At 37.8% G+C, this 72089-nt stretch overlaps 1 protein-coding gene across 1 annotated transcript; it reads right to left on the reverse strand.

Moving 5' to 3' along the window:
* Nucleotides 1-24889: 24889 nt before the first annotated feature.
* Nucleotides 24890-28912, reverse strand: LOC308505044 (spermatogenesis-associated protein 31D1-like; the record flags this gene model as incomplete). The annotated part of the gene is made up of 1 exon (XM_081066701.1): nucleotides 24890-28912. One exon carries the CDS (start codon nucleotides 28910-28912, stop codon nucleotides 24890-24892), a length of 4023 nt encoding a protein of 1340 aa, XP_080922827.1.
* Nucleotides 28913-72089: the final 43177 nt, after the last annotated feature.

The raw sequence follows: 72089 nt of genomic DNA on the forward strand, positions 1-72089 counted from the left end.
AAGATAAACAAGGAATGGTCTTATCCCTAAAGGAGCATAGAAACATGAAAGGGAACAAATTAAATATACAATACTAAAGCAGAATACATATGTATTATGAACATATGTAAGATACAATGCCTAATAATCCCACTGAAGTCCCATGTCCCATTTCTCTCATTCTATGTGCTTTCTGTTGTTTATAGTACTTAATAAGTTAAATCCGTATCTTAACTGAGCCTGCAGATATTTTGGAGAGAAAAGCATTTTATTTGCATTGTACATAAATACATATATTTGAACTCTGAAAGGCGTGATATTTAGTTTCTTTTTTTTTTCTTCAATGCATTGTAATTCTCTTCTGTTAATGCCAGCTGTAATGGGTTGAATAGTAGCCTCCAAGAATTCACATACACGCATAACCTCAGAATTTAGAAATAAGGGTCTTTACAGGTGTGGTTAAGGTAAGGACTAAAATAAGATCATACAGTGTTAAGATAGGCCCTAAATCCAATGAAAATGCCTTATAACGAACAGAAAAAGACACAAAGAGATATAAAAGAGGAAAACACAGAGAGGGTCTCTGGAGGCAGAGGCTGGAGTTATGTTTCTATAAGCAAAGGAACAACAGAAGCTGAAAGAGGTAAGGAAGGATTCTCCCCGAGAGCCTTCAGAGGGAGTGTGCCCTGCTAGTGCTCTGGTTTCTGACTTCTGGTCTCCGTAACTAGAGAATAAATTTCTGTTGTTCAAGCCACCAAGTTTGCAGTAATTTACTATGACAACCCTAGAAAACTACTACAATGACTGTTCTGTTTTGCTACCTGTTACAATTTGGCTTTATCTGTGCTTTGGCACATGAGAGGGCTCTAGGTTCACCTTAGACAACGTGCTTTAAAAAAACTTGGCTTCTTACTGCTTAAATAGAAACTACTAGTGAGAAATGATGATCTGTAGTGAGCGTAACAGTTGCCCGAAGCAAGGGGATTGGCTGAGGTGGCCAGCAAACAAAAGGATGGACTAAGGTGTGTAAGCCTTCTCTAGGGTCATCCCTCCCCCATTCTCAACAATGTTTGAAAACAAGAATTCAATAAAATATGTGAATTTCTACTTAAGTTAAATGGGATTCCGACTATACTAGGCTATTTAAAAACTGGCAGTCCCTGAAAGCTAAGAAAGTTAAGAATACACACATTGCACAAGAGCATAGAGAAAAATAACATAAAGTTGAGTTAGAAGTGGAATGCTTTACTCTTTCAAAGAGAATGTATCTCATTGGATACCTTATGTGTTATTGCCAAGGTTCCACACATAATTTAGAAAAATTGACTACATATTAGACTTCTAGTAAAACTGATAAATATTAAGTTGGTGCAAAGGTAATTGCGGTTTTTGCAATTATTTTTAACCTTTTAAACCACAATTACTTTTGCACCAACTTAATAGTAAAGACTGTATAAGCCACACTTCATGATCACAATTTAAAAAGTAACAGTTAAAAAAAAGAAAAAAACAATCTTTTCAAAATAAAAATAAATAAATAATGAGAATTGATAAGAATAAGAAAGAAGAATTTATATTCATAGGAATAATAAAAATTAGAATACTACAAAACAACACATATAGATTCCCCAAAGCCCTGTTTTTCGTGTTAAAAAGAAAGAATAAAACCAAAATAAATATCTTAACTACAAGTTAAAAGAAGAAAAACAAATCAATGTTAAGAAAAGCAGAATGCAGTTCTTTAAAATGCAATAGTGCCCATCAAAATTTTGAATAAAAAAATAAACCATCGATCAAGTGCTCATGTTAGGACAAACTTAAGGCAAACTTCTAGCTTGTCTAATCAAAACGAAAAGCACAAAATAAAATGCAAGTACCTAAATTTAGAAAAAAGAACGGCATAAAACTACAGGTCTCTGATAAAGCATCTGTTCTAGGAGAGGCAGAAGAGTGGGGTTAGATATCAGAATGCTAATGAAGCCAATGAGACAAACCCAACTATCATAGTTCAGGCCTCAGCACATTTTGAGTGTTCCCTCCCCTCTGGTCTCTCTTGCTGTTAATTAGAGCACAGCCTACTTCTTTCTGTCCTTTCTCTCTCAAGGTCATAACATCAGAAGCTGGGATATGGGAAGGGAGATAAAGTAGAAATAAGACTTAGGAGGGAGTTCTCTGTCATTGGCTTCTTTTCTCCTGTGCTTTGTTCAGAAAAATTTTGGCTTAATTAAGATAGACTCAATTGTTTTACTTGCTTAGGAGTACCAAATATAACTAAAATATAGCAGAGAACTCTTGTTGTTGTGTGTTTTTTTAACTGATACTGTGAACCAATGTGTTCATTCACACACATACGTCCCTTATACCCCTGGCTCTTCAGTTAGGCTTTTAGTGTGACAAGTGACTTTTTATTATACACTAGATATTTTATCTGTTACGTTCAGAGACTCTGGGTCCTACTTAAATCTTTTGTTTTAGCATGTAGTTACCCTGTTTAAATTTATCACTCTAGTCCTGGCCAATTTTTGTGGGCTGTGATTCCAAAGACAATAAAATTTCAGAGCCTTTGCAGTATGATGTTAGTTGGCTTGGTTGATCTGGTGCCTCTGGGTCTCCCACTGGTCCCCCTGGTACTCTCTGAGGTAAAAGAGTTTTCTCTGGTGCCCCCAGGTTTGGGGAAGGGAGTCTGAGGCCCACAGAGCACTCTCAAGGCAGCCATTGTTACGGCAGGATCCCTACTGCCAGTGTCCCCTAGCTGCCCCCATATCTCTCAGTGAGGAAGAGGAGTCTCAGTCCTGGGATGAAGAGACGTACTTGTCTTAGCCACTTGTGGCAAAACCCTTTGGCCAGTGCCATCAGGCTACTGGATGTTCTTGGGGAGGATAGGGAGTCTCAGGCCTGGGAGAGAAAAAGAGGGCTTCCCCTGGGCACTTAGTTTCAGCAGGGCTCCCCATGGATCCATGCTTTGCAGAGGCTGCTTTTTCTGTCTACAAGACTCCATCAGTCTGGATGAGAAATGAGCCTAACTGGGCCGGTTCCTGTTATATAGACTGAGGGTTGGACATGCCACGTGTGCATTGTTTCTTCAGTTGGCTGGGAATCCTAAGAGGCCCTGCTGCTGTGTTGCTCCTGCACTCTTGGGCTCCCTAACCAGTTTGCCTCCTTCTTTCTGCCTTGCAGAGTTCTCTTTCAGTTGCCTCTTGCCTCATTTCCAGGCTTCTAATTGTACTTAGTGGGAGGAGCGGGGAGAAATTGTCTGGTCCTTTAGGCTTTTGGATTTGAAACTTCCCCTTGCCTCAGGGGGCAAGAGCCAGAAAAGGTGTCAGATTCCTAGTGTTTAATTTAAAAAACAAAACTTACAAAAAAAAAGTAATAGTTACATTACAAGATAGAAAAGTATGATTGTTGAACTATTATGTCTCACCTAAGAAGAAATTTTAAAAAATGAAAATCTCTCTAGCCTGTAGGTAGAAGATGAGTTGAACAGCAGACAAGAGATAGCACTAGAGGAAGTCTTTAAGACAGAGTTCTACACTCCCCTACCGTTAGCACTAGGAGACAGTGGCAAGAGACACACAAGATGTTTGGTGACCCATAATCAAGAAAAGCTATACAATCCCCCTCAAAATAACAATTATTATATTAAAGCTGGAACCATGGGACGCCATGGCAGGAGTTTCCTATGTTATGGTAAGACAGACACAATAGAGCTGGTTGCTGGGATTTCAGGTGCCTAACATGCCTGAAGCACTAATTTCCCATGGCCCAGGTAATCTCACACCAATGCTAGGTCCCTGGTGGAAAAATGACTTTAGTCAGGGATAGAGAGCCATAGACCATCTAGCCTATGATACAGTGTTCAACGCAACTGCAGACATGGACACCCGCAAATACTAGGTGAAGGGATAATAATGGCCAGTCAGTATTCTACATTTCAGTGAATGTGGGTCTGGGGTCCGTAGTAGCGTCTCCTGATATCCCAATACCACGTGTTCACCTCTCCCTACACTCAACATTCCCCCAGCATTGACATGCAATTACAGGAAGAAGCGAAAGGAAGAAAACATAAATTTGACAGAATAACACTGAAATGACCAAAAACAAACCTGAATTTATTGATTTTACCTAGAATTGCCCAAATTAAGTTTCTCTGCCATCAGGCTAAACAGTAGCTTAAAATAGAGGTTAAATTTAATTATAGACATGACACCTATTCTTCCTCTTTAGATATCCAAAGTCTGTGGGTTCCTAATTGTGTTAAATATACAACAAAATGTATACCAAGTAAAAATAAATGATTAACAGTTATAATAAAACAAACATGTATTTTATTTGTTATAAATAGCATTCCCCAGCTATAAAATTGTGTAGTGTATGAAAATAACTCTGAGTCTACATATATCCTCTAACAACATGTATTCTGTGTGATGTTACCTCTTTCCCAAGGTGTGATAAGAATACACAATATTCTGTAAGCAATTTCTTGCACAGACTAACACCTGTTTTCTTTTCCTCACTTTTCTGAGGTGAGATGATTGCAAACAGAACTTTAAGAAAGCTGTACACAGATTTTCTAAAAAGAAAAAACAGAAACACACTAAACATTTAAATACAAAGGAGTAATCAAGTAAATTGGGATGTGTTGTGAATTACCAACAGCTACTAAACATCAGAATTTCGAGAAATATTTAACAGTAGAAAAGAAAAAAGAAAAACACTCATCCTGGCACTGTTGTGGAATGTTGAACATATAATATGCTCTATAAAGCCATGGGCTGCTAGTTTTCAGTTTGAGGATATGACTTGCCTGGGTCGAGTCTATTTTCTCTTCATCCATACATAAAAGTCACCCCTTCAGTGATTCTACATCAGAATGAATCAAAATCATCCTGTATGCTTCATCTGTACGTGGCATTTAGAGTTCATTACACTTGTGGTACTGTCTTATTTCTCTTGCCGTGTCTTAACTTATCTTTGTATCACCAACCACTAGCACTGAGATTATCCCACATTAGCTCTCAGTTCTTGTTTTTGTTTGTTGAATGCATGAAAAAGAGACAGAGCCCTGATTTTTAGATCAGGTACTCAAAATAAGTTTCTTGGTGAATTGAGGTGCTTACACCTTAAAAGGGAATTCTTGAGATGGATAAATATGAAAAAAAGAAGCAAGACAAAGGAAAAGGAAAAGTGACGTTGATTTCAGAAGTTGCACACATATTTACTGAAAATTCATAAAGTGGAAGCTTTTGAAAATGCCATGGAAGCTCTGAACATTTATCTGAAGGAGGGTATTTTTTTTCTTCTTGGATTTTGTCAGGTCAATTGATCAATTAGAGAGCTGTCACCAGAGCAATTTATCTTAAAACTAGACTGCTCTTATCAGCAAGTTGTTTGATTAGCATTGAAGTCACAAGATTGCATTTCACTTGAATTATTTTCCCTTTGATAATTTTTCAGAGGGAAGGAAATTAGCCAAAATGAAGAAAAAATTGTTTAAAGAGCCAAATGATCAACCAGTCACTTAAACTCCAAGTGCCATTTATTCCTGTTATTTATCAGGAATTTAAATTGGGCTTTCATTAATATTTCACCCCAAAACTCTAATTGTAAATCTATACCTTGACTAATATGATAAACATAATCTGGGACTTAGTTCTGCTTCTCAATATGTACTAATTTTAGCTATTTTAAATTCTGTGTGTGGTAATTGCTAATTTAAGTTTCTGATAATAATGGAAATCCATCATGCTTACAAAGTCTTGATTGGATCTTTCAGTATTTGTCATGAGTCTGACTAAAGAACTCTCTGAAGTTCTTATATTAGGCAAGATCAAGGTACTCTGTATATTGGGTTTATAGAACTGGCAAAGCACTACGGCGTAACAGCCCCTCCCTTCCCTTATCCCCAAATCTCCATCATGCAGATTAATGGTCTGTTCTATTGTAACTAACCAATAATGTGAATTAGCTGTACTCTAAGGCCTTCAGGAGAAATTGCATACAGTAGAAGAACTAATAACCTGGGACATTTAACAGCTAGAATTTATTTCCGCTTCATTTTATGTCCTTCCACTTCTGTCTGCTAAGTAATACTTTAAAATTACCTCTGAAGAAGGAGACTCAGCAACACCTACATTTGGACACACGTCTAGACCTCCAGACAGATGTCCTATTGCAGTCTCAAGAAACGTTTTGAGTTTTGAACTTATCAGATCTGAATTGCATTGAATCTTATATTCCTGATGCCTCCATGAAAGTAATGGAATCATAGACTGAGACTTTGGCTATTATCTAACCCAGTAGTTCTCCGCAGGAGCAGTACCAACTTCCAGGGAGCATTTTAGAAACGCATGGGTGCATTTTTCGGCTATTGCAATTCCTGGGAATCTGCCTGGTATTTAGTGGGAGTCAGAGATGCTAAATGTCCTACAATGTGTAGGACAGCTTCCCCCATGAAGACTTATTTCACTTCCTATCTGACTTGCAAGTATCCATCCGAGATCAGTAGTTCCCAAACTTTAGCCTACATCAGAATCACCTGCAGGGCTTGTTATAACATAAAAGTGCTATTCCCCACCCCCAATTTCTGATTCAGGGGCCTAGGTGGGAGCCAGAGAATTGGCATTTTTAGTAAGTTTTCAGGTGCTGCTGATGCTGCTGGTCCATGGACCACACTTTGAAAACTAGAGCTCTAGATGGCAGGTAGCCATGTAAGTGGAAAATCTGTTTAGAGTTGGCCAGAAAACTAGATCTATTTCAAGTGTAAAAAGCTATTTTTGTATGGTTTTAGTATACACTGAATATTCTGGTACCCTATAACTTAAGTTATGGTACCCTATAACTTAAGAGAAGAGACTTTAGCTTTGTTGTGTTCAGATTTTAATAAGAGTTGTGTGACATCTCAGAAAGTACTATCAGCAAAAATGAGTCATTGCAATGCCAGAGCCACCACCAATACCACACATCTCTATCTGCCTGCATTTACAGCTCTCACGTAACTATGTAACAGAGGAGGTTTAAAGCAGGTGTAACAAACTTAGAACCAAGTAGAATTAAATTAATAATGAGATATAAAAATCAGAGATCTCTATGTTTCATTAATGTAAGTTATTTCAAAATATTTACAGCATTGTCATCCTATTGTAGCACAGATGTAAAAGTTACACATTGAAATTATTCGGTTTAAGTATGCCATTTTGTTTTCAATCTTATTCTGATATTGTTCTCAGTTTTTCTGCTTCCTCTTAATCACTGCTTACTTTTCTAATCCATCCTCTATTCCCCACCACACGTCAAAGAAAACAGTTTCTAAGAACCGTTCAAGTATTAGAGACCCATAAAAGGATTTCAGATACGGTGTATTTTCTTTTCTATCACTACCCTTTTCCATGTTATAAAATAAAGAATTGTTTTGATACTACACTTAGATATACAGTCCATTTCATTCACAGTTATAATATACTCCCACATTGTAGCAACTTTACCATCTCTAATTTGTCTTGTTTCAAGTTAAATTTATTTCTTTACTATTACAAATAAGTGTGGCATAGTGTATTGACATTAACACTATTTTTCTTATTTTAATGTGCACCCTTACCTCTCTTATTTTTTGCATGTTTTTATTTCCTGTACTACTTCCTATATAACAGCTTCAGATTATCTGGTATCTGATCGATCCAAGCATTCATGTAATAAAGTACAGTTTTCCGACCTCTTCAATATGTCCTTATGTGGAGTCATACCTGAATGTTTGCCTATTAAAATATATGTAGATATATTAATATAGAGATATATTAAAAACTACTTTATTTTCAATTCATCTTATACACAGTTAGATATTATACCTGTTTTGCTGGTAATTATATCTGTAGTAGGTTATACTATACATGAATTTCACTTCAGGACAGTAAAGAGAGTATTAAAAATATTTCTCATAAAAGGGGATATTTACCCTCATAAACCTGAGAACCACTGATCTAGTCCAATGTCTTCAGTTATTTTTTTGTGGAAATTGAGACTCACCATGAAAAACTTAAATATATTTATCTGAGAACCGCAGCTATTTAAAGAGACCAACTCTTCTAACATCTGAGTTTACCGATTTTCTATGGAAAATTTCATTTATAAGTTTTCTCCATCTAAAATCTATAAATCCACAGATTCTTGTTTGAGCCAAAGAAATTGTGTTGTAGATGATGCCTTTTTCATTACGGTATAACTTTGCTCTGCCTTCAGATGCTACTAAATTGGTTCAGGCAGCATTTTAGAAGGGATACATTTCCAGGGAAAAGGCACAGAAAGGGAGGCAATCATCTTCAACTGACAGAAAAGAGTGGTGAACTCAGAAAGGCAGAGAACTTCATCAATACTGAATCAGACTAAGCACAATGAAGCACCAGATTATTAGCCAGTAACCTTCCCAAGCTCAGTGCTTACACACCAGGAGGAGTATGGGCTCTTGGAAAGCTTGGCTCAGCGTTTGTTAAGCACTCCCATTGCACACATCATGGATTGCTGAGTGTTGGTCCAAAGTTTACTGCCACGGGATGCAATCATTGAATATGTCTTTGTATGTGACCTAAAGACATTAATCATTTTCAGAAGCTTATATATTTTAAACGTATTACCTTAGCCTCCTACAGAATCATTGCCACTGTATTGGAAATATTGCTGTTATTGTTGTTATTATTGTTTTATGGTTATAGTTTCTGGTTTGTTTTCTGTTGCTCTTTGAGAAATAGCATTATTTTAAGAAACAGCAATCTGAAATTAGTGGAGGGATAAAACTTTAGTTATTCTAAGGAACCACAGAATTCTGTGTTCTTCTTTCTGATCATAAGAAATGTGCTACACAGCTAGTCTCTGCTTTCATCTTTTACAGCAGGAAACTCAGAGCACAATTTGGAAAACAACTATAGTTGGATGTTGGGACATGTCAGATACCTCTACCCCAAATAGTTGCTATACAAAAAGCATAGGTGAATATTGAAAACCCTACCCATATCTATTTTCTTTGGATTTGTTTTATATTACTGTGACTCCTTCCCCTTGCTGCATCTTCTGACTCCAAGGTTTTTGTTCATTTTGTCCAAAGGCAATGGTGGTAATAATGGGAAAATTATAATTATGGGTTCTTGGTAATTTCCCTGTTCAAATGAGTAGGAAATAGAGTGTAAAACAGTAAAAACACAACATAGTTGTCTTTTCTTTCCCGGTCCTCTAATTTTTTTCTATTTTACTGTAATTTTATTGAATTAGTTATTATTGTAGTCTACCTTTCTTCTTTCATTGAATAATGTAGAGAGAGAACAAATAGATATGAACGAATAGGATTATAATGCTTGTCCGACAGGCAACCATTTTCATTTCAATTATGCAAGATTTCCGTTTGCCTTTTAAAGTTTCCAGTTGCCTTCAACCTGAAAAATAGACACGCTTTCTTAGGAAGAATGAATACCAGTGAGCATTTGGTTGGAGCATTCAAAAAGGATAACTAGGGAAGAAACATTAGGTAACAGAACAGATTTTATGTCTGAGGAAAGAACATTCTCAATGTGAAATTGCAATGACTTAACAAAGATATCTTAGTGCTTAGGTTGACACAGGAAAAAGGAATTGTGAGATGAGTTAGTTAAGGGTACAACCCATCTATATCCAAACAGGAAAAAGATGAGGGAAAGGGCTAAGGCTATCTTCAAATTTACAAGCTTACAAGTGAGCTAATAAATGCATTTAGCTCTCATGATCTTGGCTCTGAAACTTTGCAAATCTTATGAGAAAAGTAAAAGGTTACATTAGAGAAAGGAACAGTATAGTTAATGGAAGGATCTATGAAGAAACAACATGTAAACTGAGACTAGAAGGATAAAAGGAGACAGCCAAGTGAAGAGGCAGGCAGGGAACATTCCAGGCAGAGAATAAAGGTCCCAAGGTGAGAGCGCATTTGATGCATTTGAAGACTAGAGAAGGTCGAGATGGTAGAAGTATAATGAGCAAGAGTAAAAGTAGTATAAAATAATGCTGAACACCTAGACATAGGAAGGGTTCAAACAAGGCAGTGGTATCATCTGAACTGAATTTTTTAAAATATTACGTTGGCTTCCATGTATACAATAAACTGGGTTGAGACAGGAGAAGTGGGCAAGAAAAGAAACAGAGGAGAGACTGGTGTAGCACTCCAGGTGAGAGAGGATGATGACTGAAACTGAGGTGGTATTGCAAAGATGGTGAGAGGGTATCAGATTCTGGATGTATTTTGAAGATAGAATTGATATATGGGAACAGAATAAATATGAGAGTGAAATGTCTAAAAGTGATCCTCAGGTTTTGGGCATGAACATCAGGGTGGATTGTGAAATTTAATTTTATTTAATTTGATACGAAGAGTGGGGAAATAGTGGAAAGAGTATGAAAAGTGGTTATAGGTTTTATTTGGGGCATATAACATTGACTTGCCTATAAAGACATCTAAGAGGAGATACCAAGTAGTACATTAGCTAAACAAGCTTGAGGTTCAGATAGAAGTAAAGATACATATTCTGGAGTCTATAGCATGTACAGTTTTTTAAAGCCATGGTAATGAATATTGTCACCTACGGACACATGTAGAAAAAGAAGAAAATTTAGGACAGAGTCCCATACTTTATGTTTTCTCTTCTTTCTATCACTTACATCCTGGCAGCAAAGCAAGGGGAAAAAAAACAAAGAAAGTTGTGCCTCATCAGGTCCTGGGACTGTGGTTGAGTGGGTGATAATTCCTCATCACCCAGCTGTTGGACATGCAACTTCTGCTGATTGACTCAATAGAGGATTTGCTTGATAACTGGATTGTGATCTAACAACCTTATCTCATGAGGGGTTTTAATTAGTTTTTGTTTTGTTGTGTTTTTACTGTTTTACACTCTATTTCCTACTCATTTGAATAGGGAAATTACCAAGAACCCATAATTATAATTTTCCCATTATTACCACCATTGTCTTCAGACAAAATGAACAAAAACCTTGGAGTCAGAAGATGCAGCAAGGGGAAGGAGTCACAGTAATATAAAACAAATCCAAAGAAAATAGATATGGGTAGGGTTTTCAATATTCACCTATGCTTTTTGTATAGCAACTATTTGGGGTAGAGGTATCTGACATGTCCCAACGTCCAAGGCACCATGTAGGCACTGGAGATAAGAGGAAATAGAGATAAGCCTTCAGTGAGCTTACACTGTATTTCATAGGTTATTGTACTTTATTTAACTTACAGAACAGCATACACTTTTTTTAAATTTCCATTTAACAGATACAGAAATTAAGGCTAATTTGTCCTGCAATACACACACAAATGGAAGAATCAGTGCATATATATATATATATATATATATATATATATATATATATACATATATATATATATATACGTATATATATATATATATATATATATATATAGAGAGAGAGAGAGAGAGAGAGAGAGAGACAGAGAGCTTGGATTCATTTTATAGGATGAAACTCTATTTTTATACAATTAAACGATTTCTCAGTTATATCCAGAGTCATTACAAACTAAAATCCATAACCATTTTAAAATAAGCCCAGAAAAATGAACTGCACGGTGCTTTTAATCTTTTCTAAAGATATCAGAAGAGTTTCACATCTTTAAAAAATGTTAAATGAGACTTTACACCAAATTAATTATTGAGAGAGAAAAAAAAGAAAAGAACAATTTTTAGAAAACTGAGAGACAGCATAAAATCCTGTTCTATAAACAGGTCCCTGTACAATTAAGTTTAGTACATCACTTGACTGTGTTGAAGTAGTGTTTTAATAGAGATGCAAAAGAGGATCTGGATTAGCTTGAGAATATCATCTAAGTATTCAGGAGGGATGGACGTTAAAGTACTCTGGTTTATTACATTCTGTTTATTGCATTTTGAATACCTTAAAATGACAATTTGATGTAGCTGAAATTATAAGGAGTACACTTTCTGCCAGCCACTTTTTAGCAAAAACCTGTGAGATGTGACCAGAGATCAGAGGATATAAATCTTTATTATATTATGGAAACAAGAATGAATTTCTAAAAATGAAAGGGCAACTCCCAGCTGTGAAGAGTTTTATGTTTGTTTTTAACAGACTTTTCACTCCCAACCCATGACTCGCATTTAACAGTTTCCCAGTCCAGAACATACCCTTGAGGCTGAGACTTTTATATCTAAACTTGAGAACATTGATTTGTTGAAACTTCTGAAAGCATAAATATAGACTTTGTGTGACCTTAGCCAAAATGGGAAAACATTGGTCAATCATGAAACACTAACTCCCTGGAAGGTAAAAACTTTCACTAGAATGTCATGGCCAAGAAAAAAATTTCATGCAATGAGGTGTTTTTGTGTTCTTTTTTTAATAGGAAAAATAAATATAAGATCTATTTCCTGGCATTAAAAAGTAAGAACAGAAAACATAAAAGCTGTATCTTTTAACTCTCTTGCTATGGGATGATTCAACAATAACAAAACATATTTATTACTATTACTGATATTTAACCAAAGGAGGGAAACAGGCAAAAGAAAAATCGAGATGAATTAAATCAGAGGGTGAAGGTAGAGACAGAGGAGAGAATCAAACTGAGAGAAGCAGGGAGGAGAGAAGAGAAAGAACCCCCTGTTTAAAAAAACAAAAGAAAACAAAACAAACAAACAAACAAACAAACAAAAAACACATTTTTGTCATTAGGATTAGGTTTTGCTGAAGATAACAGAAAAAGCCAAAACAACAGTGGTCTAAACAAAGTAGATATTTAACTTACTCTCACATAAAAGCTTAAGCAGGCAGGACAGCGGCAGCATCAGGGACCTCAAAACCATCGGTGGATTACCCTGGCTGATGCAGTCTTATTCCCTGCCCACCCTAATATGGGGCAATGTACTCCAAGGTGGATGCTTACATGCTGCTCCATCAAGTCCATATTTTAAACATTCTTTGGTAATAAGGGATAAAGAAAAACATGGCTCCTTCCAAGCTGGATATATTTTAATTGGGTGAACCCGTAGAAATGGGTAGCAAATCAATAGATACAATAAACTTTGGCACATACTGTTGCATGCTTTACTTAGTCACATGGCCAAGCCTAGATGTAAGGGAGTCCAAGAAATGTAAACATTATTTCAAGTTTACAGTTGGAGTTTCTATTACTAAAAAAGAAGGAATAGGTATTTCTATAGATAATTAATACTCATTTCCATCAAAACCCATCATTTATTCATTTTTATGGTATCACAAAAATTAGTGGGCTTTTTTAACGTATGACAAACTAATACTTCCCAATTCTTCTTAACAGTCAGATTTTTCTATTTCTATGTTAAATCATTAAATAATATTTTGGAAGTTAAGTCTTTTCCCGTGAGATTTTGAAAATTTTCTTCAGACATGGAAACAAGTTACTTGAGATTTTAAAGTTTACTTTGAGGCTCTTATACTATTCAGTCAATTTACTATGTCTGCTTGTATCTTTTGTATTTTCTTCTCTCCACAATTCTAATTTGCAGCTGGAATCTATAGGTGTGATTAACTAAGTCATCTAATTTCATTTATTGTTTCAATAAAGACAAATTATTAAATGTAATATTAAGTATAATTAAGTTGTTATTCCTTTGTAAGACATTGCAAAGGAATCATTTAAAAAAATGATTAAGGAGAAAATTTCATTTGTAATCCATATGTACCTATTTAGAATTATGGAAATAAAGCTATTCCTTCCATTGGTAATGACTCTAAAATAATTTGTAAAAAATACACTGAGAGTTACATTTATGTACTACTTATCAGCATTGAAATGCATCATCAAATTCTGATGACTAGAATGCTGCATGACTTCCAAGGCTAGGCCATAAAAGGTTTCTTTTACCTGGCTTTCTCTTTCTACTTGGCTTTGTCTTTCTCCCAGGACATGAACCCTTGGAGCCCTAAGCTGCCAATTAAGAATCCAGCTAGCCATGCAACCATGCTGGAAAGACTATGAGGTGAGAACATATAGAGACAGAGTGAGATACCCAAGACGCCCCAGTGTTAGGGTGTGGCAGTGACATAGAGGCTTGCCACAATCATCTCTTCTTCCAGAGCAGATATTATCTAAGATGGGACAGTATGTGCCAAACGTTATTGAATCCACTGATTTGCTACCAATAACAATCTGAGATCCATCTCTGGAAAAGTTGAAGTATGAGGGGAAAAAACCTGAAGACTTAAAAGAAGTATATTTATTTTGCTTCAAAAAAAAAATAAAATAGCAAAATATTTCATTCAATGAACAAACGCTTTTTGAGGGTTTGTGACTTTTATTTACAAACAAAGCTCTCTTTAGGAAGAAAAGAAAATATGAGATATAGAGGAGGAATTGCATTGAAATAATAATGTATACTTTCAAAGCCCTTTCAGAGAAATGATTTTATTCAAACTCCACAACAGTTACCTGTGTTATTAAAAGAAGGTTTTATTTCCACTCTAAAGATGAAGAAACTGAGGTTCAGAAAAGCTAAGAGTATCTCTGTTGAAGCAGCACTTTCTCTACAACTACCCTAAGTCAAGTTTCTTTTTTTATGAGTGTTTATAGCACCATGTTCCTCTCTTCCATAGTATTATAAGATTTACAGTTGCATTTATTTGTGTGATTAGTTAAGTGTTAAGTTTGTTTTCCTCACAAGACTGTACATTTCATTGGAGCATGGACTGTATTTTACCCACCACTGTAATCTCCAACACCTCCCACAGTCTAGTTTATTGTTAGTATGCAATAATACTTTATGAATAAATTAATGATGTCATATTCTCCAATACTGATAAAATAATATCTAAAAAGCACCAAACCATTGAAGTGAATCTGGACTTCCAAATATCTAGCTCTTCAAATATTTTGAAAAAACTTTACCTCAGATGGATTTGTGGTAGAAAATCATGCAATAATCTCACACAATATTTAAACTGCTCTTCTAGTGAACTATAATTTAGATTTTTTTAACTCAGTCATCAGAAGAGAAACAGATATCACACAAATCATGTTAAGTGGAGGTTTATTTTAAAGAAAATCTTTCCACTTATTCATTAATTCAATTATTTATAAATTTTTCTCAGAACATGCTTTTTAGTACCTCATATTTATTTAAAACCACATTTAGTATTGTAGGGAATAGAAAATTAAATATTATATGCAATCACAGTCTCGGGATTATTATAGTCGATTTTAAGAGACTAGAAAATCTTATGTTACTTTTTTTGTGTGTGTGTATGTACACATTTACTTTTATTGTAACAAAGCAACTTGTACACTTTTAACGTTTAAAACTGAGCATCATCTTTCCTTTCCAGTGAAACAAAAAGAAAATTTAAAAATAAAGAGGAACAAAATTACAATAGAGGATGTCAATTACGAAATGGAATATGATAAAAATGATTAAGTTCCAAAAACACTGTGCAGGGAATTCATTCTAGTAGGCATTGATTGAAGACTGAAGTTAGATGCAGTTTCATGGAAAAGGCCAAGGAGAAACAGGACAAATCATGGACTGACTGTGGAAATTGCAAGTAAGGCTGAGACAACTAATGAATATGTGGCAATGCATTTGGGACAGGGAATGTGGTGACATCAATGGAGAGATCTGCAAAGGCCAGATGTGGAGGACCTTATGTTCTCTTAATCCGGAAATCTTTTGGAAGCAATGGCACATTTTTTTTCCTCATAAGTCACCCTGGAAATAATGTAGATGATAGAATGCAATATGTTGGGGTGGCCGTGGCTTTTAGAAGGCAAGGTGATTAGCTGTGACTGTTGGAGATGATATAGATACGAGACAGCAGAGTACAGAAGCTACAGTCCTTGGTTATTGAGTTAACACTGTGGGGATTGGGGTTGAGTAAAATATAGAGAGAAGGTAGAAGCCCTAGGATTCTTGTTAGAGCTTGGAAAGAAGATGGTGCCATTTTCTGAAAAATAAAAAAAGACTATAGTACATGCAAATGTATGAGAGAGGATAAATCATTCAGCTTACGTAAGGTAGTAGTGGAAGATGCAGTGGTAGATATCCATGTAGCAGTTGAAATGAAAAAAATAAAGTAGAAAAAATATGAAATATAAATCAGAACACACACACACACACACACACACACACACACACACACACACCACAAGAGGATTGGTACAAAGTAGAACAAGAAGAATGAAGATACAATTTGAAAGTTATCAGCACATGAAAGGTATTTAATGACAAGTGTAGATTAAGTCACACAGAGTCAATACGTAGTTTGAGAAGAACACAAAGATGAGTATAGACACATGGAGAATACCAAGAGTTATGGCTTAAACAGGATTAGCAGATAGTGAGAAGCATTGACCCAGATGTATGAGCATAAACTGATGAAAGTAATGACCCCCAAATAAAGACAGAACAGGGTATGTGAAAGAAGAAATAGTTAAGTGTCGGGTGCTGCTGAGAGTTCAAATAATGTAAGGACTGAAAATAAAATGTTGGATTTGGCAATTTAGGAAATTATTGGTAACCACTTTGAGAGCAGTTTCAGTCGGGTGACAGGCAGAAAGTAGTTTTCAGTAGGTGGAAGTAAAACTGGCAGGTGAGGGAGCCAGTTCTTCAGTGAGAAGAGGTTGATTTTCAAAATATTTGGCTATAAAGACAATGTGACATATAGGGTGAGTGGCAAAAGGAGGGCCTCTTTATTTTAATATGGCAGAATGGAGGATGTTTATTTGCTGGAAGGTACAAACTGATAGAAAGAAAACCATTGATTTAATAAGAATCTTAATGAATTAGAAACACTAGGGATTCAAATTACAATCAGAGATATTTGTTTCAAATAAAATACTGTGAAAATATCTAAATGTACCACAGTTGCTTTATCCACTCACCCTGGACATTTTGGTTGCTCCCAGTTTTGGCAATGATGAATGAAGCTCTAACAAACCTTATTTAAAGAAAACTACCATACTGAGATATCATTCACATACCATACAACTTATATATTAAAAATGTACAGTTCATTGGCTTTTAGCATATTCACCATGTTGTGTATCCATCACCGCAATCAATTTTAGAACACGTTCAACACTCAGAAAGAAACTCTGTTCCCATTGTCCTTCACCCTTCACTCTTCTTATTTCCCCCAGCCCTAGTTTCCCCCAATCTACTTTCTCTGTAGTTTGGTGAATTCTGAACATCTCATACAATGGCATCATACAGCATGTGGCCTTTTGTATCTGGCATCTTTGACTTTGCATGTGTTCAAGGTTCATTTCTGTTGTAGTATGTATCAGTGCTTTATTTATTATATGGCAAATAATATTCTATTGTGTGGAGATACCACATTTTGTGTATACATTGATCAGCTGACGAACATTTGGGTGTTTCCCCTTTTTAGCTAGCATGAATAAACCTGCTATGAAGGTTTGTGTACATGTTTTGGTGCTGATGTACGTTTTCATTTCTTGCTTCTTCATTTTTGCAATTATAAAGTCACAATTTGTGAAAACTTGTTGCTTTGTGAGATTTTGGTACATAACCATGTTAGCTTCTGTATGAAATGAGGTTTTTTGGGTCTAAATGCAGTTTTTATCAGTTACAGGGGGCATCCATGTACCGTCCTGCCAACACTCTCAAAATTAGCCCTTGAATCAGCAGGAGTGACAGTGATGTGTAACACTTAACATTTAGAAATAATGGACACCTTATATTTTCAAGTTTCTGTTCTTTGAAAGTCAGAAAAGGGTGTGGGTAGAAGAAGTGCAATGCAGCCAGAGGGAACATGAGCAAGCCTATAACATACATAAAAGTACATGTCTGGTCACATACAGCGTAAGGTATTTACCTAAAGATGAGAGTAGCAAAAAATGAGGCTAAAAGGTAGAACAAGAGTCATTTATAAAAGATGTTAAAGGACAGTTTAAGAAACTTGGACGTTCAACTGAGGGCAGTGGGAAGCTGAGGTTTTCCTAACCAGAGGAAAGGCATAGTCAGATCTCTGTTGGAAGCATGACTGGCAAAAGAGAAGATGGTGGAGTGCTTGTTGAGAAATACGCAAATTATCACCGCATCACATAGGACTCTCTCTTGCAGATGATAGAAAATCAGGTGAATTTAAAATAGAAGCCAATAAAAGACAATTAAAAATTTTAAATTGTCATATATTGGCTTCTATATCTCCACAATACAGCAGCAGTACATTCAGCTTCTGACTCCGTTAGTTCTGCTTTCTCAATGTTGACTCATCCTCACAACTCCTCGCTTGTGCTCCCAACAGGCGTCTTAAAAGGAAAAACAGAATTGTTGTCCCAGTGTGCTCAACTACAGTTCTGATATTCAGCTGAATAGGACTAGCTCAGGTCATAAGGACACCCCTGAGACGATTACTGGAACCAGAGAATACTATTAGCCAAGCCTATGTCAGTGCTTCTCAAAACTGTGGTCCATGGACCAATGCTCATTTTCACATTTTTGTTGCCATCTGCAACAATTTAAGTATAGAAATTGAGGGTGGGTAGAAGCTTTTATTGCCATTTGACAAAATAATTAAATTTAATAATAAAAATTTGAGGCTTGTATTCCGCATGTTTTTGTTTTGTGTGTCATTTTCCAAGTGATTCGTTTTTATTGTATTTTCCACAATATCAGTCCACACAGTGGATGGAGGTTAGGGAGAAGACCGTCAACTTCTCCTTCACCACAGCAAGTTTGAGAATCTGTAGTGTAATGTACATGCTTCACTGTGGAGAGTGAAGCGTGGGGTGAGTGAGCATTCTGGAAGCACACAGAGAACCTTGGTGCAGACCTTTCCTTCTCTTCATTAGAGGGGGCATTAAGAAAGTTCCACTGTAATTTAGGCACCTAATTTGGAGAGAGGAAGGACACTCCCAGACTTACTTTAGCTCTCCTTTCTTTCTCCTGCTTTCTTCCATGTTGACCTGCTCTCCTGATTCAGAGTCCCTGGTAAGAATTGACTCTGCTTAAGCTTTGGATGTGGTTATTTTAATAGACTAAACATTACATGGGCATTTGTGTGCCCTCCCCATTGTACTTTTATGACTAGAAGCAAAGCATTTTAATGGTTCTCCTAATTGCCCAAAATAGTATATGAATATGAGATTAGTTAAAAGTCTTATGCCAAATGTTAAATATACTGAAGGGAATAACTGTACTGTATACAAAAGACTCTGCTTTTTCTTCAGAAATACACAATGAAATACTCAAGGAGAAAGTACGTGATGCATGAAATATAATGTCAAATATTCAGGAATGTATGCATAGTTTTCGTTCATGCATGCATGTGTATATACATATAAAGAGAGAGATGGGAGGGAGGGGGGAGGCAGAAACAGAGAGAGACAGGAGAGAGATAGTAAATGAGTCAAAATATTAGTAGATAAATCTGGATAAACGTTTCATGGCTTTACCATCCATACAACTTTTCCACAAGTTTATTTATTTTGAAATAAACACATTCTTTAAATGGACCATTCACTGTTTTTTTGTTTTTGGTTTTTTTTTAATTTTACCTGATCTTTGAGATTTTTGCCTTTGAAACCCACAGCTACTCTGGACACCATAACCGGACCCCAGAAGTATGCAAATGCAACTTTAAAACGGTTGTCTCAGGTTCTCTCCCAGGCAAGAAACCTGGAATCCTCTGCACATTTGAAGCATCTGAACATTGCCACAGGATTTCACAAAATACTCAAGAGTAACCCTTCCGACCCCCACCCCATTTTTTTTCAATTATACACAATATAAAACACACACTAAATTGAAGATGCTTACAGCTTGGAACCCCTAATCTCTTCCTTACCTGGTGCAACCAGGTTGTCTGTCTTCCAGGGTTTTGTGGTGTGAATTGGTTTGCCAGCAGTTCCTCTGCTCTGCTAGTCACTTACCACTCCTCCACCAGATGTTCATCTTCCAAAAATGGGCTTTTTGGAACACATTTTATCCTTTTTAGACATCTTTTATCCTATCCTCTCCCCTTCTTGTCATGCTCAAGCACTTAGTCTTTTTAATTCCTTTGTTTTAACAGCTTTATTGAAGTTATACTTCACATACCACACAATCCACTCATTCAAAGTGTGTAATTCCATGCTTTTCCTGCATTCACAAACGTGTGCATCATCACAGCCAATGTTAAAATATTCATGTCTTCAGAAAGAAATCTCATAACCTTTAGCTACCATCCACCTCTTCCCTCCTCCCCCCTCAGCCCTAAGCAACTACTAATCTACTTTGTCTCTGTTCTTTTCGTATGTGGACATTTCACATGAATGGCATCCTATGTGGTCATTTCTGACTGGCTTCATTCGCTTGCTTTATGTTTTCAAGGCCCAAAATGTTTACCATTTTGAGGAAGTGCCAGACTATTTTCCCAAAAAGCTGCACCATTTTCATTGCCACCGGCAGTGTGTGAGGGTTCCACTTTCTCCATATTCTCAGCAACTTATTATCTGACTTTTTGATTCTAGTCATGGGTGTGTGTGTGTGTGTGTGTGTGTGTGTGTGTGTGTGTGTGTGTGTGTGGTGCTATGTTGAAGAGGTTTTGATTTTGCATTTTCCTGCTAGCTAATAATGCTGAGCATCTTCTCATTGAATCTTTTACTTTTCATGGCATTTTGGGAAGTAGAGGAGATAAGTGTATCTGACCGATTTACTGTGTTTAACTCAAAACATAATAGGTCATTTTAATGTGTGACATGAAAACATTTTCTTCTAAATATTTCAAAACACATGTAGCTATACCAAGAACTATGACCATGTTTAGGTTTCTACTTGTATACTTTCTAGATGTTACTATAGTTACTGTGTGATGAAGGGACAGTGATACCGCACACTGGATCTGCTCCGTAAGATCATTTCTTGATGGACTTGAGGGAAGAATTCACTCAAATGACTCCTCAGGGTTGAGGAAAAGGCAGAACAGAACTGACTGCCAAAGCCTCTAGCAGCTCAATGCTTTTTCACCAATGTCACCAATGCTGTTTACATCTGTGGTGTATATGTGTGTCCCACTAGTGATAAATACCAAAGAAATGTGAGAACTTTGACAAGAGCACATGGGGTATGATTGAAAGGTGGATGGCAGGATATTTCAGTGGGCTTTTTCCCGTTACTGTAGTCTAAAAATGGGGTGTGTCACATATGCCAGATGATAATTGGGAAATTGTGTGAGAGTACATGGGAATATATATTGATCTATCTGCTCATGTGCATGATTAATCATTTCTGGATTACAATGTTTTGAAAAGAAAAGATGATACGCACCTCATAAGGATGGAGGCAGGGGTTATAAAAGGATTCCTGTCAAGCTCCATCAAGAGTAGAGTTTAGCTATTTCTAAAATAAGACAATTTCATGGATGTCCCGACTTGTTCATGAGACTTGTTCTTGAGTTTGGCGGCAGAGGGGCAGAAGGAAGGATAGAGGGAGGGATGTATGCAGGTGTGTTCGTATTTACATTGTGATGATAACCACCGATGTGTGAGCGTCTGTTGGCTTTACTATCGAAATACACAAGTATTTCCGTGGAAATTTGCCTCGTTAATATTTTAAAAGTGTAGATCATAATGAATTCTCTTAGAATACTTTGTGTACTCTGTTGCTTTATGTCTCATTTTTAATTGAACATGAAGGGAATGCAGTATTTTAATTGTAACTCTGCCAATACCTTTATCATAGAGGCCTGTTGCCGTTTTTATCCTTTATGAAATTTTTGTCGCCAAGAAAGGCAAGATTACATTTTTTTTCTTCCAGATTGAGTTGGTGTAGTGTGTTCTTGGTTATCAAAATACTCATATAGTTTTGGGATTTTGAAATAGTAAATATTCATACGTGTGGAAAAGCTTGATACATAACTATACAATCTTAATTACATAAAAATGGAAGCTTAGTTGTGTAGATACACACAGGACCTAGAAGGACACATCAAACCAAACTGCTTTTGATTATGACTTTGCCTTGTGTTTTCACTTTCTTACTATATGCACATGTTAACTTTCAAAAAAATAAATGTTATTTCCAAAACCTAAAAAAAAAATAAATAAATAAATAAATAAATAAATAAATAAAATAAAAAATAAATAAAATAAGACAATTTCAGGAAGTACTTTTATTTTTTATTTTTGAGTATAGGAGGGAAATCTCTTTCCATATAACAGGAAGGAAAAAGGAAAGGAAGAATGTGAAAGTGTATTTTTGAAGAGTTTTGATGAAAAGTTCCTGTCTCTCAGCTTCTAGCTCCTCTGTGAACAGTGGCCAGCACAGATTTCAGTAAGTGGAGATGGCTTCAGTTTTAGGAAAGTGAACGAGATTTGAAATATGTTTGAGTAGTAATGGAGAGAGGATGGACTCAGGAAACTGACCTAAGCTCCATTTGTTCTGTTCACATGTTGTTAGTAAGCATGGTATAATTATTTATAGAATGAATTAATGATTTCCAGGAAGTTCTGGGGCTGTATCTATCTGTATATCAGTAGACTCGATTGTGGGATTTAATCCAATAGTGGTCACTTACTTTTAGGAAGGCATTTCTGGGATTTAATCCAATAGTGGTCACTTACTTTTAGGAAGGCATTTCTGGGAAAACAGAGTTGAAATGTTGCCAAACAGGAAGAATTAAATGGAATTGGAGGGGGCACATTTGTCGTTGAGCTTTTTCAATATTTCTTACCAAGACCACCAAGTCTGTGTTAGAAGGGGAGGAAAAAAGAGCTTGATGGATTGACAAAGGAGTAAGTGGAAAAATGAATGAGCTGGAGTTTAAAAATTAACAAGGAGCATATAAGCTGGAAAGATAGGGAGATGAGGCCAGAGCTTGGAATATCAGACTCTAGTATTCCAGATGGTAGAGGTATCCCTTGTAAGGAGCTCTGTAATGTGGAAGTAAGTAATGTGGAAGTAAGCTCTGGAATGTGGAAGTAAGTGCCCTGGAAATAAGTGCTCTGTAATGTGGAAATAAGTGCAGGGCCTGGATTGGATTTCTTCCACTCACTCTAAAGCATCCTTTCCTTACTTAATGGCTTTATTTTACCGTGGAACGTAGGTTGCTGCATGTTCAACAATCCTACCACTGACAGCTAAGTGATGCTTTCACTTTTCAGTTCATCTTACGGAAAGTGAAGGACCGTAAGATGAGATGGTGCAGGAACTGGGAGGCTGAGTCATTGCCTGTTCCATCACATGGGTGTTGGAGCCCTCCACTGCCTCCTCACTTCTCAAGTTTCCTGCCATAGGCCCCACCCATTTTTTGTCCCTCAATGAAATCTGCATTTTTTTCCTGTAACCCCAAGCTTCAGATATTGTAGGGTTAATGGGATGACTCAACATGAAGATAAAGTGTGGTAGTGAGAGAGAGCCGTGGTGGACATCTGTTTTTGTCTGTACAGGATTCACACATCTTGCTGGAAAAACTAACTCAAGTGCTTTCCAGGACAGTCACTCTATTTTTGAGTCCCAGTCTGTAAAGTGGAGCTGCCTTCTCTCCAGTCTCCTGTTGTAAGGGTGGGTATGTGTGCAGTCATGGCTAATAAAAGCATTCCATGGAGATCCACGGTGAGCCCCCAAATAGCTGTAACCCACTTCTGGTGCATGAGCTACAGGTGTTCTGGGGGAGATTGGTTAGGACTCCACTACAGCCAAGAAAATCACAGGTGACGTCTCCATCCTCACAGCTGAACGGTACACGCTAAGGGCAAGATCATGTATATTTGCATCAAGCATGGATGGAAGGAAGGCACCAAGATCACCTTCCTCAAAGACAGGGATGCCATGCCCAGTGACACCCCTGCAAATATTGTTTTACTACGCAAACAAGAGCTCTGTGCCTTTTTTGCATAAGGCATCAGTATGCTGTGCGGTGCTCTGATCAGCCTTGAACCAGTAGAGCTTGGATCAGATTGAGGAAGCTGGGAGCAAGACAGAGTCTCAGTGTGGGGATGATGACGCAGAGACTTTGTTGCACCCACAGGTCATTCTTTGCCCTTTTCCTCTCTTCTTTCCCACTCACTATAAGGCATCCTTTCCTTACTTAATGGCTTTATTTTACCGTGGAACGTAGGTGGCTGCATGTTCAACAATCCTTCCACTGACAGCTGAGTGATGCTTTCACTGTCCAAAAAAGGGTATCACCAACCTGACAGCCTGAAGAAACATGCAGGGACGGGAACCAGGTCCAGAAGGTGACTTTCCAGCAGGAAAACTTCAGTGTCGAGTGTAAAGGATGCTTCCCCAACACCTTAGCAGGACCCACGAGACAGACTTTGAAGCAGCATCTATGCTGTTCCTAGAACTGACCCCAACCAGCCCAGGATCCACTGTGGCAGTATACCCCCCTCAAACACACGCATTGAGGTGTCACCCACCCTGGGATCCTCTGATCAGTGATTTCTAAATAATGACTAAACCACTGTTTCTTCTTCACCGATATTCTCTGCAGACAGACCTGTCCTTGACCCTCCTCAGGTATAGAAGGCCTGTCTTCCCCACCGCCCTAAAGGATATATAGCCTCCATGAAGGGGAAGCTGTGGACTGCATGTGCTCATTAGGCCTAAGCTACGAGGCAGGAGACATAGCCCATCTCCTCACACTTCATCAGGGATGAAATGGGTTTTGGGGGGCACGTGATATCTATTTCTCAACTAGAGCTCCAGGGGGCTAGTCACCTTTTAGAAGCTAAAAGAAGCAATCGGTAAGAGCTGACCTAACTCCTTCCTTTCCCTAAGCCCAAACCTGAGTTACCCTAACCCATGTCCCCAACGCAGTACACAGAAAAGGTATCACTATTGTGGAGAAACATTTATTAGGGAGAATCAATTCTCTCCACAAGGAAGAATTTAGTTGGGGGTGGGAAAATGTCTTCCCTAGAAATTCTCGAGAATGATATTGTGTCTCAGTAATAGAGACCCATCTCTGAAGCCATGCTTTCAGCAGGGGTGAGAGCAGCCTGATGCCCCTGGCCACCATGATGCCGGTAGGTGTGGCTTGGATGGGGCACAGCCTCCCTGTGGGGGGTGGATTGGGGGAGCTTCTCACATGAGCACTGCTCCTTAAATACTGTAGCTTTCTGGGGTTGTCTCCCCTTGTCTCTGGTTTGTCTAAGACTTGTGGAACTCTGGCCTGGGCTTGGATGGGGCACAGTCTCCCTGCAGGGCCCAGATTGGAAGCGCTTCTGATATAACAACTGCTGCTTCAATGCCCCAGCTTTCTGGTGGGGTTGTCTGTCCCTGTCTTGGATGTGTCTAAGATGTGTAGAGCTCTGGCCAACAAAGCCAGAAGCTTGTTGGCATGACTTTGTCACTTTACAGCAGGGAGGCCTGCAGTTGAAAGAATGCCCCCGGATAAGCCCTGCCTGGGCTCGTGCCTGTGCCTTCTGCTGGGCTTGCCCAAACTTCACTGGGGAAGGAAGGCGCTCTTGGGTGCAGGGCATATCTGTTGCATGCCGACGCCCCAGTTTCTCTTGTAGAAACTTCCCCATGCCTGTCATGACTTTCGGGCCTTTGGTCACCCCAGTGAAAGCCCTTGTACTTTTATCTGGGCCTCTGCTCCCTGCAGATGATAAGGGGCTGCTCTTTTCCTGGGAATTTTCTTGCTGTTCGCATTTTACCCCAGGGCGAATCCATTGAAAGAAGCGCTTCATTTTTATTCTGAGAAGTCTTTCAAAGGGAGACAACCCCTCCTGTGCCAGGGTCTGGGAAGACTTGCTCCCAAGCACCTCCTCTAATGCTACCTCCTGAGGAGGAACACTCTTCCTTCCAGGTTGGGATGTTTCGAGCCCTGTATCACCTCCACCAAGTGTTTCTGACTTGGGGCCTTGATGGCTCCCTCTCCTTTTTTCTTGTGGGAAATTCTTATCTTGGACACACCTTAAGACGTGCTCAGGGAGCCAAGGCTCCTGCCGCTGCTGCATACAGACTCCTCGGTCCTCCAAATACACGTGCAGCACATGGGGAGCTCCCATGTCCACACTGGAGACACTATGAGCGTGAGTCCGGGAGGTGGTGTAAATCAAGCCATTTGAGGCAATGGACAGGTCACTGCATGGGCCTTCGGCCTGGCTACACTCCATGTTCTCTGGTTCAGATTGTAACTCACCAGAGAGATGCTCCCTGGGGTCTGATGATTTAGCATCCTGGAGAAATAGCATTTTTGGTGGGGGACTTTCAGGGCTCACAGTAGTTTCTCTTTTATTCTCATTTACAGGAATCCCCTGGGAGATTCCCGGCTTGCTAGTTGTCAGGATGTCACTAGTATTTGATTGAAGTCCGTTGAGCTCCTTAGTCCTGAACAGCACCCCGGTCACGGGTACAGAAATCGGTTCTGATTGGTTCTCCATCTCTTTGCCCTTTTGCCTTTCTGATCGATCAGTGGTTATTACACTCTGATCCTTGCACTCGTGTCTGGCCACAGGTCGCATTGCAGTCAGCTTTGGGGAGGGTACTTTGATTAGTAGAGTCTGTTTCGGATTTTCTTGGCTGGTGATGCTTTGTGTGACAGGCATAAGAGTCTGTCTGGCCTCCCTCATTCTCTGGATGTCCCCTGCAAGGCCATGGTACATAACAGAGGGTGACTGACTCAGAGCCCCCCGTTTTTCCTGGCCCACATACGAGGTGGCAGGGAGAGGACAAGCCAGGATGGAGGTTGAGTATGAGTATGCTGCTGTCACATCGTCTCCATGGAGAGATGTAGTGCTTCCTCTGAGGGGCATGGAGCTCCCAGATTTGGAGCTCACCTCAGAACTCAGGTTCATTGAGGAAGTAAGTTTGGAATACAGCGAGGTATCTTTCGATTGAACGATCTTTAAGGATTCAAGGACCTTGGAGGGAAGGCCATACCGCATTCTCAGACAGAAATTTTTCATGTGGGTGTCCAGCAACTGTTGCGCACAGCACTCAAGGAAGGAGAGCTCCTGGAAGGTGTTCAGGCAGCAGTCCCCACCCACTGATGGCGGCACACTTCTCCGTTTTGTTTCAGTGTGGGCATTCACAGACAGAGTCGGTATCTGCTTCATAGCAGGCCATGTACTGTGCACAGGCGCAGGCAGTCGACCCGCATTAATGTCCTCAAACTTGGTGCCCGAATGTCCTTTCAAGATATTTTCCACTTGTCCCTGGAGTAGACTCTGCCTTGACACCATTGGACTTCCTCCCGACAGACCCATCATAAGACTGTCTAGCTTTTCCTCGGAGTCATACCCCGGATCTTTAGCTGAAGAGCTCTCTGCATCTCTTGATACACCAACTTTTTGGTCATTCTCTGGGTGGTCTCCCTCACCCTTCAGCTCATCTTGCTTGAGCTGAAGCATTTCTGAGCTGCTGTCAGAGGAACCGCTGTGTGGGCTCAGGCCAACAAGGTGATTTTTGCTACTCTGTCCTTTGAATGCACAGATCCGTGAGAGTCCGTAATTGTTCTTTGACTCAGCTGTGTCTGCACAATGGCTCAGAGGCCTCAACAGGGAGAGAGACTCATAGATTCTGCGGGGCAGGCCCCACCGGTGTTGGATGAGCCTCTTTCGCAGGTGATTGTCTAGAGTTTTGCGAAGCTCATTGCTGAGCGGAATGTCTCCAGGAAGGATGGAGACTGAAACCTGGGCCTGGGAGGGCCAGTGGTAATAAAAGTGGGGAGCTGAAGAATAAAAGGCATCCTGAGATTGTTGGACCACAGAGGGTAGACCCCACAAGCGTTCCTGTTGCTTCCGCAAAACATGCCACTCGAGATGTTGCATTTCGGATGTGGTGATCGTGTCTGATTCATTTTGGGGTGGATGGAAATGCACTCCAGACCTGCTACTCTGGGGCAGAGGACCAGAGGGCAGGGTTGGGAGTGGGGACGGAAGGTGGGCCTGGGGCAGGGTTTGAGCGAAAGGCTGAGGCTGGACCTCAGGCAAGGACGGAGGTAGGGGATGGAAAAGTATGGGGTATTCTTGGCATGTGGAGGCATTTGATATTCTGTTGAAAATAAAGATAGAGGAATATTCACCCAGGACATGGACAGCAGAGGACAAGGACTCGCTGTGAAAAGATGGGAAACCCCAGAAAAGATAGATACGATTTTCCAGCAAGGAAGCCTCCCAGGCCTCAGGATGTGAGGGCTGCTGATGGACATGCAGTTCCGTTGGTTTGCCTTTGCTGTTCAAGAAAGGGAGGGTGACGACTGAGTCATGCTTATCAGCAGCTGACTCTAACATTGTTGTTGAAGAATTGAGGTGGTTGTCTGACTTAGGTTGTTCAGATCGAGTCAGAGTGAAATTGGAGTCTGGTGATGGTGAAGTGGACAGCACTGCTGCTTCGTGGTCATATGCGGATGACTTGGTGGGGATTAATTTCTGGGACAAATCTGGTAAGGAGTCGATATGGTGGGAAAGAGAAGGGTCAAGAAAGATGGTATTCAGGGTCAAAGGGGCCTCCAGTTGGAGAAGATCCGCTCTTGAAATACCACATGATAGGGTGCCAGGAGGTTGGCCCTGGGAATGTTCTGCTGGGAATTTGGATTCCAAGGGACGAAAAAGCTTTGGTGGCAAAGAGTGACCCAGTGATAAAAGTGAATGAGAGCTGGCTAAGGGGGTCATTGCATTAATGGAGAGAATTGGGGGTGGCAATGAGGAAGGCTCAGGCAGAGAGGCTGGTATTAGGTGTCCTGAAGGTAGTGCTGAGAAGGTGGGGGACAGAGGGAATGATGATTCAGTCACAGAAGCTGCAGAAGCCAAAAGGGACACAGAGGGTGTGGCATCTTCCAGGGCCTCTGGGAACAGTAGACTATTGATCTCGGCAGTTGCATGATTACACACCTCACAGAAGGGGTCTGGACATAACATTCGACGAAAGTGCATGGTATCATAATGCTGGCCCAGTGGACTGCAAGAGACAGGAGGTACAAAGCTGCGGCCAGGACCAGAACAAAGAAAGGAGGACCTCATGGCCCTTTGGGGTAGGGCCACCTGAAGCCTGCTGCCCTTCCCATTGCCCCATATCCATGACTTCACAATACACTCAGTAGCATTCACCCCAGGCCTTCATTCACATCCCCGTTACTATGGCTACTCCACCCCATGACTATGGAAGGCTGCACTGAATCCCTGGAATTGTATAGAACACCCCAAAAGGGATCAGGAAAGAGGGGGAAAGACTAGTCACCTTTTCAGGATAGAAATCAGCCTCTTTTTCTCCTCTTCTTCCCTCTGGTAATACGTGTATCTACACCCTGAGAAACCAGGAGAGAGTTACATGGGATGAAGGTAGAAACATAGGTATTATATAGGAGTCTCTTTATGACAGACCCTTGTGATATTAGAATGTGAAAGCTACAAGTAGATGAGGTCAAATGGTTGATGTTAATATTAGCATCGTTCCCATGTGTCTGTTGCTTCATTTGTAAAGTATTTTCACATAGATTATCTCATTTGATGCCCAAAACCATTGTGTGAAACAGAGAGGTCAGTGGTTACCTCAGAGAGGAATCTGCTTATCCAGGAAGTCAAAGTACACAAGGTCAGAGCACACAAGTTCTGAGTCTCCACATCTATTGGACAATGCCCATTGCTCAGGTCCATCACTGCTCAGGCCCAGGGATGGCAGAGCGGGGTGCCTGAGAAGTGTCTCAGGGTCTGACTGCCTTCCCATGAGCCTCTTCCCTGAGGGTTCTGTTTTCTAAGAGGTAATGTTATCTAGCAACTGATATATCCTCAGAGTTCATGGACCTGGGACCTTGTGGAAAGGACAGAGAGCTCACAATGCTCTCACCCTTGGAGAGCTCATGTAGAATAGGCAGAACCTTACCTTTCCGTGTTCCACCCTTCCTTCTCCTCTTGGCTCTGCCCTGATGCTGCGAAAAAGAAGAGAATCATTTCAGTCACTTCTCTCTGCTGGAAACTCAGGCATTTGTGATCCAAGAGTAGTTTTAATTGATTATTTTGATTGGTAGAACTTCGTGTTCTTTTATCAATTTTTATGGTATCAAAGTGTTTTCCATTTTTCCTTCTTTGAAAAACTCAAAGAAGGACTTTGTCTATGAAGTCCACACTTGGTATTCTCAGTGAGAAGTCCTCCCCTTAAGGAGAGTGTAGAATGTGAGGCCAACAGTCTCATCTCTGGTCCCTCCGAGAGGACCCTGTAACCTGGAGCAGAGCTCAGGCTCCAGCCTCTGCTCAAAAGCTCTCAAAGGCTCAGCACTGCTCTCTTGATCAGCCCAACACAGAGGAAATCTCTGTGCAGTGATGCCTGATATAGGAATGTGACCACGATGAAGTGCCGGGGGATTCTGTTCTCCTTCAGAGATCCCAAAATGTCTAAATAACCCAATCCAGGGCCAGGAAATCACTGTTTGGGGTTTGATCCTAGAATCCACCCATACACACCCACATGGTCTGTGAGCCTCCAAGGAAACAGTCCTGGCTGAACCCCTAGTCCTGCCTGGCCTTTAATTCTCAAGGATGTCCTATCCTCTCAGACTCTTCACTTCAGGTGTTACTCTGAGCCAACCATGCTCATTTTAAAAGGTGGGACTAGAAATGGAAACAACAATAGGGAAAATCTACAGGGACTCGCTCAGGGTTCCGTACCTTGTGCCTGTTTTTAGTTTCCTGGACTGTTGGTAAAGATGGAATCCCCAGCAGGTAGCACCAGAACAGAAGGAGCAACCACAACACACACATGCCAGTGAGGTTGGGGTTAGCATTGAAGGACGTTGAGAGGAAGCATAGACAAGGTTCACAAAGGCTATTCAGAAACGACAAAACATTCCGTAGTATGAATTCCATTATCTGAATTGCTAAGCTGCCTAAGGCTACTGAACTCTGAGAGCGCCCAAGACTCTTGACTTTATTGCCAGACCTGCTGTCACAAACCATTGGTGAGTCACAAGGGCTTGTGACACAGCACCTGCCCCACCCAGCAGCCCAGCAGATCCCTCCACTCCTCTTGGGCTTCTAGGTCCCTCCGCCCCACCTGCCCTCCTATTTTCAGTCCACCTTTCATCATATCGTATATTTGTCTTAATGAAATGTTCTGCACGTTCCACCTGTAACCCAGATATCACCTGGGTCCCCCTTTAATGTATGGAAACCTTGACTTGGGGCTTACCATGTCCACCACCTCAAAAGTCTGAAATACTGCCTGGAATGTTTGCTTGTACCCGACATTTATGTGTAGGGTCGTCTATGTCCTCAAATGCATCTTTCCTATAGAATATTTTGCCTCACATGAACCCAGATATAGAACTTAAATTTCTCTTATACTGAGTTGTTTGAATGTTGAATCGCAAATTTTAGATTTTTGTTTCAGTTAACCATTACTCTCTTCAATCAGAGGGGCTAACTCATATAATGAAAATTAATAATTCATTATTCAGCATTCACAAAACTGAAATCAGTATCAAATAAATGTAAATAATTAAACCTTCAAATGATCTTGGAGATAAGTCTGTAGCACTTACCTCTCTGGTGTTAGTGTAGCTTAAACTGCACAAACACTTTGAGAACATGCTACACACACACACACACACACACACACACACACACACACACACACAACCTTCCCCGCTATCACCAACCAGCACCAGACTGGGACATTTACGATCCATGAACCTATATGGATACATCATTGTCACTCAAAGCCCATAGTTTTAATACATGAGGGCTCACTCTTGGTGTACAAATAATGGGTTTGGAGAAATATATATAATGACATGTGTCCCCCATTATATCAAACAGAGTAGTTTCACTGCTCTAAAAATCCTCCATTTTATGCCTATTCATCCCTTCCTCCCCTCTAACCCAGGGCAGTCACTGATCTTTTTACCATCTCCAGAGTTTTGCTTTTCCAGAATGTAATCTAGTTGGAATTGCACAGTGCATAGCCTTTTCACATTGGCTTTTTTCATGAGTAATATGCATCTAAAGTTCTTCCATGTCTTCTCATGGTTTCATAGCCCATTTCTTTTAAGTACTGAGTAATATGCCATTATCTGAATGTACCACAGTTGCTTTATCCACTCACCCTGCACATTTTGGTTACTTCCCAGTTTTGGCAACGATGAATGAAGCTCTAACAAACTTTATTTAAAGAAAACCACCATATTGAGATATCATTCACATACTGTGCAACTTATATATTAGAAGTGTACAATTCAGTGACTTTTAGCATATTCACCATGTTGTGTATCCATCACCGCAATCAGTTTTAGAACACGTTCGACACTCGGAAAAAAACTCTGTTCCCATTGGCCTTCACGCTTCACTCTTCTTATTTCCCCCAGCCCTCGGTTCCCCCAATCTACTTACTCTGTGGTTTGGTGAATTCTGAACATTTCATACAATGGCATCATAGTGTATGTGGCCTTTTGTATCTGGCCTCTTTGACTTAGCATGTATTCATTTTTAGCTTCTTCATTTTTGCAATTATAAAGTCACAATTTGTGAAAACTTGTTGCTTTGTGAGATTTTGGTACATAACCATGTTAGCTTCTGTATGAAATGAGGTCTTTGGGGTCTAAATGCAGTTTTTATCAGTTATCAGGGTGCACCCATGTACAGTCCCGCCAACACTCTCAAAATTAGCCCTTGAATCAGCAGGAGTGACAGTGATGTGTAACACTTAACATTTAGAAATAATGGACACCTTATATTCTCAAGTTTCTGTTCTTTGAAAGTCAGAAAAGGGTGTGGGTAGAGGAAGTGTAATGCAGCCAGAAGGAACATGAGCAAGCCTATAACATACATAAAAGTACATGTCTGGTCACAATCAGCATAGGATATGTACCTAAGAATGAGAGTAGCAAAAAAATGAGGCTAAAATATAGAACAAGAGTCATTTATGAAAAATGTTGAAGGACAGTTTAAGAAGCTTGGACCTTCAACTGAGGGTAGTGGGAAGCTAAGGTTTTCCTAACCAGAGGAAAAGCATAGTCAGATCTCTGTGTTGGAAGCATGACTGGCAAAAGAGAAGATGGCGGAGTGCTTGTTGAGAAATACACAAATTATCACCATATCACATAGGACTCTCTCTTGCAGGTGATAGAAAATCAGATGAATTTAAAATAGATGCCAATACATGACAATTTAAAATTTTTAATTGTCTTTTATTGGCTTCTATATCTCCACAATACATTCAGCTTCTGACTCTGTTGGTTCTTCTTTCTCCGAGTTGACTGATTCTCAAGCCTCATCTCTTGTGCTCCCAAGAGGGCTTCTTAGAAGGAAAAACAATTGTTTTCCCATTGTTCTAACTATAGTCCCGATATTCAATTGAATGGGACCAGCTCAGGTCATAAGAACACTCCTGAAATAATAACTGGATTTGAGATGCCTACCAAACTCAGACCTGAAAGTGACCTTGGAGAACCTCTGTCTGGCTTTCTTATTTTACAAATTGAAAACTGAGGCCATGGCAGGATTATTTCTTGTCTCCTTAATCCTTTTTTTGTGCATGTGTTTGTGTTTGTGTGTGTGTGTTTGTGCAAGTCTGTGTGTATGTATTTTCACCGATTGCTTGGAAAGTTGGTTTATACATAGTTTTAACATTATGTAGATATTTAATGTGGGATTTCTTTTTTTTCAGGGCCATAAATCACCTTCTAGTATAAACATAAGTACTCAAAAAGTTCTAAATGTTACCCAGTACCTCTTCAAGATGAGCAATTTTTACCTAAGTGCACTTAACAAACAGTTGAGATAGTAATGCTTTTTTTTTGTGAAATTTTAATAGACATACAGCATATGCCTTCTGCAATAAAATAAGCTAAATGTGACTTCAATGATCCTTGATGTCCCAAGCTTAGTCTAATAAACAATTGTGTACTCCAGAAGAGCAGGTATCTGGGATACAGACACAAATGTGCGTTGACATCAGCAGTGGCCCCTAAACCTGTCATGGTTTAAAAAAAATACTCACTTATAGTTTAGAAATTTATCTCTTTCCATGTTAACACAATGATCGTGTTTATCCAATTCACATGTACAATAAAACACTGACCTAGGATAGAACTGCCTTTAGAACAATCCTTAAGGGTTATTGTAGTTAAGATCACCTTTATCCTCTCAGGCAGTGAGAGAATCTCAGGGAGGAAATGGAATCGAATTAATGTTTGGTGGGCACTTACTATGTGACCCAAACTTTCAGCCATTTCATTGCTTAACTATCCTGTGTGGGAAGAAATATTTTTCACTTTACAGATGAAAATACTGAGGCTCAGAAAGATTAAATCGCTTGCCCAAGGCCACAGAGCTAAAAAGCAATGAAGTAAAGATTTGAACTAAGCTGGCTGTGGTCTCAGGCCTGCATCTTCTCTCTACACAGTGCTGTCCCAGAGAGTAGAGCCATTGGATCTTGGTTCCTGATTCTTCTACTCCATTATCATACCAGCAGCTATGTAAAAAAATCACCCAAAACCTACTGGCTTAAACCAGTGAATATTTTTTGGCTCCTAATTTTGCAGTCTTGCTGGGCTTAGCTGGGTGGTTCTTCTGTTGATCTTGCCAATGGTCACTCAAGTAGATTCATCTGTAATAGCTGGTAGGTCAGCAGGGGCCTGGGCTACCTGGGATCTGGGATGGCTGGGCTTCTCTCTCAGGGCCTCTTCATGGAGTTCCAGCATGGTAACAAAATTCTTATAAGGCGGATCAGTGCTCCTAAGAGCGTAAAAGCAGACCTTGTTAAAGCTTAGACCAAGAACTGATACAGCACCACTCTGCCACCTCCAGTTAGTTAAAGTAAGCCACAGTCCCTGCTCCTGTTCAAAGGGGCAAGGACTACAAAAGGACAACTACTGGCAGATGGAGATCATTGGGGCCCAGTAAGGGAACAGTGGTCACCATAATCAATTTCAACATGGACACCCCGCTCTTTAAAGGCTGCTGTTTCTTCTGTTCCTGACACTTCTCCTGTTTCTCCACTTTCTCCTACCATTTTTTAGCTTCTCTGCATTGTAAGTGGACTTCCTTAGCCAGCTACAAATTGAGGATTCCTGTCCTCCATATCACTGAACTGAGCAATCATATCATGTGTACTCTATTCTTCAGGTTGTCAGTCTTTGCAGCTAAAGTGTTTTGTTGACAGAGATTCCTTGGTTTTGATGGTGATTGTGTTTTGCTTTCACATCTGTTTTCAAAGCTGGAAGTCTAGTTTAAAAGAAAATAAGACATCACTGTGTCAGTTAGCAACTTATGTGCATTCACTTAAATGATTTGCCCTTATAAATAAAATCTAGAATCTGTGATACACCTCTTTCATTTTACCTGCAAAAGGCAGGCTGTCCAGTTCAATGGCCATGTCAACAAATCAATGTTTACCACATTTTACATAATGCTTTAAATTCCTTTAGCAGTCATTCACCAGAACAAAAAAGGAAGAAAGGCCTGCAGGAGTCAGATAATACCCAGCATTACGTTTCTAGTTTATAGCATATTTTTTTCTTACAGGTGGCAACGATGAGATTAGATTAAGTTTGCCATTGAATCATCCAAACTGTCTGATCAGTGCTTTCTGCTGTCAAGGGAGATTCAAGAGAATCAAGAATTAGCCAGAGCCAGGAGAACCTGCTCCCCAGATACCACCAGGATGAGAAGGGCAAAGGGAAGTCAGAAAAAACACTATTAACACCTAAGGTGAGGATCTTTGCAGAAAGAGATCATGGGTTTTCATTCTTGAATAATAAAAAAATTCAAGTTAAAATAGGAGTTGAAATGTAAATTCCCCTTCAAGAGTTTCTAAATCCATTCACTAACAATGTTCACCATTGTTTCTTCTATTCTGCTCCCTGATGTTGTCACTGGATACTTGATAGCTGGTTAACATCTTGACCAGACATTTAGGTGCAAAAATAAAAGAGAAATTAATTCATTTGGCTATTTATACACTAAACTGCTCAAGTGAAGGAGGCAACTGAGATAAAATGTCTCTGTTATTATTTCCGACTAATTGACTGTGTACTTATCTCTACTGTATAGTCACAAACATCACAGTTGATTAAAAATGTGCATAATTTCATACATACGTAAATTATACAAAAGTCATTACAACCCTCAGAATGACTTGCACAAAACCAGCTCACATTCTATGAAATTTTGGAGAATCTGACTAGATTCTAATGTTCTCAGGATGAAAAAATTGTAAGTCTATCAAAGAAAATTTTGAATGAAGAATCTGAGATGAGACTAACCATACTAGCTATTTTAATGTATTATAAAGCTATGCTTGTTAAAATGAAACACTACTGAAAGAAGAGAAAATACGTAGATGTAGAACACAGACTAGATAGTCCAGAAATTGATTTTGTTCCATGTAAGAATTTCCTAGAAAATAAAAATGACATCATCAGAATGGAAGAACTATTAACTAAATTCTGCAGGAATAACTGGGTAGGAAGTTCAAGGGAATAAAATTAATTTAGACCTAAACTTCATAGTGCATAACAAATTAAATCCAAGACAAATTTAAGAATTAAATATTTTTAAAACATCCTTTCCAAATGCCCACCCAAACAAGGTATTAGATCTGTAAATTAAAACCAAGGATGACTTCCTAAGCTTAAAATCCTTTTAAGAAATCATAAAGCAAAAGACTAGCTGCTCAAATTGCATAAAATTTAAGACTTCTACTTAGAAAAAATAAAAGTAGCATAAGCCATTAAAACAAACATAGCAAATTATGAAAATTACATTCAGACAATATGGCAAGTTTAACCTCCTTAGACAATGCATTATTTTATTACTATAGCAAGAGACATTTTCACATTTGCTATTTGTTGATGAATGTTTTGTGGTCATGGGTTTTGTCTAGGACAACAGAATTAATCTTCCTAAAACCCCATTTCTTTAAGATATTTCCTTGTTACAGGAGTAGAGCAATATTCTGTCACTCTAATCTCAGTCATTTCAGTACAACCTTTATATACTCACCATATCCATATACCATGTTTCCAATATTTATTTAATAAGTTTCTTTAAATCAACTCTATTTATTTAAATAAATTTATTGTTTCTAACCAATAATTTCTGTGAAATCAGAAGTTTTATTTAAATAAAAATAAAACATATAATACGAATTTAAAAACACAAATCTATCTGCCATCCCAGAGTATTCCCACAGAAAAGGCTTGGTTAGCTAAGTCAGTGGGCACGGGGGAGCCTTGCAGTAGCAGTTATTTTTCAAAACATATGCAACGATTTTAATCCTTTGGCAATCGATATGGTCATACCTGTACATCCTGACTCAATACCAGCCTTTGTTGTTGGCTAAGGATAACAGAGAAACTCAACCAGGCCTGCATATTTTGGTTATAATCGGTTTCCTATGCCAGTGGGCAAAGATGCACTGGACACAGTGGTGAACCGTGTTGGTCTCAAAAAATGTGTTCATTTGCAGTGCATTGACTAATTTGAAATCTCTGCTCCAGACTCCAAATAGATAACTGGTCACAAAGTTATTTTATGATTCATTAAGGTTCATCTGTGAATAAAGGGGCTGGAATAATAAAGTTGTAGTTATTAATAGTAGACATTTAGTATTTAACCCACTTCAACCACCCATTCCCACAGTCACACTCTAGAACCTGTCATAATCAATTACAGCATGAACTCTGATATATATATTTTTTTAACCTCCCACTCTAGGACAAATACTTTTTGACATTTTTAGCATATTCCTTCTTGTACTCCCACTCCAAGATTATTTGTCTACATTAGGATTTTCAAAACATTGACCCTACTATTTTTTTATTGTTCACGTCCCTAGCCCATGTCCTCACTTTCTTTTTACCCAGCTTAGTTAGATTCCATGGCCCAGCATGAAAATAATCTCCACATTTCCTTTCTCCCTCACTCCCTCCCAATAACTAACATGGTAAAACCCCTACTCCTATCAATCACAATCCCCTGTCTACTTCTTCCTCTGTATTGGAGCAAACATATTGGGAGAAAGGGCACAATCATGCTAATTTTAAATTTAAATTCATAAATTCACAGAAGATTTTTACCACTGCTGGAAAAACCTACATTTTCCTAAATTCACGTACTCTCTCACTCTACCATAGCACTAACCATTTCATATATTTCCCTCCCTTTCTGCTGAAACTTTCAAAACTCCTGTTTACTTCTTACTTTCAGCTGACGCCCTTTTTTCTCACTTCATTGATGATTCAACATGGTATGGCAAAAACTGCATCAAGTCAAAATAGCTTTGAAAATTTCTTGGAAATTTGTTTCCACATTGGAAACTCATACATCCTCTCTTATGAAGTTTAATAGAGCCAGTTTTTCCTCTAGCATTGACACTTTCCTCAGTTTAGTATCAGATAAAGTATATAGCTATATTCAAGTCCATAGTGTATGAAAAATATCTGTCTTTAGGTTTTATAATCATGCTTTCCATAGCTAGGTGCTCACACTCTGAAGTACATGGGAAGTGACTTCAGCCGGGGAAAGAGCATATTCCCTCCGGTCTCACTCTCATTCTGTGGCATAAGCTCTTTGAATGATAGGGTAGGACAAGTGTTTACACTATATGAATTTGTATTTCTATAGCTTTTTAGTCTCTCAATTTTTGGAGAGCGGGACCTGCTGAGTGTGTAATGTTAATTCACATTATATAACAGATGTAACATGTGACCCCACTAAAAAATACGATGCATTTTATGCTTTCTGTTAAATTTGGTAGTCTATTTAAGATGCTTAGCCCAGTCCGTGCCTGGCATGTAGTAAACAATAAATGCTAGCTATTATTCGTAGTAGTATTAATATTCAAGACTTTATGTTATAGCCAAGTGGAAAGCACACGTGAACATGAAGATAAATGGTGGCATATGATAAATACTAAACAACTATTGTAGGTGCTGAGAGCAGACAGAGCTCACTATCAGATGCATCCTCAATGATTAGATTTGAAATGTTATGCATAAAAATGCACAAGATTACAAGAAGAAAGCCAGCATCTGTGACCCAGCAGTTCTGATAAGATACAGGACAACATTGTAGATCATTTTCAGACCATTTCCAGAAAAATAAGCCACTAAATGAATGTTTATCTGCATATGCTTTATGGTTTTCAAGAAATGCTTACCTTCATTATCTCGTTTTGTCATCGAAATTAGTTGATGGAAGGGCAGGTATTCCTATCCTCATTTTAGTAATGAAGAAACTGTCACTTGGAGAGTGTGACTTGCCTACAACCCTTCACTCAATGGTAGAGCCCAGAGAAGAGCTTATACATAGTGGTTCTCAGACTCAAAATCTAATACTTTATCCCTTGTATTCTTCCTGCTTCATCTAGGATGATAACTCAAAGAGAATAAAATGTGCTGAGATAGTAAGTACCTGGCTTAATACATTGCTTAAAGTACTTTGTTGTGTTGACAAAGTCCATTTGAAAAGAATGAGAAAATCTTTACAAGTTGTGTAACCAGCAATGCTTTCTTCCATTAACTAGACAAGCTGGTATATCATCTTAATTCAAATATTTGTAAGCAGAAAAGAGATGCTCATTTTTATTCACAATGTTTTTTGTATCCCATCTGGCACAAGCAATTTCCTTTTGTGTGCCTTTAAACTGTGTTATACAAAAATTAATTTTACCCTGAGGGCTTTCACTATGAATCTCAACTTTCCTTCTGGTTATTTCTCATCATCGGTAACAAATTGTTCTTGTGGAAGAATTGTGCTTCTCAATTTTTCTAGTTTAGCCCATCAGATTTTTTATTAAGTCTTGCCACTAATTCCTTTGTTTTCTTTTCCAAAGTTGTCAGCAGCTATTATAATTATTTTCTCATAAGAACACAGTTACATTAGAGTATATTTATTAATTGGAAAATTACCTTTCCAAATTAGTTTATAATGAGGATGACTATGTTTACTGTCAGTTAGACAAGTGGTAAATAAAAAGTCAATTCAACTGAACGTATGTGATTAATAATTTAATATATAAATGTGTGTTTTATAGTTGTTTAACTTTATTTCTTGCGGAGTTTTCTCGGTGATTTTAATAGATAATTAGAAAACTGCTGATGCATAACCTCAGCTTCCTAAAGATCTTTTGGAGATGAAAGACAAGAGAACAGAAAAATGCTGTCACTTTTAGTAATTGCTTGTTGATTCACTACTCTAAGTAGGGCTCAGAATTGTCATCAGGGTCATAAAGGTAGAAAAGGCATAACTCTTAGTCAGTCTAAAATAGTCACAATATCACTGTGTGCCCTGGAGAGCTGGAATGTAGTCAGCATTGGGTATCACTTGGCTTTTCTGAAAAATAAGCAGATTTGATGTAATGCTTGTTGAAAGGGCAGTGGTATGTATCTTCACTTTAGAACTGATTAAGCCAAGTATATTTTCTTATTTAAAGGACGGCTTTGGTGCTTTTAAAGGAGGTACCATTTTTGAAAGCTAGTTGCTAGGTAAAAAACAAAATTCTTTTCTCCCCGACATGGTTTCCATTTAAAGTGTTAGGTGGTAGAACCAGACAGTCACAGTGACGCTGGCTAAATGGAGCTTGGCCAAGATGTAAGGAGAGTGATAACAGCTTGAGTGTTCCCATGTGTTTACGTTGCACAATCTTGTAAAGTCTTTGGAAACGGAAATAAGTGCACACTGCCATGCTTCTTTGGGCAAAGATCTATTGTTGGGTTCCACAATGTATACTTAAAGTGAAAGAGCATTTAAAACAGACCTCCCTGGTGGTAGCAGTGCTATTCTCATAACAGATAATTTGATTCACGTTTAACGTATGTAAAACCTAGTACAGTGTGCAGAGTGGCAGTCAGTAAATGTTTGAGTCCTTTTACCCCTCAATAAGTTTGATATTCTTACCATCCACCTGCCTGCCTTTCTGACCCTGTTAAATCAACCTTTGGACCAGTGTGTTAATGAAACGTTATTGCAGTAGAGATTGTGAGATCAATGGTATATAATGCAGATATCATACAAAACTTTTCTTGTAACAAAAATATGCAGTTTTATTGTTTGTGCCTCAACTATTTAAGTGAATATTAAAGGGCTTGGAGAAAACACTAAATAAAAAATAAGATAAAATAGTCACAATATCAGTAGCTACCATTCATTCAACATTGTTTGCATAATGGCAGAATTTCAGGTTTTTCACAATGTACATAAGTGTTTTCTCATTTAAATCTCGTGTCAACCCTGGGAGGAAAATACATTGTAAGGAATGTGAAATTCACTTACTGAAATTAAAGACCTAGGAAGTGGTAGCAGGTAGATTCAGGATGTGGACTACAGTCTCTTTCTCTGTCTCTGTCTTTCTCTCACTACCATGAGATAAGAGCCATAGCAGTGTTGGAACCACCATGCAAAAAAGTACAGAAGCGTCACTGCCTCACTTTTCTTGTCCACTTCTACTCATAAAGAACTGACCTCAAATGTTAATCAAACAAAACCCCATACTCATTGAGCTCACCATTTTTCCCATGCACTCTGTCATTAGAATATCCTGGAGGCAGCATCAGCGTCCCTGGCGTCCCTCCCCACACATCATTACTCCCCAGTACATCATTACACATCACACGGCATTACTGAGGCCTTTGGTCAGAGCTTCCAGATGTCATCATGCTCTGCTAAGCCCACAGTCATGACCACTTAAAGTCCCACTCCAATATCATATCCAATCTTTAGTTCAGACAGACTTTTGTTTTTTAGCTCTAACTGCCAGGAACTGAACCAGGATAAATGGAAGATTAACACATGATGTCTGCCCTCAGAAGTTCTAAGGGAAAACACAATATAAGCTCATTCCGTGTTTCCCCAGAAATAAGACCTAGCCAGACCATCAGCTCCATGTGTCTTTTGGAGCAAAAATTAATATAAGGCTGGGTCTTATATTATACCTAGAATTATACTGTATATTTCATTTTATATTATATTACATTACATTACATTATATCTGGTCTTATATTAAAATAAGACCGGGTCTTATATTAATTTTTGTCCCAAAAGATGCATTAGAGCTGATGGTCCGGCTAGGTCTTATTTTCGGGAGAACACGGGAGGATGAATAGCACAATGGAAATTTGTTTGGTGATAAATAGCGATTTTTCTTTCTTTTTAGAAATGTCCAAAGACTAAACATTCTCAGATGTATAAGAATGTTCTCCTTGGTTGCCGTGTGGTGGGGGACAGGAGATGGGTATCAGGAGAGGGACCTAAGTAAAGAATGTTTAAACATTTAAAACAATTCCTAAAAATATTTATCAAAATTGAGTTAGAGAGGCACCTCGTAAAAGTGCAGACTGAGGTGGATGGGTTAGATTTACATCTTAGTTTAATGTTATCAGTTTCAAGCTGTATTCCAAATAATTTACCTACTTCTCTTAGACTCAGTTTCATTATGTGAAAAAATGTTAGTAATGACATCTACATTTTTCTTGTTGCATGTATGATACTAGAATGAGATAATGTGTGTTACATGCTTAGCACAGTACCTAGCACATATTCAGGCAGAAGGTACACATGTCAGCAAAGAGTTAGTATTTAAAATTTCATGACATATATCGTTTACCATCAGAGATTCTGACTTATGTAGGATACAGGGTATCAGGCTGTTCTGACACTTATTTAAGATAAATATATCCAATATTTATATGTAAAGAGGAGAACAGAATATCAGAAATACTAGCATGTATATTCCCATGATTGATGAAATATCAGATAATACTGCCCTTTGTTTTTTCATCATAGGGTTGTGATAAATTCTTTAAGCTGGAAGACCTCACACACTCAATATAAGCTTGTTTACATGACCTAGACCAGCATGATCTTATATGCTGATGTGAGTGAGACGCAACTGTTTGTAAATGCCTGTGGCACTACTATGTGGTGGGTTTCTCGCAGCAGGGACCATGACGTCTGTCTTTGACTCTCCCGTGCTTGACACATAGTAAGTGCTCAAGAAGTGCTGGTTAAAGAGAAATTGATAAATTTCATTTCTTATGATATGTACATATAGGACATAATTATAGTTTCTAATCACAATATAATAAGGAGAATTACTGAGAAAAATCACAGAACCAATTTAATTTTTTATTAAATTTATTGGGGTGACATTGGTTAGTAAAATTATATAGGTTTCAAGTGTACATTTCTATAATACATCATCTATACATCATATTGTGTGTTCACCACCCAGACTCAGTTCTCCTTCCATCGCCATATATTTAACTCCTTTTATCTTCTTCTATCCCCTTCTCCCCTTACCCTCTGGTAAGCACTAAATTTTTATCTATGTCTACGAGTTTTTGTTTGTTTGTTTTGTTGCTTTCAGTTTTATATCCCCCATATGAGTGAAGTCATATGGTTCTCAACTTTTTCTGTCTGACTTATTTCGCTTAGCATGACAATCTCAAGATCCATCCATGTTGTCGCAAATGGCAGTATGTCATCTTTTCTTATGGCTGAGTAATATTCCATTATATATATGTACCATAACTTCTTTATCCAATCATCTATCAGAGGACACTTTGGTTGTTTCATGTCTTGGCCACCGTGAATAATGCTGCAATGAACATAAGGGCACATATATCTTTACAAATAAATGTTTTCAGATTTCTTGGGTAGGTACCCAGAAGAGGTATTGCTGGGTAATTCTATTCTTAATTTTTTTGAAGAACCTCCACACTGTGGAAATTAATGTAATTAATGTCACTTTAAATTCTTGAACACTATCATCCCAGCCTCTAATAAATATTCTCTAATGTCTGCAATCCTGCTATGTTTCTCCAAGAAGCTTGTTTTTCTATTCTTTACTCAGCTACTTACTTTATCACTTTTCACACCCCCAGACCACTTTATTCTGGTGACTTTTCCTCATAATTCACAGACAAAACAGAATTCGTAATATGGGAAGCCTGTCACTAATTCAACAAACCTACTTGACTCTACACCTATCTTCCTTTACCTTCAGATACAATCAGGAAGGCATGTAACTCCCCACACTCAGCTGAAGCCATTCCTTCAATTTACATGCACTCCATGTCCCTTTGTCACTCATGTTTATAAGGGCTTTGCTTCCTGATTCTTCTCCCTCTCTTCTGCATCAGCAGTGTCTCCTTCCATATGAATTATTTTGAGTAGCGTGCAAATATTGTATACCATCAGCCATCTTTAAACAATATTTCTTTACCTCCACTTTTCCTGTTCCCTATTTCTCTGCTCCCTTTCATAGCCAAACTTCTAACAAGAGGTGTCACGCGGGGTCTCAGCTCCCGCTCCCTACATAAGAACGCAGGACATGGTGAGGCCAAACATGAACACCCACGGAGCCATAGATAGGGGAGTCAAACCAATATATTCTCGCTGGCAGTTGGGCTGGAGAAAAAGGAAGCAGGATCTACATAATCTGCAACCCGCCATCCTAACAGCAGTCCGCGCTTGCCAGCCACCATCTTCTTGCTAGCCCCCATTTTTTCCACTAGCATAGCCACAGCAGTTATATTAGTGGCCAATGGCTTACGGGTTACAGCTGACGGCCAACTAGCCACAGCTGATGGCCATCTGATCATAGTTGTGGCCATTTACTACCCGAGCCAGCACCTTTCTATGTGAGGCCGAGAGCCTGGAAACTGCTTTCTGGGGCTCTGTCAGCACACACTGTTATCAGCACACACTGTCTATACTTCTTCTCCCAACTGTTCACTTTTCACTTCTTTGCTGCTTAGCTTCCACTCCACTATTTCTCTAAAAATGTTCCTGTCAAGGTCTCCAATGACCCCATGCTTCCTGGGGTCACTAGACCTTCAACAATGGACCATACCCTCATAAAATACTCTTTTTTTCTTGGAATGTGCAATACTACTTTATCCTGACTTTTCTCCTCTCTCTGCATACTCCTTCTCAATTTCCTTGGTTTTCCTCCACTCTGCAACCTTCTCTTCTCTGTAAACTCTCACGGGGTGATCTCATCCATTTCTATGATTTTATTTATTTTTTTTAACTGTATAATTTTATTTAATTATATTGGATGTATATTGTTTGATACTCTAACTGTTCTATTCTTTTTTTAACATTTTTTATTAGTTTCAGGTGCACAAAACAATGTAATAGTTAGATATTTATCATCTATATCCCTCACACAGCGACAACCCCCCTCCCCCATCCACTACCCCTCTGATATCGCACACAGCCATTACTTTTAAATATTATATATATGTCAACAAATCCCCGGTATATATGTAGCCAAAATCTTTCTTCTCTTCTCCAATTCCATGAATCTAAGTTTATTTAACATATAAACAATGAAATGCATGTTTGATCCTTTAAGTTTTATTCTTCCCTCTACCTTTACTATTTCAATTAATGGCATGATGACCACCCACTCACGTGCTCAAGCCACAAATCTAAGCATCATTTTAAATGCCTCCTTCTTGTTAATATTTTGCATTCAATCTATCAAGAAATATTTTCTATACCTAGAAAATCGATCCCTTCCCCTTTTTCTTCCCTGCAACCATCCTGTACCAGGTTACCATTATCTGGCACCGGGACGGCTACAGAAATTCTCCTACTGGGACACTGTATTTTCTTATTTTGCTTCTAGTTCCCAATGCAATCTTCATATATCAGCCAATAATGTTTTGTAAAAATTCAATCATATTATGAGATTCATCTGCTTAGAACCCTTCTATGTAATTCCACTTTATTTCTAATAAATATAAATTGTTTATTATGACCTACAGAGAACACTGTGATCATGTTTACATCTCCCAGCTCATCTCCAGCCATTCCTTACCTTGCTCACTATAGTTGAACCACATAGACCTTCTTTCAGTTTATAAAACCACTAACCTCATTCCTTCAATAGGGGCTTTCCCTTCCCTGAAAAGCTCTCTCTCTTGCTCTTTATGTGGTTAAATGTTTCACATTCTAACTGCTTTCTCAGAGAGAAACTTTAAACATTAACTGACCATCTCACCGAGCAGAATTTCTCACTTGCCATCAATTAACATAAATACACCCTTCATAAGACCTTTTTCATTTGTCATATTCGTCAGATTTATCAATTGACTTCCATGTTGCCAATACAATGATCATTTCTTAATGTTCTTCTTACTCATTCTATCAGCAGCATTTGACACAATTTATCAATCCCTCTTCCTTCAAACATCTTATTTACCTTTTAGGCAGTGGTATATTGGAGCCCACTTTGTAAGAGACAACTGTTAAATTCTTGGAATTTTGCGAGCCTATTATTGAATAATTCATAGCTTAAAATTGGCTATGATAGAAGTATTTACATCACAGAAATTGTCAAGCTCTACAAATCAAGGCTTTTGTTTTTGTATAACTATTTGTTAAACATTTACCACCACACCATTGATTTCAAGACATTGCCTTTTTAGTTCTTCTCCCGCATTGCAACATTTTCCTGATCTTTCCACACTGGAGTGCCCCAGAGCCATCAGTTCTTGGACCTCAACTCTTTTTTATCTATACTCACTCTCTAGGGAATCTTATCCAGACCATAACTCTAACTACCATCTACTTGTTGATGACTCTAAAATTTATATTTCTAGCCTTGATTTTCTGCCAAAACTCAAATTCCACCTATCCAACTTCCTTGTTAACATCTTCATTCCAATGTCTAAACAAGCATTTCAAACTTAATATTCTGAAACCAAATATTTGGTTTGCCACCTTTCCCTCAAATATGCATCTCTGAGAGTCTGGCCAAAATCTCGGAGTTTCCTTGATTTTTCTTGATTTTTATACCCTATATCTAATCCATCAGCAAATCTTTTTTGATTCTCCATTCAAAATATATCTTGAGTTTGACCACTTCTCATCATCTCCATGGCTGCCCTTCTACTTCAAAGCGCTATAATTTTTTGTCATTTTTTTCAATAACCTCCTAACTTGTAGTCCTATTCCACTCCTGCCTGCCAACCATCTATTCTCCACTCATCAACATTAACTATCCTCATGGCTTTCTGCTTCATTCAGTACAAAATCCAAAGTGACCACCAAGACCCATAAGGCCAGATGCAACCTGACTCTGCTATCTGTCTAACCTTGTTAATTTCCACTGTCCTCCCCATTACCTAGGTTCCAGATACACTGGTCTCACTATTGTTCCTGCAAGCTCTAAGAACCCTCCAGAAAGAGCCTTTGCACCTGTTGTCCCCTCAGACTAGAATATTCATTGACTGAACATTTGTAGAGTTCATTTCCTTCGGTTCTTTACTCAAAATCACTGTGTCAGAAAAGACTTTCATGGCTGGCCCAAATATATATATATATATTTTTTTATTTTATAGCTTTTATCAAGATATGCCATGATAATACATTATGTATTTATTGTGATTCCCTCCATTAGAATATAAATTCTTAAGAGGACAGACACTTGGACTGCTCTGATTACTGCTGATTCCTCAACTCTTTGAACCATGCCTGACACTTAGTAATTACTTATTGAGTAATTGATGCATTAAGGTTTTCTTGTTTGTTTGTTTACTCTTTCTGGGTTATAAGTTCCAGCTCCGTGAGAGCCTACCAAAAAGATTATATACCTAATTAAATGATCACAGAAGCTGTTGATTAACCCCTAATATACTTATACTTACTTGATACTTCCACCCAATTGTCCCAGCAGAACTAAACTCAACATGTTGAAATATGTCTTTTTGACTTTACTGTTTCCGTTAGAGCAATGTGGTCCTGTCCATTGTACAAATTTACATATTTAAAGCTTCCTTTCACTTTTTATTTTTCTCCTTTATTAAGTTTTACATCAATACATTCCAAATTTTAAATTATGCCTTCTGAAAGGACTCTTTGCTCTTTCTTTCCATTCCCGTTGTCGCCACATAGTTCAGATTTTCTTGTTTGAACTGTTTTAGTCACCGTCTAGGTATTCTTTTGATCTGTACCTCTGAGTTTATTTTTAATCACAGTAACTAATTAATCACTGTACATCATAGTTCTTGCACTCAAATCTTTAGTGTCTAAAATTATCTAGTTTAGCTGCATTGACCATATAAACTACTGTCCAAATGGGGACACTTTTGAGAGTGAAAAGGGCACTATTATTAATTATACTGGGACAAGAGGTATGGGCCAGAACTGTCCAGGCAAACTAGGATATATGGTCACCTTGACTTTCACGGGGAATGTTGGGTGCCTACACAACAATCATGCCTCCTCTCTTTCTGAAAGAAAAGCTATTTTTTTCTGTCATCCACTCCTCCTCGACATGATTTAGTGATACAAACTGAATCATTTTAGCCCACCTGGACATTCCATTCCTTCCATCAGTAACTAATTTAAGAAGGAGCATGTGATCTAATTTTAGCCTGTGAAATGTGAAAGATAGTCTGCTTCAGGGAAAAAGATTTCTGAAAAATATTTGTATACGTTTATAAAGACAGTTCTTATCCTTCAGCTGTTTGATGTCTTGTCTGCATTTGATGCCTGAAACTACAGGAGGCAACTTGTGACCACGAGGCGCCTGGCAGAGGACAAACCTGACATCCTAGTGTTAGCAGAGAGAAAAATAAAAAGAACTTGATTCTTTGATGATATCATTGAGACACTGAATTAACCAAACCTGGGATGCCCTGCCTCCAAAAGCAGGGTACTGTTCTGCTTGTGTAGGATAATAAATTTTCCTTGTTATTTAAATAAGCTCAGGCAGAGTTTTCACTTACTTATTGCTGAAAGCATTCAGGTTTGATGCAAGCTAAATACAAATCTTTCTCTGTTTGGCTTTTAAGATTCTTTACCTTACAGATAGGGTCGGTCCCCTCACCCCCATCTGCAACCTATTTCAGTACACTTCACCTTTGAGCCAAACTAGAAGACTACAATCCCTTTTTGGAAATATATTTTGACTTCTCATGACCATATCTTTGTATAGGCTGCCCCTTGTTTCAGAAATACAATTTATTCATTTCAGCGTGCTAAAATCTTTAGGACCCACTCATCTCAGATCTTATATCCTCATGAAGTTTTCCTGGTTCTCACCTTTTTCCTTTTTAAACCCAATTTGCAATGAGTTCATACTTCTCTCGTAACACATTTTGACCCCATCCTGTAGTATCATGTACAGTTCTTTTTTCTTTTAATTAAAGTTTATTGGGGTGACAATTGTTAGTAAAGTTCCATAGGTTTCAGGTGTACAATTCTGTAATACATCATTTATATATTACATTCTGTGTTCACCACCCAGATCATGTACAATTCTAAATCTCCCCCCTACACTTACTCTTCTCTGCATCCTTCAAGCACCTGACACAGGACTTTGCATATGCAGAAATTATTTCCTAAATTGAAATTCTGAAAATATTTCACTATCTGTCACTATTAGTGAGTTAAGTAGTATTTTCTTATAATTTGCAAGGCATCAAACTTAGAATAGTTGGATTTCTGTCCTCAAATCACTATTTTAAGATAAAGAATACAGGGGAAATTAATAGCTAATGAATAACACATTTTGCTATTGGCAAACACACACTACAAATGATGCAATGATTGTTTTGCACACATCTGCCTTCCGTAACTAGTTGGCCAAAGTGACGATTTCATTGTTAGTGTTTTTCTACAATATATATCAGAAAGTTTGAAGAGGTAAATGGAAGCTTGCCATATATCATGCCAAATTCTTTATTGAATTAAAAGTAATAGGAGGAAAATACAGAAACATGTATTAATTTATGGTATACTTCTTACTCAGATGAAATGCCTCTGATTTAGCATGTTAATATTTCAAAAAGACTTGAAATTCTATTCTTCCTGTTCCAGTCTCATAGTTTTTTTTTTAAAAAATTGCTTTAGCAAGAGAGAGAAAGGCAGGAAAAGACACAAAAGGCAGGGAGTGCCTAATATATGCCGGATAATATGTTAAGACCTGCGCATACATTTTCTTATTTTATCCTCAGAACAGTCCCATGAGGTAGGCTTTTTTATCTCCAGTTCACTAATGAGAAAATGAGGCACAGAATTGTGCCAACAAATACAGTTATAAAATGATGAAGCCAGGATTTGAATCCAGGTATTGGTTAACTAAATTCTGGTCGTCTTCACCAAAAGTATAGGTAACTTAACATTTGGATTAAAGGTCAAAAGCTATGTTAAGTAATATGAATTTTTAGGATGAAAATTGAGGAACTCATAAGTTAGTAGAAGCAACAAATGCCCATGGGTAAGTTATTTACAAAGTAAGTATAGAAAGCACAAGTGAGAGTGCAGAGAGTGAGACGAGAAAAACACCAGTAAACGGTGCATTAAAAAAATGGTGGTGAACACACAACGGAATTTATAGATGATGTAATACAGAATTGTACACCTGAAATCTATGTAAATTTACTAACAATTGTCACCCCAATAAATTTAATTTTTTTAAAAAAATGGACACAATGGGCCACTGAGGCTTAATCCTATTGGTACCCTCTGAGAACTTGTGCAAAGTGTGCTTCAAAATTACACCCCCAGGGGATGGGATGCTAAGGTACTTATCTACCCACCCTCATCTCTCTTTGTTTGAGGATTATCCCCAGGGCGTGTTAAATCCCCAGCCCTTCAGTGGCTTCTGTATGCTTTTGTCACTGGCACTGGAGAAAGCCCTAAGGCAGAGAAGCAGAGGCGTTAGCACTTGAGGTGACACATTGTAGGACAGCACGTGCACAGGTGCAGTACCTGTCCAACTCAGGGGAGATAGTGAACAACAGTCAGACACATCAGGGAATGTACTGACGAAATCGGGGCAGGCATCAGAGAGGAGACCACATCTGAATGGGGCATTGAAGGATGGATCGAATTTAACTCAGCTACGTGTGGTGAGGAAGAGAAGCAGGAAGTAGAGTTGTGTTTTGTTCAATTTCAATCTACCCTGACCACCTACTTTAAAATTGCAAGACATCCGTCCCACCATTCCTTACCACAATTGCAACCTCCCCCTTACTTTATCTACTGATTTTCCATGGGAATTATTAACACACTATGTTATTTACTTATTTGTTATATTTATTGTTTACTGCTTATATTACTCATCTTCACTAGAATATAAGTTTCAGGAGGGCAAGACTGTTTGTTTTGTTACCAAATATAACCTAAGCACTGAGAACAGTGTCCAACACATCAGAATTCTTTAATAAATATTTGTTAAATGAAAGAATGAACCTGATCATTCAGCTATTGAGGTACTGGATGGCTGTCTCTAAATTTAATGAAGATGGAGAATCTGAAAAGAGAGGAAGCATGAGAAAACAATTAATGAATTCCATGTGGGCCCCACTTAAATCCAAGGTACCATGAGACATTGTAGTCAGATTTCAGGAAGGAGAAAGGCCAGGAATTGATACTCAGTTGGCACTCTGTATTTTTTCTTTTTAACTTGATATTCAGCCTCATACATACATTTGGTGCCTTTTCCAGGATCTGTTTCCTCAGGAAATCATCTATATTTATAGTATTCATATACTCTGGAAGACACAATAATCTCACAATTTTCTGGCATCATCTGTCCTCAAGGGCCTCTAGGCTTTTGTGCTGAAAAGTTATTTCTCTTATAGTTTTGCATTTACTTCTTTAAACTGAAAGCATCTGTCAGAGGAGCTGATTCTGCTTGGCAGCCCCCACTCACTCAGTCGTGCCCGTAATGTCATTACTAAACTCGGGGATCTGCTTTCCCTGGGACTCACTCTTCTGCCCTAATATGTCACAGGATTCTCCTCCGACGCTGGGTGGAACTACAAGATACAGTCTTTACATGTGGACAAGTGGTCCTTTGATTTTATGTCATAGGCCGTCTTATAAGAAAGATTATCTATCTTCTAGCTAGAACTGACACAGGCTGGTTCTTGGATGATCAGACAGACAAAATAAAGGTTCATGTGATAGCCAATGTCTGTTTCTGACATTAAGTTTGCACCTGCTTCACCCTGACAAAATGAAATTCAGTTACAGACATACGTCAGAGATACTGCAGGTTTGGTTCCAGACCATTGCAAAAAAGTGAGTATCACAATAAAGCAAGTCATACAAAATTCATGGTTTCCCAGTGCATATAAAAGTAATATTTACAATATACTATGGTCTGTAAAGTATGCAATAACACTAGGTCTAAAGACATACAGACCTTAATTAAAAAATACTTCATTGCTAAAAAATGCTAACCATCTTCAGCAAACAATAATCTTTTTGTGGGGGTGGGGGGAGGGTCTTACCTTGATGTTGATGGCTGCTGATTAATCAAGGCAGTGGTTTCTGAAGTTTGGAGTGGCTGTGGCAATTTCTTAACATAAGACGACAGTGAAGTTTCCCATATTGATTGCCTCTTCCTTTCATGATATATTTTCATGATATAGATTCATGATATATATTTCATGATATATATTCATGCCTCTTACTTTCACGATATATTTCTCTATAGTATGTGATGCTGTTTGATAGCATTTTATCTATAGTAGAACTTCTTTCAAAATTGAAATCAATCCTCTCAAATCCAGCCGCTGCTTTACCAACTAAATTTATATAATGTTCTAGCTTCTTTGTTGTCTTTTCAACAATCTTCACAGCATTTTTACAGCATTTTCTTGAGATCGTCAATTCTATCTCAAGAAACCACTTTCTTTGCTCATCCACAAGAAGCAACTCCTCATCTATTCAAGTTTTATCATGAGATTGCAGCAGTTCAGTCACATTTTCAGGCTCCATTTCTAATTCTAGTTCTCTTGTTATTTCCACCACACCTGCAATTACTTCCTCCACTGAAGTCTTGAACCCTTTAAAGTCATCCATGAGGGTTGGAATTAACTTCTTCCAAACTCTTGTTAATGTTGATATTGTGACATTTCATTCTTCCCATGAATTACAATGTTCTTAATGGCATCTAAAATGGTGAATCCTTTCCAGGTTTTCAATTTACTTTGCCCAGATTCATCAGAGGAATCACTATCTTATGGCAGCTCTAGCCTTGCAAAACGTATTTCTTAAATAATAAGACTTGAAAGTGGAAATTACTCCTTGCTATATGGGGTGCAGAATAGGTGTTGTGTTAACACACATGGAAACAACGTTAATCTCATACATCTCCATCAGAGCTCTTTGGTGACCAGGTACATTGTCAATGAACAGTAATATTTCGAAATGAATCTTTTTTGTTGGGCAGGGGTCTCAACAGTGGGCTTAAAATCTTCAGTTAACCATGTTGTAAACAGATATGTTGTTATCCAGGTTTTGTTGGTCCATTTAGAGAGCACAGGCAGAGTAGAGTTACCATAATTCTTAAGGGACCTAAGATTTTCGGAATGGTAAATGAGCATTGGCTTCAACTTAAAGTCACCAGCTGCATGAGCCCTTAACAAGAGAGTCAGGCTTTGAAGCTCTGAAGCCAGGCATTGACTTCTCTCTAGCTATGAAAGTCCCAGATGGCATCTTCCATATAAGGCTGTTTCGTCTACATTGGAAATCTGTTGTTTAGTGTAGCCACCTTCATGAATTATCTTAGCTAATTCTTCTGGGTAACTTGCTGTTTCATCTTGCACTTTTATGTTATGGAGATGGCTTCTTTCCTTAACCCTCATGAATCAACCTCTGCCAACTTCAGACTTTCCTTCTGCAGCTTCCTCACCTCTCTGGGCCTTCAGAGTTGAAGAGAGTTAGGGCCCTGTGCTGGGTTAGGCTTTGGTTTGAGGATATGTTGTGTCTAGTTTGATGGTCTGTGCAGGTCACTAAAACTGTATCCATATCAGCAGTAAGGCTGCTTCTCTTTCTTATCATTGATGTATTCACTGGAGTAGCACTTTCAATTTCCTTTAAGAACTTTTCCTTTGCATCTACAACTTGGCTAACAGTTTGGTTCAAGACGCCTAGATTTTGGCCTGTCTGATCTTTTGACACGTCTTCCTCACTACAGTTAATCATTTCTAGTTTGTGATTTAAAACGAGAGACGTGTGACTCTTCCTTTCACTTGAACACTTAGATGCCATTGTAGGGTTGTTAATTGGTAATTGGCCTAATTTATATATTATTGTCTCTCAGGGAGTAGGGAGAACAGGGAGAGAGATGGGGAGGAACTGCCCATCAGTGGAGCAGTCAGAACACACACATTTATCTATTAAGTTTGCCGTAATTTATGAGCTTTGTGGCACCCAAAAGAATTGTTAAGAGTAATGTCAAAGATCACTAATCACAGATCACCACAATGCATATAATAATTATGAAAAAGTTTGAAATACTGTAAGAATCATGAAATGCAACACAGAGACACAAACTAAGCAAATGCTGTTGGAAAAATGGTGCTATAAACTTGCCCGAAACAGGGTTACCACAAACAATTTGTAAAGAAAAAAAAAAAAAAAGGCAAAAAACCTGCAATATCTGCGATGCACAAAAAAGCAAAGTGCCATAAAATGAGGTATGCCTGCATGTAGATTGCCATATTTTGAAATTTCTTGTGTTGAACTTTACTTTTTGTGTTAATGAGGAAGAAATGGTTTGTTAAGCAAATTAATAGAGGAAAACTATTGTGAACAGAATGCTTAAAGTTTATAAATAATTCAAAAAAGAGATAAGCAAGCCCAAGTACTTTAGAAGTATCATTTACATATAAATACCTACAATGGTAGGATAATTACAATTGTTTTTATTTATTAATTGAACCCATTTCTCTAAAATATTCCCTTAAACTACATTTTCATAGTCTATCATCTAGATTCCTTGAAAGTAAAACAAGTGATGATTTTTAATATCCAATAATTAAGATTTGTCACTAATTCTGCTTCTACCCAGTCAATGAGGTCTGGCAGCAGTGCATTCGCCAGCCATGAAGCAACATTATCAGAATAAAATGTCAAAAGTCCAACGGTAGGCCTCAACATCAAGAAATTCCAGGTTTTATAGAGTTGTTTTAAAATAAAGTATAAACACTGAGTGGATATTATTTAAGCCAGGCGCTACCGATTTCCCTCACGGACTACACAGTACAGCAGGGACTCATAGCCACGTAAAGCAATCCTTTGAAAGAACCCTGTGCCTTTAGATGGTAGACAAGCAAACACATAAAAACTTACCATCCCTTGATGGTTTTCTCCAAGTGTCTCATTGCCTGACCACCGATGCTATTATTGCTCATTTCACACAGCAAACTCTGGGTTTTTTTTTTTAATTAATTTTATTGGGGTGACAATTGTTAGTAAATTTACATAGATTTCAGGTGTACAATTCTGTATTACATCGTCTATAAATCCCATTGTGTGTTCACCACCCAGAGTCAGTTCTCCTTCCATCACCATATATTTGATCCCCTTTACCCTCATCACCCACCCCCCACCCCCTTACCCTCTGGTAACCACTAAATTATTGTCTGTGTCTATGAGTTTTTGTTTCTCATTTGTTTGTCTTGTTCTTTTTGGTTTATATACCACATATCAGTGAAATCATAGGGTTCTCTGCTTTTTCTGTCTGACTTATTTCACTTAGCATTATTCTCTCGAGATCCATCCATGTTGTCACAAATGCTCCTATATCATCTTTCCTTAACGCCGAATAGTATTCCATTGTGTATATGTACCACAACTTCTTTATCCATTCATCTATCGAAGGACATTTTGGTTGTTTCCATGTCTTGGCCACCGTAAACAAAGCTGCAATGAACATTGGCGTACACGTGTCTCTATAGAGAAATGCTTTTATATTTTTGGGGTAGATACCCAGGAGAGCGATTGCTGGGTCATATGGTAATTCTATTCGTAATTTCTTGAGGAACCTCCACACTGCCTTCCATAGCGGCTGCACCAGTCTGCATTCCCACCAACAGTGTATGAGAGTTCCTTTTTCTCCACAGCCTCTCCAACACTTGTTACTATTTGTTTTGTTGATGAAAGCCATTCTGACTGGGGTGAGGTGATATCTCATTGTGGTTTTCATTTGCATTTCTCTGATGATTAGCGATGTTGAGCATTTTTTCATATGTCTATTTGCCATTTGTATATCCTCTTTGGAGAAATGTCTCTTCAGGTCCTCTGTCCATTTTTCAATTGGGTTGTTTGTTTTTTTGTTGAGTTTCATGAGTTCCTTGTATATTTTGGATATTAGCCCCTTATCAGAGGAACTGTTTGTGAAAATCTTCTCCCATTCAGTTGGTTGCCTCATTATTTTGTCAATAGTTTCTTTTGCTGTGCAGTCTCTGGGTTTTTTTATCCTAATAATTACAATGGCTAAAAGGCACTTCCAATTATGATTCTGCCAAAAATCCTCCACATTTATTTATTTAACATGAGGTTATTTGAAGAAAGAACTTGAAAAACATGTCTTCAATGTTTGTCCTAGTAATCAGTGTGATGCTTTTCTTTTTTGCATTTAACACTATGATATAATTATATACTATTATCCTCTCGTATATATAGATTCAGTGAATGAATTTTTCTACTAAAAAGTTATTCACACCATTTATCTTTGCTCTCATTTTATTTTTCATTCTATAAAGATACTTGTTGCAAACTGAAGATACATGGGAAATAGAAAGGCATACTGAAGACAATTATTGACAGGTACACTGGAGTGAAATTAGAGGAGTGGACATGGGTCAGGCTTACACAGAGCTGATCAGTTGTGTCTATGCCCAAAGTAGCTCCTTTAGTATCATCTACTAAAGTACTGAGCAAGGCAATTCCGTTGTTTGTGCTTGGCTTAAATTCTCTTTGAAGAGACATGGTAATATCTTGTCTTCTAGTATCAGGTACCCACAGGACACTTTTGACTCAGGAAAGAGCCACCTTGCCTTCTCTCTTTGATCAGGGAGCAGATTGTCTCATATGAGCCCTACCCTCCAAACACTCTATTGGCCAGAACCAGGTCACATGCTCACTCCTTTACCATCTATTAACATAGGGAAATGTTTAGTGTAGACTACTCATGCATAATTTCCTGAAATTAGCATGTTACTTACCAAATAAAATCAGGCATCTTTAAACAAAAGGAGAAAAAGGAGAGTGGATAAGGACCAGGGATAGTAAGCAACCAACATCTGCTACATCCAGAAATTAAGAAATAGCAAGATGGTAGCTTTCCTCCAGATTAAAAATAAATAAAAAGAAAGATAAATAAATGTTTAAATACAATGGTTAAACAGTGACATGCATCTCTTTATTTTTAAGAATGTTCTTCCAACATTCATTCTGAAAGAGGTTTTTGTATTGCTAAAATGTATTGAATTCCCAGTAATTATATTTGCATAAAAATGTAGAGAAATAGATCAAGATAGTAATATATTTTTAATGTTAATGCATGGACAGCACATGCATGTACATGGATCTAAGCTCACCTGAACAGACACCACAGTTCATCTGATGGCATATATCCAAGGCTCAGGCATAGTGCATACAAATAAGTATTTGTTTTCCATATGACTAGTGACTCATTTTACATAGTTTTACACTTATCTTACACTCATTTTCAAAGCATAACCCACCATATTCTGATTTGTGTTTGCATATACTGCTACCATCTGCCTATTTAAGGCAACACAGCAATTATAAAACAACAGTCCATGGTATCCACAGAAAGGATAGATAGAGCCAAATGAAAAGGGAAGAGAAGAATATCATAGCCTTTTACAAATGCAAGTTTCACAATGCATGATCACAATGCATGATCTCTATGGCACATTCTCCATGTCAACAGCCTGTGTATTACGAGGTCAGAAAATTAAGTTCGCAAACTCATCCTAGGAAAAGTGCTACATACCTCATTGTTGAGTATCACTTCAAGGTACCCCCCCCCTTGGGAAGCTATGCACCAACGCCAGCACCTAGTACACCCTTCCAAGCAGTTTTGGAACACTTTTTCTGGAATGGCCATCAGAGCTGTCATCATGTTACCCTTGATGTCCTGAATGTCATCAAAATGTCTTTCAATATTTCCTTTATCTTTGGGTAAAGAAAGAAGTCATTGGGGGCCAGATCAGGTGAGTAGTAGGGTATTCCCATACAGTTATTTGTTTACTGGCTAAAAACTCCTTCACAGACAGTGTCATGTGAGCTGGTGCATTGTCGTGATGCAAGAGCCATAAATGACTGGCGAAAAGTTCAGATCATTTTCATCATTTTCACGCAGCCTTTTCAGTACTCCCAAATAGTAAACTTGGTTAACTGTTTGGCTAGTTGGTACAAATTCATAATGAGTAATCGCTCTGATACCAAAATGAGGTTAGAAACATCGTAGCAACAAGTTCGTGAACTTAATAGTCATATCTTGCATGCTTTCTTTACTTGTCCCTAAGCTGGAACTCAATTTCTGTTTCTTAGCAATATGCTACCTTGTTAATTATTTTACTTTCATGTATTGAAAAATTAGACACCTTTGCACATAGATTGTAAATAACAATAAATGACTATTATGCCAAAAGGCTTAAGTTTATTATAGCAAGTTAACAGTATAACCCACCAAATGTCCGTTACCCCCAGTCACTTTCTTCATGCACATTCATTTCCCATGAGTCTGTTGTTCTAGAATTTATGCTGATAATGAGCTTTAGAATATTGATTTTACATGACATAGGGTCACATTTTAAAGCTTTTTATCAAAATAACTGGAGATGTAGTCTTAAAATACACTTCATCTATACAGCTGTCTTTAATCTCTGGGGATAAATAGCGACAAATGAGGCCTAGTTTTTGACTTGTTTCGCTGGTGCTGAAACAGAGTGGGGGTTTTAATGGGGCCTTTAAGTGGATAACAGGCATGCAGTGAGCATTCTGAGATATGATAATGAACTCTGTGTATGAGTGCAGGACTATATTTTTCACTGTGTTTCCGCACAAGAAAGTATTTGCAATTTATAAAAGAATCAGAAGTCTATTTACGTGGCCACGGGGATGTGTTCTAAATTTCCTTATGCATTTAAATATCCCTATTTTCACACCCACTACAATCATTATTTAGTTTGCAGATTCATTAAACTGTATAATGCGTTCTTATTAACTGCCAAAGAAATCATGTCAAATTAGGTGTGGATTTTAATTACTTAAAAAAATAGCACACAATAATGCAACATGCCCCAAATATTTGAATCACAAAATGGGTATGTGGAGAAAAGACTTTGGATAAAAACCTTTCATCCAATCCTTCAAATTAATGTATTTAATGTACTCCAATTATAGGAAAGCACTAGCTGTGATTTCAATTTTGGTTTGATAAAAGCAAATCTAGAATCTCTAATTGCTGAAATGTGACACATCACATAAATTACTGCAACCGGAATATAGGAGCCATGGAATCCTGAAAAAGAAGCAGAAACTCTTGTCTTTGCAAATGTCAATGTGGTTAGTATGAAAGTAAGACAAAGTAAGCAGAGGTAAAATGCCTGGGTGCTCTGGCAATAAAATAGTCTGGTTTCCTAACAATCAATTGATTTCTTGCAAATAAGAGAATGTGAAAATACATATACAAGAATCAGGCACTGTATAATGCCTTGTGTTATGTTTACCATTACAGTGGTACCTCAGTTTTCAAAAGTCTCCATTGATGAACATTTCGGTTTACGAATGCCGTAAACACAGAAGTAAATGTTCTGGTTTTCGAACACAACTCAGAAGTCAAACAGGTCATGCGGCTTCCACTGAGTGCAAGATCCTGAGGCCTACCTGTCAGCTGTTTTCCAACATTTCAGAACTTGTGGAGTACGTTTGAAAACCGAGGTACCACGGTATATGTACCCTACAAAATGTGGGGCTATGGCATTATGGAAACAGCATAGACTTTGGTGCAGATAACTCTGGATTTTTGTCCTATGTATGACATTTCCTAGTTATATGATTGTGGGCAGACTAGATATCATCTTTATTCTCAGTTTCCTTATTATTAATATGTGGCAGAGGGTGTACTTCTGACTGATGAGCTGATTTCTATTTATAACCCTATGTGGTCAAGAAATTCTGAAGAGCCCTCTGAATACTAAATCATTAGATACTGTATGCATGGATATACCTTTTAAAGCAGTACTGGACTCATAAGAAATAAAAACATCCAGTCACCCCTAAAAAAAATTTTAAATGGAACTAAAACCAAAAGGTTTCCTTGCCTCAAATATAAATTCCAGTATCAGAACTGCTATCAGAAGAGTATATGTTAGACAAAATACTTGCAAATCAAATCTAGCAGTACGTAAAATATACATAAGATATATAAAAAGGATAAGATATCATGTGCAATTAGGTGACCATATTAACAGACTAAGAAAATCTATATGATTATCTTAATAGATTTAGGAAAAGAATTTGCCAAACTTCCACATTCAACAACAACGAAAAACAAGGTAAAGGACATAAAAAGATAAACCGACAGCTACCATCCTACTTAATGGTGAGAGACTGAATGTTTTGCCTCTAAGACTGGGAAGAAGGCAAGACTGTACTCTCTTATCACCCCTAATCCACGTGGAACTGTAATTAATGACTAGAGCAGAAAGGCAAGAAATAGAAATAAAAGACTGATACCGTGTTTCCCCGAATATAAGACCTAACCTGAAAATAAGCCCTAGCATGGTTTTTCAGGAGGACATCCCCTGAACATAAGCCCTAATATGTCTTTTGGAGCAAAACTTAATATAAGACCCAGTCTTATTTTCGGGGAAACACGGTAGACTGGATTGGAAAACTGTTTTCACAGAAGATTTTCTTGTCTATTTAAAAAATTTCAAAGAAGCTGCGAAAATGGATCTAATAATTGAGTGAGTTTTACAAGATCGTGGGATACAAGGTATATATACATATATAATTTCAAAATACTAGCAATGATGAGACAGGCATAGTATAGATATTCCCATTCCAAAAGGGAGAAATGGGAAGGAAGAAGGGGATGATGGATCCCAAGGAAGCCCGAAACCTAGCAAGGCGAACTCCATTACACCTTAACTCTCGAAATAACCCTCTTTAGTTTGAGGCTCTGACCTCCAGGCCCTCTGGGGTGGCAATATCACCTCCATGACTTTGGTTGGAAGCCATATGGCTGTTGACATGGTGACCCTAATGATCTTTGAGTCACCCATGCAGTCCTTCTTCTCTTTTTTTGAAGGATAGCCCAAGTTCACAGCCAAAGAGCTCCATGGCCCAGTCCTGTATGGTATAAGAAGCATAACAACCTTCCTTCATTTCGTTCCATGTTCTCCATCTCTTTAGTTGAAGCTGGCAGTGTCCTTGCTGGTATCATCCCATCTCTGTTCCTGGCCTCTGTTGAGATGGCCGAATAGATCTATGGTTCACACTCACACTTAATCTTATCAAAAGGTCAGTCTGACATACCCTTGGTTTTCTCATTTTTTGCAATATGGACAAGCTGAAAATTTTCTAAATCCCCAGGTTCTGATTCCTTTTTGCTAAATAATTCCATCTTCAATTTATCTCTCTCCTGTCAAATTTTATTATAAGTAGTCAAAAAGAGCAAAACTGCTTCTTTAATACTTTGCTTAGAAATCTCCTCAGGTCAAAAATCCAATGCATTGCTTGCAAGTTCTGTCTTCGAGAAAACACTAGAACGCAAACACAGCTCAGCTAAATTCTTTGCTGCTTTATAACAAGGATTGCCTTTTCTCCATTGTCTAATAACACATTCCTTACCTCCATCAGAAACCTCATCAGAATGGCCTTTACCATTCATATTTCTACTAACATTCTTTCTGTATATGATTATTAATTTATTTTATAAGAAGTTGGAAGCTTTCTCTAAAGTTGTTTTTTTTTTTCCATTCTGTGCCCTGACCAGAATTGCCTTTAAAAATCCCTTTACAGCAATGTTAGATTTTTCTAGCATGCACGTCAAAACTCTTCCAGCTTCTACCCATTATCCAGTTCCAAAGCCACTTATACATTTTTAGGTATTTGTTACAGTGCAACCCCACTTCTCAGTACCAATTTCTGTCTTAGTTCTGGCTGCCATCATGGGGGCTCTGTTTCCACGAAATCATTCAAACCTAATTACTTGCTAAAGGCCCCACCTCTCAGCAACATGACATTGGGAATTAGGAATTCAACATATGAATTTGAGGAGTATACAAATATTCAATCCAGACCATTGCCATAGTACCCTACTATAAAATTTATCAAACTGTACTGTTATTGCCTGGTCATTTTTCTGCCTCTCCTATTGGACCGTGGAACAAGATCTTTGCCAGTTTTATTGTGTATTCCGTGCATCTAGCACAGTGTTGATAGACCCCAAATATTTATTGAATGATAGAAGGAATTCATATGTAGAATAGAAATGCACACACAGAGACACACACACATACATACATAGGGTGTCAAAAAATGTATACACATTTTAAGAATGAAAAAAAACTGTATTAAAATTGTAATACTCAATATATACTGATAACAAAAGATGAATACAAGTCACGTTTCCCTTCTGCAATTACAAGAGGTGCTCAAAGTGGTTACCATCAGCATCCAGACACTTCTGATTATGGCGAACTACTGCTTGAGCAACGTTGACCAAAGTGTCGACTTGTATACATTTTTTTCGTACCGCCGGTATATATTTATATAGTCAATATTTATTAATGCCTCTCATGGATAGCAAATGCAATTCTATTGTGTCATACATTTCCAGTGAATTTACAGTTATTTTCATTAAGTTACAATTTATCTTAACTTTTCTTGGGAAGCAAAGAACAGAGAAGTTACTATCAGTTTACAGATAGTGTCATTGAAGCTCAAAGCAGATAATATTTCTTTTAGAAATTAGTGCTAGTGTTCAGACCGAAACCTCCTAAAAATCAGCATTCAGCCCATAAAAGTGATTCAAATGCTCGATATTATGATGATTCCTTCTGTGATGTAGCTAGAAAAAGAGTTCTATATTCTTATAAGAATTGTATAACTTAATGTGGAATGTGAATGATATAATTTGCTATAATAAAATCCATACAGGGATTATTATTGAAAAATAAGTGCTCTCATTTAAATAAAAATAACCCAAAACACATTGAAAGAAACATTTTCCAGAATTTTGTTTCCCTTTTTTCCTGTCCAATATGTATTGAAGTGTTGAAGAACTGATAAGTAATTGTTTTATCATTCATTCTAAACTCCACCCAATGAAGACTACACATACATAAATGCAAGCCTATTTTTTTCATAGTATTTATTTCAGACTCATGTCAGTTTATTTCTTCAAGAACATTTAATTGAACCTATTGAATAAAGGAGATGAAGCATTTTGAGATAGGAAATTACACTGATATTGGTAAATTCTAAAGAATCAAACTGTAGATTGCCTCTAAGTTCTGACACCAGAAGAATTAGTTCCATTTTATTAATTTCTAATTCTGTTTTCTATGTGAAGCACTAGAAGCATCATATCAATAATGAAAGGGAAAAAAAAGGAAAAATCTCTTAAAATTCCACCTTACTGACAAATCCTTTGTTTTCACTTTTTATGTTCCCTTGATCATAAGAAAACAATTTTTTGTGTGTTTGAAAGTATAGTGTACATTTTGTTGTTTTTCACTTGATAATGTGTTATAAACATTTTTACATGCTGCTATTCTTTACAATAATGCTTTTAGTAGATGGTTTATAGTCCACAAATTGATATTCTGTTATTTACTGAACCATTTCTCAGTTCAGACACTAAGCTGCTTTCAGTTTTTCACTATTATAAATAAATTAGCAATGAGAACTTTTGCATGTGCTGTTTCCTTTTTCCTTAAAATAGTATAGAGCCTCAACAATAGCAGCAACAGGTTAAAAAACTTGAAAATTTTCAAAGTCTTTGCTATTTTGTTACAATGATACTCTCAGCAGTGTACATTAATATACTAGGTTTCAACACAAACTCACTTGCACATATGTGCTCACTTAATAGTTGTAAAAAGATGCATCTTTGGTTTTAGTTCTTTAATAGTCACATTAAATTTTGTTCCATATGTGATTGTTGGTATGTGGACTCATCCCCTTCTAGACTGCAGCTCCCTGATATAAGGACCCTTAAGACAATGACGCAGCTACAAGGAAAGCTGATAATCCTCTGAGGGGAAAATGATCCTACCCCTCTTTTACCCCTTTTCCAATCTGCTGGTTCATTCTTCAACTATGTCAGATAGGGATTCATATTATCCTTTATTCTTACCACAAAATCACATCACTGACTTAGTATTTTCTGATGTTGGAACATGATGGATATCATTCTGCATTTCATCTTGTAAAGGAAGTGGGAATACCAGTTGAGATGGGAGGAGGGTAGCTGCAATCTCCGTAATTGCATAATAGCATAGGTATTTCTCTTTGACATGTAATCTAAGAAATCATGTAAGTAATGAAGAATCCTGCACTGAAGAGCACCACTGAACTTAGCCATGATTGTGTCACTTTAAGGTCACTATTAACGCTGATTCTAAAGGGACTTTTTTTAACGTATTAAATGTTGACTTTGTAAAAATAGCTGCTATATATATCAAGTGCCTATTATGTGCCAGACATTTCCACACACTTTATGTCTAATTTTCCCAACAATCCTATGAAATAGATAGCCATTGTCTCCATTCTGTAAGTTAGGAAACCAAGATTCAGAGAGGTTAAGTATCTCGTCCAGATTCATGTAGTAAATGGCTTAGCTGAATTTCACACCCACTGTTGTCTGTAGCTTCTATGATCTTTCACTTATACTGAGTTATTTAAAACAGTAAATATATTTTCTTCTTTATGCACAATTTTCTATTATAAATTATACTTTCACAGCAGTATATTTTCATTCAAGATATGAATAAATTATAATTCAAGTAATCAGCACTCTCAACCAATTACTATTTCTGCTTACAAACCAATAAATATTTCTTTCCATATAAATTTTCATCTGAATTAAAGAAAACCCAGTATAGATGAAAACCTCTTCAAGGACCTTATTTCCCAATGCTCTGTTACACCAGCTGTACTTGCTGGCGAACAGGCTCATTTGCCATTCTTTGAACATGGTTTTCCCTTTCTTTTGTGCGTTAGGTCATTTTCGACTGCAGACCTCCTTCTTCAGCTATGAAGGGCCCAATCCAGAGGATATCTTCCTTATGATCGCTTTCTTAATCACTTTAGTTAAAGTAACTTCTACCTCTTTGGAATAGCTATCCTACTTTGGTCTATGCACTTCTACTTCATTATTTGTATTTCATGCAGTGTATAAAGAAAACATGGCCTTTGAAGTTGTACATGTGGGATTCTATATTCAGCTCTAAACTATGTCACTTTTCTAAAGATCACTGTGAACTATTGCTCATGTAGCAAATCACCCCAAAATTAAGTGGCTTAAAACAATAAGGATTTCTGATTGCTCTTAAATCCTGAGGACGAGGACGCTAGGTGGTTCTCCTGGTCTTGGCTGGGCTTATGCGTCTTCAATGAGACTTGTATTAAGGAAACATCTTTACTGCTCTGGCTGTGCTCTTTCACATATTTGCTGGTTGGCTGGCAATTGATAATCTAAGGAAGTCTCAGTTAGGAAAACTAGACCCTTTCCACAGAAGTTCTCATCTTCCAGTAAGCTGTCCTGAGCATTTTCCAAATGGCAATGGGAGTTCCAAGAGAAAGCAAGTGGAAATTTTCTTAGAGCCTGAGCTCAGAAATGACTGTCAATTCTACAACATTCTGTCGGCCATAAACTAAATGTAGAGAAGTTCGGATTCAAGTGATAGGAAATACATTCCACTTCTGATGGGAGGAGCTGCCAAAATCAGCATAATGGGAATATCTACTCATACATTTTGGAATAAAATGTTTGATTAAAAAGTACTTATTGAATGCTTTGAATACATATACTCAATACGTGCTAAATTACATGTTCCTTATATATCTTGGCCTGCCATATCCTGCACATAGTAAGTTCACAAGAAATACCCAATGAGTGGATAATAGAAGTATGTATTTAGAAGCTTTCTGAAAGACTTTTTGAAATATTTTAACAAAAATATGCGATTAAGTAGATGCATTACTGCCTCAAAATTATATTTAATTCAAGTTATATAAAATATATAGCAAAATGAAAACTGATGCTAAAAACTATCATATAACTTTAACCATTTTTCTTCAAACTCCTGTTTCCTAAAATATATTTTTATATCATATAAAAAGTGGGAATTTCAAAGGAGGTGTTTGATCGTTTTCAATATATAATTTGTTCAGGACCATTATTTTTGACAATAGGTTTTTTTATGGGAGCAAAATAGAGTATATAAATTCTGCGTTGCATGCTAGGGAGAAAATCAGTATGGCTACATACTTCTTATGCTTCAAGGATTTTTACTATAATAGAAATATGCAGGCATGTTAACACCTTAGAACTTCACTGCCTCAGTGTGTCTTAAGACAGACATGGTGAGAATGCATTCCCCTGAGTTTTACTTGCTGAAATAAAGCACACTTTCTGTTTAGTAGCCAAATAAATGTGCTGATTTTATTTACAGTTTTAGAAACCACCTTATCTTGTCAAAGAGCTTTGAATCAATAATCTGATAAAAACCCGTATGTCCAAGCGAAAATTGAACATACATAGGTTTAGGTACGTAGTAAAACTCAGTCATATAAAAATTTCTCTCATTCAATAAGAAAATATAATCCCCTGTGATAATGAAACCTATACCCTCCCTAATTTATCTCCTGTGACAGGTTCATGTTTCTGTCTATATGAACCTGTACTTCAGCATTTTTAACATTTGCCGGGCATCTTATCTTTTATACATGTCAAAGGCAATTTTTTTATAAATGTGAAAGAAATACCCAAACGCTAATGCGCTATATATAACATTTAAGCTTTTAAAATTAGACTTGCAAAATTAAGTAGTTCAAAAACCTCAGACAAAAATATAGAATAATATAATAAAATCATGTGCTCAGCATATGCTTTTATCATATTCTCACATTATTTCATGTTTTCATTAGTTATGATTTGGTATCTCTCAAAAATCCTTCATATTTCCATTATTTCTCTCCTCAGAGGTAATCTACTTTCATTAATTCAATGTTTGTCATTTATAGTTAATTTCCTAAGATTTCTACATTTTTATTTATTTCTAACCAAAATATATTATATTTTTTCAGCATTTTAAACTTTATATAAATGGTATATTACAGGTAATACTTTTCACATTGCTTTATTTAACATTATATTTGTGAACTTCATCTATATCATTCTATGTGCTGTTCTGATGGTTTATTTTGACTGCATTATTTTTGGAACATTCCATTTATGACTATATCATACAATTTATTTATTCTCCAGTTGGTGGACACTTCAACTGCTTTCAATTCTTCCCTTTCCCAAATAATGCTTCCATAAAGTCTTGGACATACAAGTATCTCCTCTTGTAGACGTGGAACAGTTTCTTTGCTGGAAAAGGAGCTCCTGAGTTTTAGGGAATAGACACTTTCAACTTTATAAGATATTACCAATGTACAATTCATTCACATTGTATGAGAATTCTCTTTCTCCACATGTTCCTTTATAAAATAAATTATGTGTTTTCTTGTTATCCTATAAGGACACCTAAAACAGACTGTGATTCCCTTTTTCTCCTGACTCAGACCTCAGTGTAGTACTCAACTATGGTAACTGCCAGATTCTCCTCCACAAGACCACAGATCATGTTTACACTTCAGGGAGGAACCATATCAGTTTCTCCAGGTGGTTTGCAGCAAGGAAGAGCTTTATTTTGTGGGAGGAAGAATCGGGAATGTTGAGAAGGGGTGCCTGTCTCTGCTCTCAATTGAATTGGCTAAAGGCGAATCCTTTAACCTCTTCAATTCCCAGTTGCCTTCTTTATTACAAAAGAGGCAACTGGGAATCAGAGGAAAGCATTTTCACAACACAGCCAGAAAGTAGCAAACCATGGAATGTAACTTAGTCCTTCTGCTTCTTAGTAAAGTGCTCTTTGTACTATATCTTTCTTCCAAAATGATTTTTCCTTTTAGTATCTCTGGTTTTTCCTCTGAGGTTTTATTGGTATTTGCTAGACAAAATTGGGTTTTGCAATGTGTTTCTAGAGATAATATTAGGTAAACATAAATTTTAGTCTCAGTGTTATAGAGGTCCTCTGCATGCAATATTCTATCCCCTGACAACTGTTCAAGTCTCAGAATTTCAGAGCAGGAAGGGATCCTCAAAATGTTGGCTCAACGTTGTCAAGACAAGACAAAGGTGAAAAGTTAAATGTAAAGAGGTTGTTTGCCCAATATCACACTGTGGCAGAGCCACTATCATATTAACTTTTTCTAATTGTAACAGTGAAGAATAAAATAAAATTCAACTACAAAATCCTACCAGAGATAACGACTATTAAAATATCATTGTCTGTTTCTCTATTCTAAGTATCCATTAACAGAACAGATAAATAGATTGCGATATTTATTTAATACCACAACAACAACTACAGTCTTCTTGGATTTGATTTCAATTTGGACATTTACTAGATGTGTAACCTTGGGCAATAAAATTTAATCTCCTTGACCCTCAGTTCCCCCATCTATAAATACAGGGAAATAGTTTTGAGAATTAGATATAATACATGGGAGAACTGAGAACAGTATCTGACAATAATCATTGCTCAATAAAACATAGCTATTATTCTAAATAAATGAAGACATAGATTGTGCTTCATTATAATAAGGAAGATATTTTTAGATTTGATATGTGTTCTGCCTATTCTGTACACATATATAGTATACATGTATAACCATGTTTTTAAAGTGTGTGTTTCTCTCTAATTTTTTTTAAAAAGGGATCTATCAGATCAATCAGAAACCTGAGCTAAGTTGACTATAATTTTATCTTAGGAATCGGCATCCTGCTGGGCCACTCACAAAAAGTAACCTGGAACCGACAGACAGTTCAGTAGCAGCATTTAGATCACATAGCCAGCCACACCTAGTTCCGGAGCAATTTGGATTCATATGTGCATTTTAGATCAGAAAAAAGTAGCAAAGTGTATAAAATGTGACCTTTGCTATATATAAAATATTTTTGTATTAATATTAAGAATATGCATATAATACACAAGCATATATTTAATTGGGAGAAAATGTGCCAGAATGTTACTATATACTTTTCTATAGTTTCTGAATTCCCACTATGAATTATAATACTTTTATAATCAGAAAGTTTGTAAAAGAGAAATAAAGGGACACCGTCTCCCCTGTATGATTGTTTATATCTGAACCATAATACTTTTTTAACTGAAGACAAAGACAAATCTTTGGGTATCTACCTTAGACTGATTTAATACATTACAGCATGTCACACGTTAAGGCAACTCTCTGCATTTTTACTTATGCTGCTCCAATTGCCTGTACCCCCTTTTCTCCTTTTGCTTCTAATAATCCATCATTGCCCTAAAAAAATCATAACTCCGGATACAACTTGTTTCTCCTCCTGAATTAAGATTATATTAATTACTCACTAATAATTGATTTCTCCTACTTTTGTGACACATTGTAATTTGAACGTGTATTTGTCATAAACCTGAAACACTTTTTTGCACCTTTTTTAGTATATGTCTGTACCTTGGGATTGCAGACTCTAATTCATCTTTGTTTCCTTGGTACTTAGTAGGATAGATACCCTGTACATATTTGTCAAAGATAAGTAGGGAAGGAGAAAGAGAGAAAAGGACAGACCTTGATAAACTGGAGCACTATAGTAAGTAACAATAGGACGTCTGCAAGAAAATTTCTTTTTTAAGAGTGGAAGGAATTAATCTGGAAAGAAACCGGCCCCAGTCAATGTTAAGTTTTTATTTGTATTCATCCTACCCCTGCTATGATTGTGTATAGGTCCAGGGAGAATAAAAGGGGCTGTGTGTCAATTGAAAATTCTTTCTCACTAGACTCAGTAATGACTTGTGACCCAAATGACTGCTGTGGAATACTTCACATGAACTTGCATGAATGTAATACACTTCACAAATACAGAGATATTTGCATATTGGCAGCTGTAATGCTGGCTCATGCCATCATAGGCCACTGGACACAGTATTGTTAAAATAAGAGCCAAACAGTTTTGGATGCCATCAGACTAGCACCCCTGGCTATAACAGCAGCAAATCAAAGAGTGGCTGGTTCAGTAAATATTAATACGATGGTAGAAATGGACTGATTCTAAGGACAGTGAAAACTGTCTTTGCTTAGAACAGAGGTGCATCTTCTTGGAGAAGCATCTCTGTAGATTTGTTGAGGCCAGTGGCTGTGGGATCCTGAATCCGTTAAAAGAAATTAAATAATTTCTTCACAAATTCATTCATCACATATTTGCCTGGTGCCTACTCAAAGTCACAGTCCTAAGTTTTTGCAGGTGCTAGACACACACCAGGGAACAAAACAAATGGATTTTCTGTTCTCATGGAGCTAAAATTTAGGAGGAGGAGACCGAAAATAAATAAGTAGATTATTAAATGGGAAATGTAATTTCAGGCATTCACACGCAGGATGTGAAACAAAGGACTCAAGGATGACTTCTAGGATTTGGAGAATGGTGATGCTATGTACTGAAATGTAGAAGCACAGGGGCTTCAGTGGGCAAGATCAAGTCTATGCATTTACACAAGTACATTTTGAGACACTGACTCGATATTAATGGAAATGTTGAGTAAGCCGTTGGATGTAGAAATCTGGAGCTTGATGGGTAGGACTAGCGCAGCAATGACTGTACTGCAGTAAACATGTAATTGGAGATAGGAGTGTTGGTCGTGCAGCCTGGAGCATAAATAAAGGCTATTGGCCGCCTGGACTGATCCATAGTCCAAATATCCCATCTAGGGATATCCTCACACATGTTATAAGGATGGTTACTCCGAAAGAAAAGGAGCTAGAATTGTTGAGGGAGCATGTGGAAGCTTTGAACGAGCAAGATTTGAGTGTTAGTGTTGATGTGATCTCATTGATACCTACCAGTTAGTAAGGTATCACATGTTGGTTATAGATGAGCATACAAAGTGTGATGTAATTGTTTAACAAAGTGTCCCAATGCGATTATTAATCTTCACTGTATAATTTAATTCACAATGAACATTTATTAATGTCTGCAGATTAGTGATGTTATATCCGTGGAGACAGTGTGGTATCACAGGGAGCTACTGGATTTGAAACCAAAGTGAGGTAATTTTTCTTTAATGAAGAATTTGTTGCATCAGCTTCTGGGGGTCCTACTAGCAACAGCCTTCAGCTGTCACCACCTCAGGGGTTGCTTCAGTGGCAGAGAACCACATTTCCCAAGTCTGCGCCCCATGAGGGGCACATCCAGTGTGGAGCAACCACGTGGGGAGAAAGCAGAGAGAGCCATGCTTGAGGAGCCCCAACTGTTCTCACACCAGATGTTTGAGTCTTCCCAGCCCAGGCATCACACTTTAAGTGAAGCCTTTGAGGTGACTTCAGCCCCAGCCATCACCTGATGGCAACCACAGGAGGAGACCATGAGTGAGGATTCACTAGCTGAGCTTCGTCAACCCTCAGGGGAGCAAAGTAAATCAGTGCTATTATTGTAAGCTACTGTTTTAGGGCGGTTTGTTCACAGCTATAAAAAACTGCAAATATGGTTAAATTATTTTACTTTTTCCAACTTTAATTTCTCTATGATAAGGAAATATTTTTTAAAAAACTTCCTGAACCTGTCTCATGAGCATGTTGTGGAAATAACTTTAATAGTAAATGTAAACTTGCTTTATAAGCTATAAGAGGCATTTGAGGTTTTAGGGTAGATGTTGAGGAAAATTTGCCTTCATTGGGTGATGTGAGCTTTTGTCTATTAGCTTTTTATCTGTTCCTACATGTGAGGTGATTTCTGTGCTGTGATCAGGGGTTGAGTAAATTCCTCATTTGGTCTCATTCTCCCGAGCCGGGGAGATATGGGGTGAGATTGTTTTTCTGTCTCTCTTTGGTCTCATTCTCTCGAACAGGGGAGATAGGAGATGAGGTTGTTCTTCTGTCTCCTTTTAGTCTCATTTTCCCAAGCAGGGAGATATGGAATGAGGTTACTTTCAATGTGAAATTAGGTTGCTTTTCTGTCTGGGCTGTGAGGCTTTTTGTTGCATGTGAGGTGATAGTTAGCTTAGGGTTAAAAAAATTCTGTGATCAGGGATTCAGAGAATTCCCCTTTTGGTCTCATCCTCCCAACTAGGGTAGATATGAGACAACGTTGCTT

The sequence above is a fragment of the Rhinolophus hipposideros genome (assembly GCF_964194185.1).
Source record: "Rhinolophus hipposideros genome assembly, chromosome: 11".
In the NCBI taxonomy this organism is placed as follows: domain Eukaryota; kingdom Metazoa; phylum Chordata; class Mammalia; order Chiroptera; family Rhinolophidae; genus Rhinolophus; species Rhinolophus hipposideros.